Source organism: Heterocephalus glaber, unplaced genomic scaffold (genome assembly GCF_053883595.1).
Source record: "Heterocephalus glaber isolate CG9 unplaced genomic scaffold, H.glaber_assembly_v1.0 deba00001859, whole genome shotgun sequence".
NCBI classification, from domain to species: domain Eukaryota; kingdom Metazoa; phylum Chordata; class Mammalia; order Rodentia; family Bathyergidae; genus Heterocephalus; species Heterocephalus glaber.
The window spans coordinates 731,705-803,793 of record NW_028258500.1 but is presented as its reverse complement, the minus strand read 5'-3'; the positions used below and the strand labels follow the sequence as shown (position 1 = coordinate 803,793).

Sequence of the window (72,089 nt, the reverse complement as noted above, 5' to 3'; positions counted from 1 at the left end):
AATACTCTTAAATATTAGCTAGTAGCTTGTTGAATTTCTAGATTAATTTAGGGAAATGATAGGTGTACAGTACTGAGCTTTATCATTCAAGAATCTGATTTATGTTTCAATTATCCTTTTTATGTTATTTTTATTGATTTGCATATATGTCAAACATATAGCCATAAATATGTTATAAAAAAAACAATTTTCTTTTAATCTTTTTCTATTCTTCTTTGACTTGTTACAGTGAAAAGAATTTTTTTGCTTCCATACAGTCCAAACAAGTTATTTATAATATATAAAGAAAATATTCTTTTATCAAAATTAATTGGTTTCCCATATTTAAGTATGGGAAAAATTTTTCAAGTCTCTTAAGCAAATAATGGTGGCTTGCTGTCTTCTCTTCCATTGTTTGTGCCTCTTTTATCAGTGTTACCTTGCTTCAAGAATGCTTTTGTTTGCAAACAATTTGGTTTACAAGCATAAGCATTTGACTAAAGTTTGTTTTTGTTTGTGAACTCTGCATCAAGTGATAAACACAACCATGGCTACATTTTTTTGCATGAACACGAATGTGACCAACTTTCCAGAATAATAGAAAAAATAGTTCATAAACTGAGGTACCACTGTATTTCAGTTTATATTGCTGGCAAGATATTTGATATTAATGTTAATAATCTCTATTGCTTCTGTTTTCAGTAGAAAATATACTAATTCTGTTAAATACAGTGTACATATTACAGTTTTCAGTGATAAGAGTAATCAAGTTTAAATATTTTTCATTTCTGGATTGCCACAAACCAACAATACTTATCAAAGGCATTATTTTCATCTGATATACTAATTCAGAAATTCTATTATTAATGTTAAAAAATATATATATATTTATATACTGGGTAAACCAGAATTCCTAATGGTACGTTCCTTTTTATTGAAAATTTGGGAGCATATTTGAAGAAATTTTGTGTTTAGTTAAATGAGTTGATGTATAGGTTTTTGTAATCCCATCAGTTTTGAATATTTAAGTCTACATGTGTACATGAAAGTATTTCTTAAAGAAAGAATGAATGGATGGATGAGGTTGACAAGGAGAAACAGTGGGAAGGATATGAAGATGAACTGATGGAGGGAAAATGGGAAGGACTAAGAAGTGGACCTAGGAACAAGATGTTGCAGTGAAGTTATTGGGTTGAGAAATACGGAGAAACACAGATATTGATATTGATATAACTAAAATGGCAACTTCTAACCATCATATTTTGGAACATCAACAAAAAAGTTCATCAATAAATAGGAGGATAAATAAGTGATTGAATTACACAATATAATGGGATAGTGCTCAGCAAGAGAAAATAATTTACTACATATATTATAAAAAATGGATGAATTCTGAATAATACGGAGTGAGATAAGGTGGATAGTCACAGTTCAGGACAGTGGCATGGTGCAAAAGGATGAAACAAAGGATTACTCGGAGTCTGTCCAATCCATGCTCCATGAGGGCCCAGAGGGGAACACTTTAATCAAGACTCCTCAGCATGAGAAAGTCTCAAATGACAGCCCTGAACTGATGCTTCTGTGGTCTTTTATCGATAGAACCATCAAGCAAGGATAAAAGAAAAGAGAAGAGCTCCTGGGTGAGAGAACTCATGCAGAGGACATGGGAAAGACAGGGGTAGGTCAGGGTGGTCTGTCATTTAACAATCTAAATGATAAATCAGAGTAGGGGGAGGATGAGGGCCAGAGCATTCATTCCTTTAGGCAATGAATTTTGATCCTACTTGGACTGTGGTTCTCTAGGCTATCTTGCAATCTCATGCATTCTGGGAGGATTTAGGAGTGTGGCTCCAAAATTCCCTTACCTCTGCATATCCATTTCATACATACCTATAGCCAATGCCCCCACAGTGTATATTAGTTGTATTTATTGGACAATTTCATGTACTTGAATTGTTAGAATTAGCAAAATTTATTTATTGTGATAGGAATCCAATCTACACTTTGGGCTAGAGGAGTGTGTATAAGTTTCTGAAAATAATCATTATATAACTTTCTGTATGAGTGCAGTGATTCATTATTTTTATTAGTACATATTTACAGTACATGTTGATTACATTTTTTTGTGGGGAGTTGGTACATTTACACAACATATCTTGATTCTTGTTTTTGTTTTCTACCCTTCTGTTCCTCCCTTCTCCTTCAAACTCTTGGTCCCCTTACCATTTGTAAAAGTTTTATTTCCATTTTTTCCCATTTATTGATTTTTTTAACAGAGTTGATAGCAACATATGATTACATATTTGTAAAACACATCAAACTGCACATTTCAGACACATATACTTGTATGTGGATATGTAAAAACTTAGAAAGCTGTAAGTGCAGAATGAAACAAAATGGTCCTCAGCAAAAACATTTTCTCCCTACAATAGCACTTTAAGAAGAAACAATTTTTGTGGAAGTTTGAGCAATAAGACCGGTACTTTTTCCATGATGGCCACTGACTGTGAAAATTAAAGGTTGAATTAATATTACCAAATTTATCTATGAGTCTATGAAAGAAAAATAAGGGAATTAATCTTGAAAGATCTGTAAAATTATTTTAGAAATTAATTTTTGGGAATTTCCCAGCAAATCTCAAATTCTTATCAAGTGTGCTGCCCAGGTGAATTATGAGAGCTTATCCTTTAGGTTTAATGGACTTAAGTTTACTTTTGTAACTAGGGAAGCCAAAAATTTAAAAGTAGGTAGAAAAATGGTGGTGTGTGTTTCTCTTGCTTCAAAGATAAGGAAAGTAAGTTCAGGTTCACATCATTGTAACTGCAGAAGAACTAAAACTTAGTTCCCTAAATCTTAAGACTAATAGGGTTCTATCTTATCTTTCCTCTCATTCACTTTTCCTTTGGTGTTGTAAAATAATTTAAGAGTTGGATTGTAATATTTTCTTTTCAGACTATGTTGCCTAAACCAACAATTCTCTTAGTCACTTGTGAAAATTACATTTACATAACCAGTTATTTTCTATACATTGTAATACTGTTTTCTATAGGAAAACAAAGAGATAAAAATGTGTAAGAAATTTCTAGCTCTGACCATTATTGAGTAATCATTGAATATATTGATGTTTAAATTTCCTGACAACTGTATGGTAGTGTTTGATTATTGTATAAAAATATTCTTACTCTGTAAATGCACAATAATTAGCCTAAAAGTGGCTTGAGACTTTACTTACTCTCATTTGAATTCATTAGGAATTTTCAAAATGGAACAATCAAAAAAGTGCTTCTGTTTTGGGAAAATGTAGCTTATTTTTACTATTGTGATTGTTTTTGCAGTTTGATGTTTTTTACTCTAATCTTTTCTAGGATAGATCATTTAGAGGTTGAAGTCATTTCAGATACTATCTCATTTCTCATTTTGTTTTCTGTTCTTCATCTCCTAAGCACTCTCCTCTATAGTTTTTGGTTAATTTCTTATTACTACATTCCAATTTGGCAGTTTTTTCATAAGTATGTTCAGTATTGGACCCTGGGGAGTTTGTCGTGTATTTGATGTGTACATTTATCTCAGCCAGGATGTGCTTGATTTCTATTACTTTCAAATTTAATTTATCATATTTATTCTTGGTTTTCTGAAGCTTTTTATTTTCTCACTGTTTTCTCTTATTACACAGAAATCTCTCAGATTCTTTGCTTCTTTGAAGAGTTGAAATATACTTCATGTAAATTCATCTTGAAAATAATCTATTGTTTGTTCTTTTGAGTTAAGGATGTTTTCCTTCCTCTGGTAACTGTTCTTTTATCTAGCAGTTTTGTGACAACCTCTTCCAGTCTCAGTAAAACTCATCATAGAACTGCAACATCTGTAACTGATCAGTATTGTTTTTCACTGATAAACCTGTTCTAGAGTAACTTAAGACTTTGGCTCCTCAGAATTTCCACTGTTACATCTCATCACACATTCATCTATATTGTCTTCCATTAGCACACATAATGCAGAATACAGCACTACGAACACATTTCTACCTAGGAAACTGGAACAAAGAGAATGGTAGATACCGATTAGGAAGTGTGAAAATAAGACATCAGTTACACTGAAAATTTTCCTGGGTTCACATAAATTTGTGAAGGTCTCATTCACTTATTTATTAGTCCATGTTTGCAGTACATAATGATCACACTCATCATGGGGAAATTTGTACATATGCATAACACATCTTAATTCTTCTTTTGTTCTTTTCTTTCTGTTCTCTTCCCCCTCCAAACTTTCTTTCCCTCCCCATTTGTAAAAGTTTTATTTCCATTTTTTCCTTTAACTCTATTTTCCCCTTTAGATATATTTTTCTACCTTCCCTTCCCCTTCTTCATCTCTTTTTGTGCTCCCCATTTGAAAAATGTTTTCCTACTTCCTAATATCTATCCTCTACTTTTAAACCTTGGTACAGAGGAAGCATTTGGGTCTTAAACCAATTCTCTTGAGAGCACTTTACCCAGGTTAGGACACAAATCACAAATCATCTCATAATTTCAAAAATCAAAGGGGCTTCACATACTATTTTATCTGTGTTTTCAAGCACTCAAGATATCTTAATTGTATACCTAAAATGTACCAATAAAAGAACTTAAAACATGGAGTAATACTCAACCATAAAGAATGAGAAACTAGAGCTATTTATAGCTAAATGGATGTACATGGAGGCCATACTCTTAAGTGAAATAAATAGGTCAAACGTGGTAATACCAAATAGTTTCTCTGGTGTAAAAACCTAAAAGTGTAAATAAGGATCAAAATGCATAATTGATCATTGAAATAGGAAGAAAAGATCTAAAGGAGTAGGGGAAGTGGGAGGGGTGGGTGAAAGAAAAGAAGGGAAAAGAAAAAAAACATGAGAAAGGGAAGCAATGGAAACAAAGTCTTTGTAAATAGGGAAAGGTGAAGGGAGGTCAGGGGAATGGGGAAAATATGAGAGCCAAGATACATCATGTAAAGGTACATGATCCCAGTGATGAACGTAACTGTATTGTATACCTAAAATGTACCAATAAACTTAATTTTAAAAATGAATAAAAAAGACATCTTGTTAGCTACTGTTGCTTCAAAACTGCATTACAGAGAACAAAACACATCACCCCTTGTGAACTATAAGTTTTTTGGGACTTAAAACTATTACTGAGGAGGGAATGGATAATGCCTCTATTGTCTGCCTTTTGTGTTACATGAGCACTGCCATCTATACCTTGATTCCTTTCCAGCCATTTCTAAGGCTGTTTTAAGAAAATATCAAAAACTGGGTGGCTTGAAATAACAGAATTATATTTTCTCTGTGTACTGGATGCAAGGAGTTTGAAATCAAGGTTTCTCTAGGTCCTGCCTATTTTTAGGCAAGCTGACCATCAGTCCTTGAATGCAGCTACATCCGTCCAGTCCCCACAGTCATTTTTTTCCCTGTTCTAATTAACACACTGTTTAGTTTGGACTGTGGCCTCCTCTGATGGCCTTAACATGGGAATATCAGTCAATACTACTTCCAGATAAGATCACGTTCATAAGTTCCAGCGTTTCATGCCTCTAGATGTGTTTTGGAGAAACGTTAGTTTTTTCATAAAGAGTCTGTCTGCATTACAAAAGATGCATTTGATTGTGAGAAGTTATAAACTTCTGCAGTGCTCTCAAAATCTACATAGCCCCAAACAGCTATACTGTTGGGTGTGAGTGCAGCATGTACATCTTGCAACATGCGATTAAATTCATGTGTAAGCTCCTTTGGGGGTCAGTTCCTCAGATCAAATCTGGGGACTTGCACATGAGAAGTAAGTGCATTGCCATGTAGACACATCTCCAAGCTCCTTAATTTGTCTTATCTTCATATTATTCATATCTTAATGATGAATATATAATAATCAAATAGATTCAATGCATTATCTTAATATTTAATAAATGTAAAAATTATTATGGAGATTTTATATTCTCCTATTCATTCTTTTTTTTTTTTGAGGCAGGATCTCTCTATGTTGTTCAGACTGGCCTTAAGTTCATTATGTAGCCCAGGCTGGCCATGAACTCACAGTGATCCTCCTGCCTCATCCTCCTAAGTGCTGGGAAAACAGGCATGCACCACTACACCCAGTGTATACTTTCATTTTGTATACAAAACTTTGTACCTCTTTCATATTTTTCACTGAAAACAATACTTTGTTTTGATTAGCTACATTACCAATAGGACCATTGATGACATATTTGAGAAATATATTTTTCTTCAATTTAATAAGCATTATTTCAAAAACAGCTTTAGTTTTTAAGAAATAAGGGGAATATACAGAATAATTTCCCCTCACCTACCCCAAAATCACATTACATCTATTATTTTTATGTAGCAATCCATAAAGTAATATTTATTCATTTAAATTAATATCCATAGTTCATCTTAGAATTCAAATCTTCATTGTATTTTATTCATGTTTCAACAAATGTAAAATAACATTTGTCCAGAATTACAGCATAGTTTCTCTGCCCTCTGAACTATAGACCACAGGTGACTTACCTGTGGGACACTTGTTCTGAATATTTTGGTGGGCTCGAAATGCAGACGTGCTCCCCAACTCTCTCCTTTCTTGGAAAATGTTAGAAAAGAGATGAATTTCCCTCTTACCTCTGTACTCATAAAAGCATAAATAATACAGATCACACATATAGGTTGTAGTGTGCAGGTATAGAAATGGGTCTTGAGAATAGCAGAGTTAAAAGACCTTAAGAGTTTTCAGAGAAGAGGCCTTTGATTTCTTTTGTTAGGTTGATTCCTAGGTATTTCAGTTTTTTGGATGCTATTGTGAAAGGAATTGTTTCCTCTATTTCTCTCTCATGACTCTGTTGTTCATGTAGAGGAAAGCTATTGATTTTTGTGTGTTGACCTTGTATCCAACTACTTTACTGAATTTGGTTATTAAGTCTAGAAGACTTTTGGTGCAGTTCTTGGGGGTCTTCTATATAGAGTATCATGTCATCTGCAAATAATGACAATTTGACTTCTTCATTTCCTATCTTTATTCCTTTTATTACTTTCTCTTGTTTAATTGCTGTGGCTAATGTTTCCAAAACTATATTGAACAGGAGTGGTGATAGTGGACATCCTTGTCTTTTTCCTGATTTTAGTGTGAAGGATGTCAGTTTTTGACCATTTAGTATGATATTGGCTGTTGGTTTTTCATAGATGGCTTTTATCAGGTTGAGGTAGAGACTGTCTATTCTGATTTTTGTAGGCTTTTTATCATAAATGCATGCATAAACTATAGCACTTTGAAAAAAGACATCGAAGGGGATATCAGAAAATGGAAAGACATTCCTTGCTCCTGGGTAGGAAGGATCAACATAGTGAAAATGGCCATACTTCCAAAATTGCTATATAGATTCAATGAATCCCAATTGAAATCCTAGCAGCATACTTCATAGACCTTGAGAAAACAATCCAAAAATTCATTTGGAACAAGAAAAACCCAGAATAGTGAAAGCAATTCTAGGTAACAGAGACATAGCAGGGGGTATTACAACCCCCAATTTGAAACTATTCTACAAAGCTACTGTGATAAAAACAGCATGGTACTGGCAAAGAAACAGACCTGAAGACCAGTGGAATAGATTAGAAGATGCAGAAGCAACTCCAGACACAGTCAGCCACCTCACCTTTGACAAAGGAGCCAAACACTCTTGCTGGAGGAAAGATAGTCTCTTTAATAAATGGTGTTGGAGAAATTGGGTTTCAACTTGCCAAAGACTAAAATTAGACCTATATCTCTCACCATGCACTAAACTAAAATCAAAATGGATTAAACATCTAAATATTAAAACAGAAACACTGAACCGGCTGGAACGGGGGTTAGGTCAAACTCTTCAAGACATTGGGGTAGGAAAAGACTTTATGAACAAGACCTCATTTGCCTGTGAACTAGCACAAACAATCAATAAGTGGGATCTCTTCTTACTAAAAAGCTTCTGCACAGCAAGAGAAACCACCAGCAGTGTGAAGAGACAACCCACAATGTAGGAAAAAAATTTTCACCAGCAGTCCCTCAGACAAAGGTCTACTATCTCAAATCTATAAAGAATTTTAAAAAATCAGACCTCCCACATTTAAAGACCCAATCCAAAAATGGGCATCTGAAATGAACAGACATTTCTTACACAAAGAAGTAGAAATGGCAAATAAATACATGAAAAAACGTTCAACATCACTGGTCATTTGAGAGATGCAAATGAAAACAGTACTGAGATTCCACCTCACTCCAGAAAGAATGGCTGCTATCATGAAATCAACCAACAACAAATACTGGCAGGGCTGTGGGGAAAGAGGAACCCTGCTCCACTGCTGGTGGGAGTGTAGACTGGTGCAACCACTGTGGAAATCAGTATGGAGATGCCTCAAAGAACTAGAACTGGAAGTCCCATTTGACCCCGCTATTCCCCTGGTGGGGATCTTCCCCAAAGAACTAAAAGAATCATACCACAGTGATATATGTGCACCCATGTTCATAGCAGCACAGTTTGTAATAGCCAAAACTTGGAAACAGCCCAAATCCCCATCAACTGGGACTGGATCAAGAAAATGTGGGTTTTAAAAAATAAAATGGAGTACTACTCAGCCATAACAAATGAGAAATTAGAGACATTTATAGCTAAATGGATGCATATTGAGGCGATACTCTTAAGTGAAATAAACAGGACACACATGTGTAAATACCAAGTAGTTTCTCTAGTGTGAGAAACTGAAAGTGTAAATAAGGACTAAAAGGTATAATAGATAATGTGAAATAGGAAGAAAAGGGACAAAGGGGAGGGGGAAGTGGGAGGGGTAAGGGAATGGAAAGAAGGGAATGGAATTAATATGAGAAAATGAAAAGATGGAAACAAAGTCTTTGTAAATAGGGAGGGATGGAGGAGTTGAAGAGAGGGCAGGGGAAGGGGAAAAATAGGAACCAAGGGAGATTATGTAAAGGTGCAAATTTCCAATGATGAATGTCATTATATTGTACACCTAAAATGTACCAATAAAAGGATATATAAAAAAAGCAAAAACAAATGAACAACAAAAGAACTTAAGAGTAGAGAAGGGATTTCACACCTTAGAACCCTTAGAACTTAGAACCTTAGTTGTTGTTTGATTTTCTCACTGGCATTGAATTACTGATTTGGAGTTGCTCAATTCAGTGTAATTAAAGGCTCTCCCTGCAAGGTCAAACACAGGTGGCTATCGATGTTGCAGCACCTGTGTTTGAGATGCAGCCATGAATGGACTCTACAGGAAATGTTGTCTGACTCAACTTGATCCTGAGTATGTGAAGCTGCACCTACCACTGTTGAACTTTTGAGGGAGGGCATGATGCTCAAAAGTTCAGTGTAAACCTGGAGCCTTTGAGACCATTTCACAAATAACCTTACATTGAATCCTCCATTGCAATCCATTTGCATCACCTCAAATGGCATTCATGTAAACAGATTATTGATAAAAACTTGAGACCAAACCTGCCTGCGAGTAGGTGGCTTCTGGGGCCTTGTTATTGATAGATGTTTATGAAATCATGGTCCATGGAGGTTGAGAGGCCGATCATCAAACATGTTTTCTTATCTGTGTTTTTCACTTGGACATAAGACCCCGGATGCACAGTCACAAGCAGAAAGTACAGACTATTTCTCCAGTGGAGCATGGGTGGGGGAATTGAAATGTTTATCCAAGTTCACAACAGTAAGACATATACAAACACACCTAATATATGGATTTGTCAGGCTGAGACAGCCAAGTTCTAACTCCACACACATAGTATTGGGGGGCACACCCAAGATGTTCCCCTTGATTGTTATCTCTCTTCTCCTGCAGCCTTCTCTCTCAGAGATTACTTGGAGAAATGTCACTTTGAATCATGTCAGCTGCCTTTGGAAAATGAAAAAATAGTGTACATAAAGAAGGAGATATGGTCATTGGTGGGGTTTTCCCCCTTTATACATATTTCCACATGAATATCAACAATGAAAGCCATATAAGGGATTATTTATTCTCGACCAGTAAGTGTCTTTTTCATTTGTTATTCCTGCTTGATTATTGCAATAGATAAAGCCTAGGGGCTCTGTGGGTAATGACAGCAGTGCTGGCTTTATTGCTATATTGTTGCTCCCATCCACAACTCAAAAAGATCTGCTCAAATTTATTTTGTCTGTTCTTGTTTTCTTGGGGGTTTTTTGGATGTGAGAAGAAAATATTCTCTTTTTCTTCTTTTTATGTTTCAGGTTTTAAGCCTAGCTTCAGAAGGTGACACCATTATTGACCTTATTTCATTCACTCTGTCCCTTGTCCTTCTAGGGCTTCCACTCCTTGAGGTAATGTTATATTCTTTAAAACCCAAGCCATTAAATGGAGTTCATTAATAAGAAGCTGCAGCAAAGTGTCACTTTCACAATATCCAGTGTCTGCTCAATTTTTGTATTATGCATGTAATTTCTGATATCTTTATAGAATGATTGATGCTTGGGCAATTTTATTGTAGATATATGGGTATTATATACCATGCCTCCTGGAGCTGTAAACCAGACCAAGTTTGAGAAATCAGTAATCCAGGAGATTTGTAGCTCTAAGAATTGGATTCTGCTAACACTGGGCCACGACACTTCCTCTGCTTTAAATTTTGTTAATATCAGTTCTGTAGACAAACGTGTGGTTACTTAATAGTTGAGGCAAAGAACAGAAGATTACAGAAGACGACCTTTGCCCCTATCACAGAGGGAGATGTCAGCAAAAGTAATGATGGCTTGTGTCTTTTCTCTCATGTTAGAGCCACAAGTATTGCCGATGGAAAATGCCCATGTTTGGGAGCAGGGATGGCAGGTTTGGGAATTGCTTCTTTGCTGCTGTACAAGGTGTCTGTGGGTACCTCATATTCTTTCTCATGTCCAGATGTTTGCTTGTCATTTTTATTCCTACACACTTCTGTGTGTTTATATCTTTCTTTCCATTACTTTTCCAAATGGGTTGTAAAGTTGTTCTCATGTGTTTCATGTGCACACTCTGATGCTGATGGTTGATGCTGAATGTTTTGCTGTTGATGCTGAATGTTTTTCTTACTTAGTGTGAAGTCTGCAGCATTTCTGGGTGATTTAATCAGGGAAGTCTGATGTAAATATTGTAAAATGCATTAAAGAGAAAATTACTTATAATAACTTTTTGTGGTAAATAACTTTTTGTGGTAAAAATTTTTAACTTGTCAGTGTATAATTATTAGTGCAGGTATCAGTGCAATGGGGTTTTGGACTTAGGAAGAAGATTTGAACTGGCTTCTGAATATTGTACGAACTAATGGAAGTCTGAAGCCAAACTAAAGGAAGTCTGAAGCCAAAACATTGGCTTGGGGTCTATGGATAAAACATTACTAGCAGAGAGCAATGTGGATGGTTTCTGTCTAAAAAAATCAAACAAGATTCCAGATAATGTCTGTCAGATATGATCAGAAATATCTGGTGGAACTGATCAGATAGCAAACATAAACAGATTTAAAGATATCTTAGCATAATTCAGAATAATATTAGTCCAATGACAAACATAGAAGCCTAAAAATAGAAACATAGTTTAAAATATGTACGGAGAGATAAACATTTGGTAGATGGGCAATTCTTTGTTAGTGACAAAAGTAAAGTTTCCTCATATGACTCAGTTGCCTAAGTTCCCTGGTAGATGGCGGAGAGTTTGTTTCTCTTCTTGGTAGAGAGAAGAGGCAGCCTGTTCTTCCCCTTCCTCTGTTCTCCAATTTCCACATTTCCTTAGAGAATGAGTCTTTCTCCTCGAGAGGCCCTGTGCAGACCTATGCACTGGAAAGCCTGTCTACTTATGAAGCTAGTGAACATGTAATTCTGAGAGCTTTTTATATCTGGGCTGACTTATATACTAGAAATAAGATTTTAGGAGCTCTAGAGGTTGTTTTAAATTACCCTAAAATTAGAAGAAAAAAACTTGAGGCAATAACCATCATTGCCTTCTTTAATTACCTAGGTGGGTCACCAATATTAACTTTCTAATTAAATTATACTAAATTTTATTGTTTCCAAATATAAATTTTAGAGGAGATATATGCATTCATGAACTTGTTATACTTAATTTGAAGATAATAATAAATTGAGTCTTTCTTGAAGGACTTATATGCTCTCTATGCAGGTTAAAGACCAACAAATACTTGTATGTTCTGGCCTTGGTATTTGCCATTGGAGAGATCAACAGGAATCCCTATCTTCTGCCCAATGTGTCTCTGGGATATGAGTTCCATAATGTTCATCACAGTCAGTGGAGGACCCTGGAGAGCTTCCTCATTTCCCTCACAAGACAGGATGAGATGCCTGATTACTCCTGTAAGACAGAAAACAAATCTATAGCAGTACTTAGAGGAGAATCATGGGCAACTTCTCTCCAGAGAGGATCACTACCAGGACTCCACAAAATTCCACAGATGAAAGTGTTTGAGATGGTGGGAATTGAAACTGTCACCTTTGGTGATGTTCTTAGGTGCCTAAAGAGCATGAAAGGAGTTGGGTTTGTGTTTTTTTCAAAGTGGATCATCTCAAAGGTGAGAACACAAAGACTTGTGGCTCATCCACATTTTCATTGTTTCGGGAGAGTAGAAAAACAGATAGTTTTTCTGAATCTCTCATCTCTGACACACTGATTAGTTATATTCTTCACTTGATCTTAGCCAAAAGGCTGAGAAGTGGTTGATCAGTTATATTCTTTTTGGAATGAGAGGTTTAATAAATCTCTCCCTCTACCATATCCAGTTATCATTTAATACCATTTAGATTTGAAAATCTGCTTTCTGCAATTTTCTTCCTCATATTATTTCCATTTTTTTTGTTTAGATTAGCTTTGGTTCTTCTGAACCTATGCTGAGTGACAGTGGTCAGTCTCCTTATCTATCAGATGGCAACAAAGGACACATCTCTGGCTCTTGGCATGCACTCCTTGATGCTTCATTTCAGCTGGACCTGGGTGGGACTGATTACTGCAGAAGGTCAAAAAGGTCTTCAGTTTCTCTCCAACTTGAGAAGAGAGATGAACAAGAAAAAAGTCTGTGTAGCACTTATTAAAATGATATCAAAAGATATTAGGATATGTTTGTCAAGTACAGGGTCTTATCATCTATAGACCAGAGACACATCCCTAGGAAATGTTGTTATTTATTTTGTACAGATAGTACAATAGATATCAAGTCTCTTACATGGAAATATACCTTGGAGAATCTGGGTTACAAACTCAGAGTAACAGGCTACAATCAGTGGAAATAGTTTTATACTTGACTCATTCCAAGAAACTCTCATTTTTACAAACCAACATGAGGAAATTTCTGGTTTTAAGAATTTTATACATTCAGCTAATCCTTCCAAATACATAGAAGATATTTAACTCATTGTATACTGGATGAAGTATTCAGATTGTTCATTCCCCCATTTTGATTATAGGTTGAAGAACTGTCCAGCCAGTGCCTCTTTGGCACTGTTGCCTGTGAATGTTATTGACACAAGAATGACTGATGGGAGTTACAATATATACAATGCTGTGTGTATGGTGGCCCACACCCTCCATGAGATGCTTCTACAAGCTAAAATACAATCGGTGAGAAATTGAAAAACGATGTTGTTTTCCCCATGGCCAGGTAATGTCTCTTCCACTTTTATCAAGGTGCCATACATGAGGACTTCCACAGAGGTTCAAAATAAATCATTTCATATCCTTATACCAAAGATGTAATTGACATTTTCATTGTTGTGAAGACAGAATTTGACCTGTGTAGTAACGTCCCTCTAGATAAAGAAACTATTCACAAGGAAGAAATTATATATGAATGGAGGTGAATGATGCGTGTTTCGAATGATGTAAATATCTGTCCACCTAATGTTTTCTTTTTATCTTGTTAAATTATTTTATTGGTACATTTTAGGTATACAACACAATTACATTTCTCACTGGGAATTGTACCTTTACATAATGCATCTTGGTTCTTATTTTTCCCCCATTCCTAGCCCTCCCTTCACGCCCTCCACCCTTCCCTATTTACAAAGACTTTATTTCCATTTTTTTAATTTCTCAGCATTTTTCCTTTCCCTTCCTTCTTTCCCCTGACCCTCCCCCTCCCCCTCCCCGTTTGGACCTTTTCTTCCTATTTTGCATTATCAATTATTCATTCTAATCATTGGTACATTTTAGGTATCCAATATAATGACATTCATCATTGGAAATTTGCACCTTTACATAATCTCTCTTGGATCTTATTTTTCACCCTTGCCCAGCCCTCCCTTCAACCCCTCCATTCCTCCCTATTTACAAAGATTTTATTCCTATTTTTCCATTTTCTCATATTAATCCCATTCCCTTCTTTCCTTTCCCCTATGCCTCTCACTTCCCCTTCCCCTTTGCCTCTTTTCTTCCTATTTCACATTACCTATTATACATTTTAGTCCTTATTTACACTTTCACTTTCTCACACCAGAGAAACTATTTGGTATTTAACATGTGTGTCCTATTTGTTTCACTTAAGAGTATCACCTCAATGTGCAACCATTTAGCTCTAAATGTCTCTAATTTCTCATTTTTTATGGCTGAGTAGTACTCCATTTTATAAAAAAAACCCCACATTTTCTTGATCCAGTCTCCAGTTGATGGATATTTGGGCTGTTTCCAAGTTTTACTTATCACAAACTGTGCTGCTATGAACATGGGCATACATATGTCACTGTGGTATGATTCTTTTAATTCTTTGAGGAAAATCCCCAGCACTGGAATAGCAGGGTCAAATGGGATTTACAGTCCTAGTTCTTTGAGGCATCTCCATACTGATTTCCACAGTGGTTGCACCAGTCTACACTCCCACCAGCAGTGGAGCAGGGTTCCTCTTTCCCCACAGCCCCGCCAGCATTTGTTATTGGTTGATTTCATGATAGCAGCCATTCTTTCTGGAGTGAGGTGGAATCTCAGCATTGTTTTCATTTGCATCTCTCAAATGACCAGTGATGTTGAACATTTTTTCATGTATTTATTTGCTATTTCTACTTCTTTGTCTGAGAAATGTCTGTTCATTTCAGATGCCCATTTTTGGATTGGGTCTTTAAATTTGGGAGGTCTGATCTTTTTAAGTTCTTTATAGATTCTCCTGTTATCTGAGAAATTATTTCTGATTTCATTTTTTCCAGATCCCATGTTGTTGCCAGTTCAGTGGGTCCAGGTGGTTAAGTATCAGTGTTCCATCTCATTTCCCTTTGGAGTTGCTGTAGGTGATCTGGACGTCTGGTTTTGAGACTTATTTACGTGTTTTCTCATTTCAACTGGGGGGACGGAGGGGTGCTGTTGGCACCCGCGTGGATCACCTCCTCTGAGCTGGGAGAGGTGGGTCAGAGACCAGGAGCGGTGGTAGGGATGGTAGGAAGCCCTTTCCTCTGGGCCAGGAGTGGCGGGGCAGTAGACGGCCCAAAAGCCCTTTCCTCTGGGCTTGGGGCAGTGGGAGGGATGGTGGCCCAGAATCCCCTTCCTCTGCTCTGGGAACAGTGGGAGGAATGGTGGTCAAGTAGCCCTTTCCTCTGGACCTGGAGCAGTGGGACAGTGGCTCAGAAGCCCCTACCTCTGGGCTGGGAGCAGCAGGACCCAGTACCGTGGTCTGGTGGTCCAGTGTCCTCTCCGTCTTTGCAGTGTGAAAGCAGATGGCTGTACAGAGGGGCACGGTGTGTGTGTGTGTGTGTGTGTGTGTGTGTGTGTGTGTCCTACCTAATGTTTTAAATAGATAGATATCTAAGTTTTCTAATGGAGTTCTAAAAGTAAAACTTAAGATACTATGTATCTAAAACATGCTAAACAGTAAAATGTATATATTAGATAAATGATCTCATTTAATTCCACAAGCACTTTTAATACTATAACCTTTTATGGAGATCTTTATTGAAGGAACAAAAAGAGAGAAAATATGTTTGGAATGCTTTGGCTCCACAGGGGATTTCTGACTCCAATATACATTTTACTTACATGAGATTTTCTTGGAGAATTTTCTCTTGAAAAGCGACCCATCTTTAAGAAACTATGACATATTAGCTCTCTGTGGGGTCATGCGCATGCTTGTGTTAGTACTGCATGATAAAGCATAGATCAAGGGCAATCAGAGTTTTCCTTAATTTAGGTTTTTCTGTTTTAACCTGGGCTCAACTCATTATAGTGTGATTTATTTTTCTTATTTGCACCCCTTTCTTAAGAATATTCAATTTAACAATCTTGCTGAAGATCAAGTACATGTGGATGAGAATAAAAACGTGGATGTAGAGTATTACATTCTTAATTTTTGGAATTTTCCAGAAGGTCTTAGATAGAGGACAAAAGTAAGAAAAGTTTCCCTACATTATCTACATGGTCAACACTTGTATTTATCTGAAGGTATCATAGAGTGGGCTACAGGAATGACTCAGGTAAGTTGGTCCTAACAATGATGCATTTTATTACACTTTAAAAACAAAAGTCATTTTGTGAGTTTCTTACTCTTGCTTTATAAAGGCTACATATGTAAATTTAATAATTTGCTTTTACATTTTAGGAATTTATTTTGTTTACCAACTTTCTGATGAATGAAAAAGGAACATTTTTAAAATCATATTTTCTGAAAGTCATTATATTTTGCACTATTGAATAGATGATATTCAATCACAAGATTGGATTTGGGAATGTAAAAATTGAAGATGTTCACTCAATTTATAAAAGTGTATGGATAATACAAGAAGTTACTGACATAAATTTGATTTTCCTCAGACTCCCTGCTCTATATACAGTGAGAGCTATAATTCTGGATTTAGAAAAACCCCTCAGGAGGGAAAACCAGTGTGTTGTTTTAATTGCATCCCTTGCCCAGAGAATGAGATTTTCAGTCATTTAGAAAGTGCATGCCTGTGGACAAATTCCCATTCCTTTTTTATATAGTTCCATCCACCCTGGGAATGGGAAACATTTTGAAGTGTAGAGCGAATACAGCATTCTTTCTTATTCCAGGTACCAATTTAATCATAGTATTCAATATTATATTTACTGAAATAAATTCTATCTAATTTATAATACATTATTAGATTTCCTTTTCTAGAACTATTAGAATTATTATTTTCTTTAAAAAATAATATCCACACCTCCATTTTCTTATTTCAATATCAATCCTGGATTTTAACACTGAGTATTATTAAGTACCAACTCTTCATCTTTTTTGAAACTAGACTTGGTCAGATTGAGGACATGAATATTACACATCCTTACTTTCAGTTTCTAGTATTGTTCTTGACATAGTTCAGGCACCAGTGTTAGGTTTGGTTTAAGGAATAGTTCTGACTTTTATGTACTCCGTGCTTTCAGTACAGCATCATCTCAACAAGTAGGTTTGATGTTCTGCTCTTCTAGAATTCATAAGTAAACAGTACAGAAAAAATATAATATTATTTATGGAAGTCCCTGACATAAAACTACAGCAGTGATATACTTCTTTTGTAGGATATCATTCACTTGTCTACAAAACCAACAGCACTAGTCTTGCATGTTTTTAAAGGAATAAAATAATAGTGAATATGACATATTGCCACTGTGCAATTTTCAAATATTTAATTAATAAGATTCAATGTTATTAAAACTCAAAATGTAGAGATTTGGTTGGGATAGGCAAAAGAAAAGTACAGAAAATTAATATTGAAGATTTTCATATACAATAATTATTATTTTGGAAATAGTTGGATTTATGATACAAAATCCTGACACATTATGACCCCTTTTCTGTAAATATTCTAGTGTGTGTTGTGGCAGATGCATGACTCTATTTTACAGCATAATCACCAAGGTTTCTCTTCTGTCTTGAAATTATTGACAATGAATATGCAGTGTTCCATACAGTTGAATTTGGTATGCATTCTTCCTGTAGACTGGATTGATTGTACTTTACTGTATATGTTCTGTGTTTACACATAGAAAAATGTACCCAGCAAAAGCAGTTCCTTTGATGGCTTAATAAATAACTTTTCTTAATCCAGGAGATATAGAAAAGATAAAAGAAAACTCCAACTTTAAAAATATTACTTATCAGGCCAGGGATTTAGCTCAGTGGTTCTGGCACCTGCCTCGCAAACACAAGGTCCCGAGTTCAATCCCCGGTACAAAAAAAAAATTACTTATCAAATATCTTGCATTGTTAAAGATATATATATATATATATGTATAATTTTATGAAAATACACTCATATTCATCAAAAACTATAAAAATGGAAAATTAAAGAAAAAAGATATAATATGAGAGAAGACTAAAGTTGATTCTAGTGAAAAATTAAATAACCCTAAAGATTCATCAAATAGGAAGAGAAACATCACAAATCCATAAAATATCAACTACGAAAATGGAGTCAATTTCACAGATACAGAGAAAAATTCTACAAAAATATAATATAAATATTTTCACACTAATCTATTTGAAAATGTAATACAACTCACATATTTAAAGAAAAACTGTTGACATAACTTTCCAAAGAAAAAATATAAGATCTTCCCATGGGGTCATGTATATTACCAAGTTGATTCCTAATTTTTTTCTACAATTATTATTTTTTTCTTTTAAATTCTTTTATTGATTGAGGTAATAAATATTGCTATTGTTGAACATTAGAAGCATTTACTAGCACATCACATCAATTTACTTAATAAAATTGGAAAAATGAAACTTTGGAAAATTCAGTTTATTTTATAAAACAGCCTACACTTTGCTAACCATACCTCATAATGAAATTTTTAAAAACAAACTTTATAGGCCATTTTCCATTTTTTACTTAACTCATCTTTCATACTCCAAATTGAGAGATAGTTTTAGGAAGGCTTTATCATGACCATACTTAATGTACATACTTAATGTACATACATAATGTACACACTTAATGTACATACATAATGTACACATTTAGTGTGCATACTTGTCCCAAAAATATGTAGAATAGAAAACAATCTCAAAAACTAAGAAAAAATCCTAAAATTAAACATCTTTCAATGATTTTTTTAAAGAAAAAATGGTCTAGAAAGCATTAGCAAAATGAGAGTGGGATGAAAGTGTCTTAATTTCATACAGTATATTTATACAATACTAAAGGAATTATCACATAATTTGGTTTAATATTGAAATCAAGAAAAAATAAGCATGATCCACATCATCACTTCTACCTGAAATTATGCTGGAGATCTGGACCTATGCCATATTGTCATAAAATACATAAAATAAATATTTAATGGAAAGAAACAAATATGATGTATTACTTTATGATTATATTAAGGTATAAGGGTAAGAAACATGTAAATTAACATTAATAATTGAATTTAGTGTTGACCAAATATAAGGTTTATACATATATAATATATTTGAATCTTATTCATGTCATTTCAAACGAAAATTTAAAAGATGAGATTTATTACATCTTAAATTTAGAAATATTCATCTATAAATTCTGTGAAGGTTTTTGAATGATTCAACCAATAAGAATTCAGACCAATAGAATGAAATTTTGTGGATGTAAAAGTCTATTTATGGCTGGTGACTCAATAAGGAAAAGAGTTTTATATGTACCATTCAATGTGTCTATTGATTCAATCCAATTGTAATCAAAATACCAATATAATTGTAAAAATTGTGATTGTAGAAAATGGAGGAATTCATTAAGCTAGACCTGTAGCACTATTGTTCATACTTGCTTCTCCAGACTTAATGAACAGTGTGGTGGTGAATCCTCAGTACATTATTTTTCCTTCAGTGAATGCCCAGGCCATTTTTTTACAGTGATTTATTTTGGGAAGGGAAGTCGTTTTTTTCTTCTTTTTTAAAATTAATTTTGTTGTTACATTTTTAGGTATACAATACATTTGCATTCATCATTGGAAATTTGCAACTTTACATAATCTCTCTTGTCCTTATTTTTCCCCATTGCCCTGCCCTCCCTTCAACCCCTCCAACCCTATTTACAAAGACTTTGTTTCTATTTTTTCATTTTCTCATACTGATTGCACTCCCCTCTTTCCTTTCCCCTACTCCTCCCACTTTCCCTTCCCCTTTGCCCCTTTTCTTCCAATTTCACATTTTCATCCTTATTTACACTTTCAGTTTCTCACACTAGAGAAACTTCAGTATTTACACATGTGTGTCCTATTTATTTCACTGAAGAGTATCGCCTCAATGCACATCCATTTAGCAATAAATGTCTCTAATTTCTAATTTTTTATGGCTGAGTAGTACTCCATTTTATTTTTTAAAAACCCCACATTTTCTTTATCCAGTCTTCAAATGATGGGCAATTAGGCTGCTTCCAAGTTTTGGCTATTACAAATTGTGCTGCTATGAACATGGGTGCACATATATCGTTGTGGTATGATTCTTTTAATTCTTTGGGGAAGATACCCAGCAGGGGAATAGCTGGGTCAAATGGGACCTCAAGTCCTAGTTCTTTGAGGCATCTCCATACAGATTTCCACAGCAGTTGAAGCAGCCTGGACTCCCACCAACAAAGGTGAAGGGTTCCTTTCTGCCAACACCCCCAACAGCATTTGTTATTGGTTGATTTCATGATAGTAGCCATTCTTTCTGGGGTGAGGTGGGATCCCAGTGTTGTTTACATTTGCATCTCTAGAATGACCAATGATGTTGAACATTTTTTCATGTGTTTATTGGCTATTTCTACTTGTTTGTCTGAGAAATGTCTGTTCATTTCAGATGGCCATTTTCAGATTGGGTCCATAAATTTGGGAAGTCTGATCTTTTTAAGTTCTTTAGAGATTAACAGAGATAGTTGATTAACAGAGTCAAGAACAAAAACTGTATGATCATCTCGATAGACGCAGAAAAAGCATTTGACAAAATCCAACACCCATTCATGATAAAAATGCTACAGAAAATTGGAAGAGAAGATCTCTATCTCAACCTGATTTAGGCTATCTATGAAAAACCAACAGCCAACATTATGCTAAATGGTAAAAAACTGAAAACTTTCACGCTAAAATCAGGAACAAGACAAGGATGCCCACTATCACCACTCCTGTTCAATATAGTTCTGGAAACATTAGCCACAGCAATTACAAAAGAGAAAGAAAGAAAAAAAGTAAAGATAGGAAAGGAAGAAGTGAAACTGTCATTATTTGCTGATGATATCTTTACATAGAAGACTCAAAAATTTCTACCAAAAGACTTCTAGACTTAATTGACAGATTCAGTAGAGTAGCTGGATATAAGGTCAACACTCAAAAAACAATAGCCTTCTTAACCACAAATAGTAGACTCACTGGGAGAGAAATTAGGGAAACAATTCATTTAATAATCACATTCAAAAAAATGAAATATCTAGGAATAAATCTAACAAAGGAAGCAAAAGACCTCTACACTGAAAACTACAGCACCCTGAACAAGGAGATCGAAGAGAATATAAGAAAATGGAAAGATATCCCTTGTTCCTGGGTAGGAAGAACCAATATAGTGAAAATGGCCATACTTTCAAAACTACTATATAGATTTAATGCAATGCTGATTGAAATTCCAACAATATACTTCACAGAACTAGAGAAAACAATTCAAAAATTCATTTGGAACCAGAAGAGACCTAGAGTAGCAAAAACAATTCTGGGCAACAGAGACATGGCTGGGGGTATCACAATCCCCAACTTGAAGCTATACTACAAAGCTACTGTGATAAAAATAGCATGGCACTGGCAAAGAAACGGACCTGAGGATCAGTGGGATAGATTAGAAGACACAGAAACAACTTCAGACATACTCAGCCACCTCAGAAATATTGACAGGCAAATGGGATAAAGGAAATACAAATCCACTTACCAAAATAGTTTAATCAGCATATTTAAGACACATTAATTCTCAAAGAGGAAACAACATATTGAAATATATTAGGCAATTCTGAAATATAGCAATCTGCAGACGAAAGTTACCCTACATATCATTTACTAAAAGTTATTGAGAAGGACATGTGGAACAGAAGATAAAAGCACATAATATATTCAAGCTTATGCAAAAATGTAAGGATTAATTTCAGAATTTACAAAACATGTAATTTTCCGAATAAAATTCAAAGTAAAAGGTAGTTGTTACAGGTTTTGGTAATATTAAGACTATGATAGAAAAAAGTAAGAGGCAGTTGCTTATTGAACTAAACCACATATTTTAATCTAATAACTAACTCAAAAAATGTTAAAGAATTTCCCAAGAGACACTATATATTTTTAGGAAGAACATTTTTTTTTAACTAATAAGCTTTCTTCTTCCCAGAGTGTGTTTTATCTCTGAACTCATACAAAGAATTTCTATCTGGTCTTAACAAAATAATGTAGCATTTTGGACCAAAGATGCAGCCCAGCAGCCCTGCACTGGAGGCCAAGATGGAGAAGACTTCCATGGCCACCATGACCTTCCCCTTGGTGCTGTGGTACACAGGGAGGAAGGTGACCCACACACTGCAGAACACCAGCATGCTGAAGGTCAGAAACTTGGCTTCATTGAAGGTGTCAGGCAGGTTCCTGGCCAGAAAAGCCACAGTGAAGCTCACCAGAGCCAGGGAGCCCAGGTATCCCAGGACACAGTAGAAGGCAGTGAGTGAGCCCTTGTTGCACACGATGATGATGTGGCCATGTTCAGCATGTGCATCTGTTTCAATGTAGGGTGGATTTGTTCCCATCCAGACTCCACAGAGAGTGAGTTGGATGAGGGAGCAGATGGGGATGATGTAGTTAGGTGCCCTTGATACCAGCAACTGCCTCATCCTTCTGCCTGGAGCAGTAACCTTAAAGGCCAGCACCACAGTGACAGTTTTGGCCAAGATGGTGGAAATAGCCACAGTGAACACAACTCCAAATGTGGTCTGCTGGAGGATGCAGGTGGCTGTGTTGGGCCGGCCAATGAAGAGTAAGGAGCAGAGAAAACAGAAGATGAGGGAGATGAGGAGGGTGTAACTGAGAGCCCGGTTATTGGCCTTGACAATGGGAGTGTCTTGATGCTTCACAAAGAGCCCAAGAGCAGCAGCTGTGAGGATGGTGAGACTCAGGGCAGTGCCAGCCAGTATCTTCCCCATGGGGTCTCCATGACCCAGAAAAGTCTCAGACTTTTGGAGGCAGTGGTTTTGCTGAGGGTTGGCATACTGATCATCAGAACACTTAACACACTGCTCCATACCTATGGAGAATGTGAAATTGTAATTGGTTGAAGGGAACAATGGAGGGGGTGGAGGAAAGGATGGAAGGGACAGGAACAAAATGAAAACACAGCTTTTGCAAATGAGAAAAAAGAGGTAGAAGGGAGGGTAGGATAATGGTAAAAATAAGGATGAAGATGTATCATGTAGCAGTACAAGTTGCTTATGATGAATGTGATAATTATGTATAACTAAAATGTACCAGTAAATTTAATTTATACAACAAATTCATATGACTCCTTGAGCCAAATTATCCTTTTTTGTTTCTGTCTCTTCTTTGTTTTTCATTTAATGGTTTTCTTCCATAATGTAGGCCTGATTATTGAATTCAGATTTGTACTGACCTTCATCCCCAACCCTTTTAAAAATTTTATAAATTTTGAAACACGGCCTTATTAAGTTGCCACATTATTAAGTTGCAACTCAAATTTGTGATCCTTTTGCCTCAGCCTCCCAGACTGCAGGGCTTTCAGGTCTGCATGAGCATGCCCAGCTTTCCATTTGAATTTTCCTAACACCAAGCAAAATGATTTTTATATCTACAGTATGTCCCAATTCACACTGCCCTGTTCTGTATAGTTGTATATTTTCACAAGGCAATAAAAATATCTGTCTACCTATGGCAAAACTCTGCAAGTCATGCTTTATAGATTCATTCAATGAACAACCACTTGATAAACTGAAATAATTTACTAAATTCTAGGGATCCACTTGATAAACCCAAATAATTTACTAAGTTCTAGGGATATGATGAATATTACATACTGTCCATTAGGATATGCTCTCCCACCCCACCCCATAAAAGGTTGTAGCTTTCATGAAAATATGTATTGGAACTTGTATGGCAATTCGATTGAATCTGTAGAACCAATTGTAAAATACTAACATCTTCCCATTGGTGACCATTTCCATCCATGAACATGCTCATTTCAATTACTTCAATTTTATTGTTAGAAATTTTTTGTATACTTAAATGTGGTATTTTTTGGAATGCTTATTAGTTTGATCTCTATATGTTTAATACTTTATACTTGATTAAGGGTTAATTAGTACACTATCATAATGAATAGATAATGACTGAGCTGTAGAAATAGATTATTTTCAGCTTAATTTATATTCCATCACCAATAAATTCAATTGTTAATTTATGTAGGATTTATCCTTCCACACTAACATCATAGGGAAATTATCTCAGATATATTCTTTCCCAGTGCATAATTTCTTTTATGTGTGTTTCTGAGTGTATTGTATCAGCAGGGACATGTATAATATCTGGTAGAAGGGATCACAAAGAAAATTCTACTTTGATTTTTGCTTTCAAAATTTAACCACAAAGTGCATAGTATAATTTAGGATTATATAGATGCCATTCGTGGAATGTAAAGTTTCTTTCTAGTCTTAATTTATTAAATGTTGTTTTCCTTTATTTGTAAATCATGGAAAGGATTTCAAATTTAGTATATTTTTCTTCATCAATTGATGTTATTTCTCTTTTCACAGAAGTAATGAACTAAATTATATTTCATAAACTGAATTTGATCATGGATTTCCTCCTTAGAACATAAATCTCAACTTGGAATAGAATATGTCAATTCAGTTCCTCAAGGAGAAACTAAAGTTCGCTTGTAAACTTAGCTTCTTGTAATGACATTAGAGCTGTGGATAATATAATGTAGCTTTTCTCTCTCTTTTTTAAAATATCAATTTGTACATGTTTGTAATACATAATGAATACATTTGCTGTACAGAACTGCTATGTGTACAGAACAATCTTAATTTTCCCCTCCCCCTCCCTTTTTATCATCCCAGCATCTAATTCATTTATCTTATATATCCTAATACAGTTAATTATTATATATACAGATTGACAACCAGACTAATAGGCAAAAAAACACAAAACCATAAGATAATTATACTAAATCAAGGAACACTTTCTATACAGTGTCCATTCTGAAGTGCAATACCTTTATTTCTCTCTTCTTTCCTCATCATTGTCTTTTCTTTAATTTTTTTATATATTGAATTTTTCATATAAGAGAAACTATGCAATCTTTAGGCTCCTGTGTAGATTTACTTCACTTAACAGTATGGCCTCAAGGTGCATCCATTTTCTTACAAATGACACCAGCTTATCCATCTTTAAGGCAGCATAGTACTCCATTATGTATCAATACCACACTTTATTAAGTTTTTTTTTTTCTTTTGTACCGGGAATCTAACTCAGGACCTTGTGCTTGCAAGGCAGGCTGCAGAGCCATTGAACTAAATCCCCGGCCCAAGCTTTCCTCTTAACATAAATTCTTTTCTCACCTTTCACTTTCTCCGAAGGAGTTTACATTAGCATTAGAATGCTGTTACATGCTTTGATAGGTTACACCATCATATATATATATATATATATATATATATATATATATAAATTAGTCAGCATTCTGTTGAGATACCTGCCTGACTATGTCCATTGTGCACTGGCACATTGTTTCACTTTTGAATCTTCATAGAATTTATTTTATGATATTTGGCTGGTCCCTATTAATTTTATGTGACATTGGGCTTCAATGTGGTATTTTTCTACATGCACATAATATATTTTGCTCCTGCCTTATCCTCCCTTACACCCCCTCCCACTTATTCCCTTCCCCTTCTCCAATAATAGTCTCCCTTCCACTTTTATGTCCCCTGTTTTGATTCCACATATTGCAGAGAACATGCAGTAATTCTCTTCATGAGTCTGGCTTATTTCACTCTATATGAGGATCTCTAGTTTCTTTCTTTTTCTGAAAATGTCATAATTGCATTTTTCCTTATGACTGAACACTTCACTGTGCTTATATACTGCATTTCTTTATCAACCTGCTAATGGCAACCTTGGCTGAATATTGGCTACTATACATTGTGTACAATGAACATAGTCAGTCATGTATCTCAATAGAATGCTGAATAATTCCTTCATATATATATATATATATATATATATATATGCTGTGGATGGTATGACTGGGTATATATAGATATGGAATTTTTAATTTTAACATTTAATTCACAATGACATTAGAGCTGTGGATAATATAATGTAGCTTTTTTCTCTTTTTTAAAATATCAATTTGTACATGTTTGTAATACATAATGAATACATTTGCTGTACAGAACTGCTATGTGTACAGAACACATCTTAATTTTCCCCTCCCCCTCCCTTTTTATCATCCCAGCATCTAATTCATTTATTTATCTATGATTCATGATGATTGTTATTTCCCCTACTGATGAGCAACTTCTAGGACAACAGGGATGACATCCTAGGAACTGATGTCATACTGTACTCAATGCATATTGTACACCAAAGACATATCTCTGTCTCAAGGCAGACACAATCTCTCTGAGCACCTGCTCTCTATAAAATCTGTGCTAAGTCCTGATAAATAGGGATATTCTGGAGCTTCATCTCCAGTGTAATTAAAATGAGGTTTCAAATCATGTGAATAACTTGTTTAATAATGCTCTGTGCTAAGCTTTATGGTAAAGATAGAATTCAGAGACCGTGGGGTGGGAGAAGGGAGTCCTCATGAGTGCTTTCAGTAGGTCTAGAAAAATATATTGTAATAGTTGGGGTGAGTTTTGTGTACTTGTGATCAAGGCTGGTGAAAATTAGCAAGATTTTTCTCAAAATAATAAAATGAAAAGACATGGAGATACAGCTCAGGGTGAGGGCACCTCTGGGTTCTATCCTCATCAATGTCAAAAAGAAAAGAAAACATAAAAAGGGGAAAAATGAATCTATGAGTACATACAGTGCGAGGGACAGAGAATGCGTCTTTAAAGGGATAAAAGTACTGAGATGAATGAATAAATATCCACCTGACAGAAGAAAGAATTTTGTAATCTTTGTGCTCTGCAATATTTTTTTTTCCATTTCTATCATGGGTGGAGTAAATGCAAAAGGAACATGGAGAATTTGTCCCTAAGACAAGCTCTTACCAGTATCGTTCGCAATCTCATTCTCTGGGCAAGGGGTGCAATCAAAACAACAGGCAGGTTTTCCCTCCTGAGGGGATTTCCTGAATCCAGAACTGCAGCTCTCACTGCATACAGAGCGCGGAGTCTGGGAAAAAACATGTTGCTGAGTTTTTAGAATTTTACCACTCATTCAGAGCTTGAGAGAAAATCAATTTGTATGTATAAATAGATAATATTACATATATATGTGTAAATGTCATATTAAACAATATAAATTTATAAATATCTACAAAATATAGATAAACAAATATATTCCATACCAATTCATGTTATGGATAAAATACCATGATAAAATTGAAAATTGAGATTTTTAATTGGTATAGTTTCCCATTTAATAAGCAAAATTTGGGTAGAAAGTCTACAAACACTTTTTGGTTATTTGTTGGTAATGAAGTGCATTATGATTATGTCCAACATACCTCTATAATTCCCATGGCCCACTCGATCATTTCATCGGATAAAGACAATTGTTGGGCATGAGGAACATGTGGGGTAAATGTTCCCAATTTGGTCTTAAGTCTAAGACCTTCTGGAAAATTCCAAAAGTTGAGAATGTCATACTCTACATCCAGTTTCCTTTTGTCATCCAGAGTGACTTGGTCTCCAGCAGGATTGTTAAAGTGGATGTTTTTCAAAAAGGATTGGAACTAAAAAAAGACACATCATACTCTGGTGAACAGGGTTTCATGTGCGAAACAAAAATGAATTAGGGAATGCTCCTAATTATCTTTAATTTTAATTTCATAATGCAAAATTTACAGTGACGTTTAATAAAGTAATAAAGCAGAATGAATAAAATCTTAGAGTAACACAATATACTTTTTCTAAAAAGTCAATCTCAAGAGTAAAATTTATATTCACACTTATTTAAATAAATTTTTCATGAGTGAAGAAAAAATTAGTATTGGATATTTTAATTATTTTGTCTCTTGATGTTTCTAGAGCGTGTACTTGCAAAATGAAGTTGTCATTAACAAGAGACTGTATCATGAAATGAGAAATTTAAGATAATTTATCTAATATAGGGTTTAGCATAATTTAAATAAAAGAATTATGAATTTTTTGTTGTGCTTTAAGAAGTTCATGGAAAATACTGAGATTTTGTAATATATTATCTAGGTGGGCACTGAGATCCTTTAGACAAAAGCAATGATCTTGTCCCCTGTGGATATTTTCCATGTCAGGGCCTTCTTACTAAGTGACCATTTGTATACAGCTCAGGATTTGCCTCCTTAAAAATTAGCAGGTGTGGGGCCGTAGATATAGCTCAGCAGCACAGCATCTGCCTGGCAAGTGTGAGGACCTGAGTTTGATTCTCGGTAACAAAAATAATAACAAAAATAATGAGCTGGTGTACTTCTGGATAAACTGTTCTAAACTTCTTTGATGAACCACATGTGTAATAACAGATCACATTGCATGCCATTACAAGAAAGATGATTTACCTGCCAGGGGGCAAACACCATCACTTTGTTTCCCATTGGTGGCCACTGTGCTTGTTGAAGAAGCATCTCATGGAGGGCATGGGCCACAGCATACACAGCATTGTAGATATTGTGACTCTGGTCGGTCATGGCTGTGTCAAAACGATTCACAGGCAGCCATGCCAGAGAGGCATTAGGTGTACAGTCCTTCAGTGAACAGTCAGAGTTAGAGAATGAGCAGTAGAAATTATTGAACCAAAACATAGTGAGGTAAAAGTCTTCTGGGTATTTGGAAGGGTTGGCTTCTTGGACAAAAGTTTTGAAACCAGAAATGTTTTCACGGTGGTTTGAAAAAATGAGACTCCCATGGAATGAATTGAGAATGAAATTTTTCCCAGTCATGTCAGCATGCCACTGTGAGTTTGTGACCCAGACTTTGCCTGTTAATAAATATTGCACTATAATATAGTTTACATCATTTAGAATATCAGTGTCATAGTAAATGATGACCACATTGACTTGTGATGTTTCCTTGGTCATGATAACGTGTTCATTTGCACTTGCTATGTATGACACAAGAGGAGTTGGGACCATTTTCACAAAGGCTACACAGACTTTGTTCCTGTCCATCTCTCCTGTCACATCTGAGAGAAATTGAAGACCTTTCTGACCTTCCGTAATGACCAGTCCCACCCAGGTCCAGCTGAAATGAACCATCAAGGACACCATACCAAGGGCCAGAGATATGTCCTTGGGGGCTATCTGATAGACAGAAGGAAATTGTCCACTGTCTTTTAGCATAGGATCAAAAGAGCCAAATGTAACCTAAAAGGAAAGAAAATTGGAAGGAATATAAGGACGAGTGTTGACACTAAATAGAAGCTCATACCTGGAGAATACTAAGTAACAGCTGGAAGGGGTAGAAAGAGATACCTATTTATCAAGTCTTTCTAATTTTCTAACTTTGCAAAAGCTTTGCAGAAACTAACAGATCAGACATGAATTTTTAAGAAAAATTTTTGTTTTCTTCTCTCCCTGTTTTTTGTTCTAGAGGAGGAAATTGTAAGTAAGCCAAAATGACACACTTGTAAAGATGCATTTTCACCAGGATCCTTCTTTCACCCTGATTAAGCACTCAATAATGTCACCAATAAAAACATAGTTTCATTTTTCCCCCTCTCACTCACCTGTGGAAACTTGTAGAGCTCCAGCAGGGTTCCAATTTGAGCAGAAGTTGCCCATAATGTTCCTGTTAGCACTGCTATGGACTTGCTCTCTTTTCTACAGGAGTAATTAGGGATCTCACTCTGTCCTGTGAGCAAAGTGAGAGAACTCTCCAGCATCCTCCAGTGACTGTAAAGGAAATTATGGTACTCGTATCCCAGAGATATATTGGGTAAAACATGAGGATCCTTATTGATCTCTTCTATGGCAAATAGGAAAGCTAGAACATTCTGGTAGCTGTTGGGGATATTCCTGCATAGAAAGCATACAGCTCAGCATGGTAAAGACTTAATCTATGGTTATATTGCAATCCAGGTCAATAGTATTTATTTATAATAAATGAAATTGAGTTACTGAAACATTTTCCTCATCAAAGTTATGCATTTATTTATTTATGAATGTTCTTGTTCTCCCCCATATTCATGCTATATAAACCAAGGCATAACCAAAACGTATTAGTGGTTTTGTTTTGGAAATACAATTAGGATTAGATAAGAATTTGAGGTGAATTTCTAAAGACTAAAATCAGTGCCTCACAATTCCATCATTGCCCTGCTATTTGAGTGCACAGTGCCCAGGGTATCACTGATAAACTGGAAGACAGATGCTTTTTCATTTTCTGAGCCACAACTGATAAATATTGAGAATAATTGTTTTAAACATTCAGTTGGGGGTATGTTTTTATACAGCAGGCAGAATTCATGCAATATCCTAGCTAAGATTAAACAACAAGGAAATTAATTGTATCTTTGGAATAACTAGTCCCCATGAAGCCTTAAATTTTATAATTAAACAACACACAAGTAAACTCTTCATATGATAACAATTATACCGAAGAAAGTGGAAACATTAACAAAGAGAGAAAATAATGTTAAATTAAACATCTGTGACACATCAAGAAAAACATCTGTGGATGATTATGACCCAGAAAAAGGCTGAAATTGAGTTGCCTAAACGTCTGCCACATCAAAATTGTACATTGCAATTCTGAGCAACAAGATCAAGGCAGGGGGCATCACAATCCCAGACATAAGTTATACTACAGCGATACGGTGATAAAAATAGCATGGTATTGGAAAAAACAGACTTATAGATCAAGGAATGAGATAGAAAATGCAGAAACAACTCCAGGCACACTCAACTATATTATCTTTGACCAGGAGTAAATCCCTTCTCTGCCTGAAAGACAGCTCCTTTTATAAATGGTTCTGGGAAACCTGACTATATACAAATATCTCTCACCATGTACTACAGTGTAATGAAATGGATCAAAGATCTCAACATTAGAAGAGAAACAGTCTCCTGGAAGACAAAAATAGGTAAAACACCTGAAGACATAGGTGGGGTCAAAGTTTTTCTGAGCAAAGCCCCAGTTGCACGAGAAATATTACCTATAAGCAACCAATGGATCCAATAAAATTTAAAAGGTCTGCACAGCAAAATAAACCAGCAACAGAGTGACCAGACAACCTACAGAATAGGAAAATTTTTTGCCAGCTACTCCTCAATGCACTAATATAGAGACTACATAAAGAACTTCAAAAATAAACACCCCAATTTAAAAGACCTAATCACAAATGGTAATTGAAATGATTAGACACTTCTCAGATGAAAAATATAAGCAGCCAATAAATACATGAAAAAATGTTGAATATCACTGGTTGCTGGAGAAATGCAAATTGAAACTACACTGAAATTCCATCATGACCTAGAAAAAAATGGCTACCATCAAGAAAGCAAATAATAACACACTCTGGCAAGCCTGTCTGGAAAAAGGAACCATACTTCATTGTTGGTGGGAGTGTAAACTGGTATAACCACTATGGAAATAAGTATGGAGATTCCTCAAAAAACTAAAAGTAGAAATTCCATTTGACTGAGCTACTCCCCTTCTTGGTTTCTTCCCAAAAGAGGTGAAGACATCTTATACCCATGTTTTAGTTACATAATTCATAATTACTAAATCTTGGAAACATTATATGTGTCCATCAGCAGATGAATGGATAAAGGAAATGTATTCAAACACAATGGAGTAATACTCTGCTATAAAGAAAGATAAATGAGTCATTTGTAGGTGGAACTTGAGACCATGATATTAAGTGAAGTCATTTGGACACATGAGCTTAAATATCACATGGTTTCTCTTATGTAAAATATGTATTATATAAATAAAGTGTGAAATAAAAGGCAGATGAGAGAGAGAGAGAGAGAGAGAGAGAGAGAGAGATTTGGGGGGTAAAGCTTTGCAATCCAGCATGGACAATATATCTAAAAATATATGTTGTCCTTCCCTTTTTTCCTTTCCCTTACTCTTCCCACTTCCCTTTTGCCTTCAGAACTTTTCTTCCTATTTCACATTGTCTATTTTGCATTTTTATCCTTACTTACACTTTTAGTTTTTCATACCACTTGATTTAGTATAATTGTCTTATGTATTTCACTTTTTTGTCATATTAGTCTGGTTGTGAATTGGTATATATGTGAATTGGTTATATATATATATTAATTAACTATTTTTTATTGGTACATTTTAGGTATACAATGTTGTTACAGTCATCATTAGGAACCTTTACATAATGTATTTGTTCTTATTTTTCCCCATTCTTCTGCCCTTCTTGCAACCCCTCCATCCCTCCCTATTTGCAAGGACTATGTTTCCATTTTTTCCTTTTCTCATATTTTTCCTTTCCCTTCTTTCCTTTCCCCTTCTCCTCCCACTTTCTCTACCCCTTTAGACCTTTTCTTCCTATTTCATATTATCAATTATACATTTTGATCCTTATTTACACTTTTAGTTTCTCACACCAGAGAAATTATTCAGTATTTACACGTGTGTCCTATTTATTTCACTTAAGAGTATGGCCTTAATTGTACATATGATAATTAGCTTTATATGGACTTAAAAGATAAATGAGCAAATCTGATGTTGGTGAAATAAAAAAAGGTTGGGGGAATGGGGAAGAAGAAGGAACTGAGATGTGTCATGTGCGTGTATCAATTCCCCACAGTGAATGCAATCACTATAGACAGCAAACATGTATTAATAACATTAAAAATAAAAGAAATAAAACCTTTTTAATTTTGACTTAAAATATAAAATTTTAAAAATTACCCATGACTGAAGTTCAAAAATGAAAGTGAAATTAAACAATATTTAAACAGAATGTCCAGTATATACTGAGTGTGAATGGATTTACAGATGAGTTACTTCTAAAATGTTGGAATAGAAATTGGATGTGGTGGTGCATGCCTGTAATCCTAGCTTGGGATTGGGACTGAAGCAGGATGATTGCAAGTTCATGACCAGTGGGAAGAGTTTAATACTCAGCAAATGTGAGTCTCAAAATGAAAAAAATAATTAAAACAAGCTAGCGAACTACCTCAGCATGAAGGCCTAGGTTTCAATTCCCACCACTGAAAAACGTGTACTCTTATAGTAATTCTTTCAATAGAAAATGAATGTATGAAACACAATTAAAGCATGTTTATAGTGAAATTCAAATAAGCTTCTATAAATACTCAAAAATTTTTGAGCAAAGAATTATCCTAAGTAAGTCATTACAAAAATGAGTAGATTTTAAAAAATATCCTCACATTTCTTTTCTTTTCTTTTTTTTTTTGGTATCGGGGATCGAACTCAGGACCTTGCACTTGAAAGGCAGGCAGCAGAACCACTGAGCTAAATCCCTGGCGCAATCCTCACATTTCTGCAAGGAGTAAAACAATATACTTATTCAAATACAGAGAACAATCGATACCATCAGGCAACTGAGAGATATTTAATATTAATATTAGTATTTGAATGTAAAACAAAATCGCTGTCCACATTCATCCAAGTGGATCAGGACAAGAAGTGTTGAATATTTTAACCTCCTGATTTGATAACTGGACAATGTAAATATATATCCACACAAACCATTGCATCCCAGAAAAACATACAATTAGTATTTGATAACTAAAGAAGAAATTAAAGATAAAACAAAACAGAAAATCTTTTAATTCAAAACTTAGGCCTCACTTAAAGAAAATATCAGTGAGTCACATTGAGAGTAATTGGGAGGCAGGTGTAAAAGTTCCACCTCCTTTCAGGGAAGCACTACACAGAAAACTACTGTAACCTCTTCCTGTAGATCTTGTGTTAAGAAATTAGTATAAGCCTTCTGGTTGATGAGGTGTGATCTTCTTTGTGTATTGTGTGGGTGAAGCTTCTTTTGCATTGTATTCATGTGTATATTATTATATTGATTTTTTCTGGCTACTGAAAAATGAGACAGGGGCCGGGGATTTAGCTCAGTGGCTCCGGTGCCTGCAAGCACAACGTTCCGAGTTTGATTCCCCAGTACCGAAAAAAAAAAAAAGAAAAAGAGAGAGGGACAGATTAAGAGCTACACAGGTGGGCCCAAGGGAACTCAAAGCACAAGCTTCCAGTTATGTTCTCCAGTGGAGTCATGGATAAGGCTAACTTCTCCCATCAGCAGTGTGTGCTGTTATGCCTGGAGCACTGTCCTCCTGGAAAGCTTCCTCAAGCTCCATGTCCAGAAGGTTTTGTTGTGATGGTGGTGGTTGTGGTGGTAGTTGTGGCCTTTTGTGAGAGATTCGGTCATGTAGACCTTTGGACTAAACATCTGGCTGCCTTGAGTCTCTCCTGAGCTGACACTGAAATATTAAACCCTTAGCTTTTTGATGTTTTTTTCTTTTTTCTTGTTAGTATATTTTTTTGGATAAATATTCTGAAGAAGTTGGGTATCAAGAGCATTTTGAATAAAATAGGACCAGGGTAGTAATTCTGTGTTATTATCAGAATTAGTATCATTCTGGAGTTTCTAAGCCATAAAATAAATATTCAGTAAAATACCCGGAAGAAAAAGAATTGAATGGAGAAGCACACATATTTAAGATACGTATTTAATACATATTTAATAAGGAGTAAAATTGTTCACTTACAAATCCATGAAAATATCCAATAAACCAAGACCCCCACCAAAAAGTGTGTGAGCCTACCAAAATATAAATCTATAAGACTTGTCAAAATTTCAAATATAATTGGAAATTTAAATGATTTTGGTGAAAATATATATAGCAAAACAACAGTTAACGATTTTTTATCATACTCTTGTGAAATAGGAAGAAAATGTTCAAATGAGAAAAGGAACTTGTGAGGGGGGAGGGGGAAAGGAAAGAAGGGAAAAGAAAATACAAGGAAAAAATAGAAACACATTTTTGTAAATAAGGAGGGGAAGATGAATTGAAGGGAGTGGAGGGAAATGTTAAGAAAAGAAAAATAAAGATATATCATTTACAGGTACAAATTCCCCGTGATAAATGTGATCATTATGTATATCTAAAATGTACCAATAAAATTAATAAAAAATTTTATGATGCGAAGTTTAACAAAAACATAATGTTCTAATAAAGATCAAAGCATCAAAGAGAGTAATTCACACCAGTTAGCACCCAAAATTTCTGTGGAAGATGGCACTATAATTAAAAATAGAAAGAAGAGAGATTTTTATGGCAAAAACAAATTTTTAAAAGTAGTATCCCTGGCAGTAATTCAGAACAATAATGAAATGATAATTTAGAAAAAATCAACAACATTTAATATAATGATTTAAACAAATAGGATACAGAAAAATGAAGATGCAATAATCAACAAAATAGGCAAAAAGAGAAATGAGCTATGTATAATTTGTGTTAATTTGTATATGTATATACATATATACAGCTTACATAAAAGTTCATATTATAAATCACGGATAAATATCAATTATAATTTTTATCTATATGGAAAGAGAATTGTGAAAAATATAACTTTATTACAAAATAAATTGAAAGGTCACTAAATAATTTTTGAATTAATATAGACTTATTTATACAATTATACATTGGAATGTATGGTAAATAGGAATAAAACAGGCATAAGATAAGTAAAATTTGCTACCTTAAATTTCGTGTTTATTTCAGCTTAAAAGTGATATATGCAAAATATTCACAGTGAGTCCTATTAATTATTTTTAAAATATAGTACATGGTTCACCAACTCATCCTTTACTAAACATGCAAAATAGTTTTGAATCAGTAGAAAGGCTTATAGCAAGATATATAAGTGAGCAAGAACAAGTTATCAAATAAAATATTCTTAAGGTAGTACATGAAATATAATTGACCCAACTATTAAAAATGATGCAAATATAGCAATGTCACATTATTTACTAACTTCAGTTTAGGGCACTTTATTGAGGTAAAGATTAAGGAAATAATGTTCCCCTGCATGACGAGCTAAAGTGTCCATTATTATGTTTCAAGACGGTTGCTTGATATTAAAATAGAGAGAGCTTTGAGCTCAGCCATTTTCATTCTCAGAATTCACTCGCTTTAATTAGAGACAGTACATCTGTGTACTTGTGTGCTACAATCTAATATATATCTATTAACTTTCTTATTATAGAGACATGAGATAAAACACCAATTAGAAATTTAGGAAGTTCCAATTTGTGGTATGTGGTGAATTTTGCTGGTCTTACAGGGAATATCGTGGAACCAGGAGAGTTTTGTGAACCTAGTGATGTATAGTTCAACATCCATGCTGTATTTTTGTGTAAGAAAACTGGTTTGCAGCAGCATAGACATGGTACATCCTACTTAGAATGCAATACCTATAGGTGGGTGCAGGAAAGTCTAAGATATAATTGTGACCTTTTAAAATATTACAGCCATGGCATTTCCGAATGTATGGGCAATTTCCTCCTGTAAAACTTTAAACTTCTTTTTATAAAACACTATTGATATACAGAGATAATATATATGTATTTTTTTTTCAAAATTTATTTTCCTTTTCCTTTGCTTTTAGTAGGAATAAAAGTTTGCTCATGTTTCTCTTAATACTTGTTCCCAGTACGTAAGTCAATCTAAACATAAAAAGCTATTGGAATTGTAAGGAAGTGCTTTCAGTCATAGAATAGATTTCGAGTGTGTGAGAGGGAAACTGGGACAACTGAATAGCAGAGCGATTCCCTGAGCTGGTGTGAGTGGAGAACAGAGGACAATAGAGAGAGAAGGTAGCTTCTTCTCTCCTCCCTGAGATAGGAACACTCTCTCTGACTAGCATCCTTGAACTACTCTTGAAATCTCCTGACGCTTGGTATCCGATCAGTCCCTCATCCTCCACTAACTTCAGATAATGGGTGATCACACTGGGCTGAACCAAAGCTGGAATCCTCGAGCCGTTTTCCAAGATCCTTCACTGTACTTGTGTTGTCTCTTAGTCATGTACACCCAGGGACCTCCATCCCCTCTTTGGTTATAAAATCCCTTTGGCCCATGAAAACCTACTGCAGATCCTCCTCCTCAGGGCAAAACACCCTGGTCCTTACAGCGGTCCTTACACCCTGAATTGTGTCCTGATTAAATGAAATCTTCCTCACCATTCTCAAATGCAAAGATTATTTTTAAAAAAGATTACAAGGATTTGACAATAGACTCCATTGATCGACCCACTACATTTTCCTGACACTCTGTCATTGTCTGAGAAAAAAACACTCTAGAGTATTTACTAGAATGAAAGCTCATGACATAAACACATCAATAAGGACAACAGCTAACACAGTTTGGAAATTATATAAAGCAAAACACACCTGCCATGTATAATATCCCATGCCTGTACTGTAGGCTTTCTGGAGACCTGGGTAGAGGGAAAGCTTAAGCTCAGGATATTACTAGTACCCTAGGTAATATAAGAAAACCTTGTCTCAAAATCCATGACATCCTGGGGGAAAGTGTCCAGGAATAAAAGTATAAGCAGGTATCTGGACATGACAATACATATGAGAATGATACAGACACCATCTACGAAAGCAAGAGGCCATTATTTCTTACCCTGCCGTCCCTGCTCCCAATGACAAGAGCATTAATGGCTTCAGCATCTGATCAAACCCAATCAGTCACTGTAACAGACATACCCCTGTTTGACACAGGGGCACGATTAATGTGCTAGAGTCCTCTGACACTGTGCAAAATCCATTGATTAATTATACATTTGGCTACATTTGGCTACAGAACTGATGTAATAGTATCTGAGAACAGAGAGTATCCCTGTGTCCTTGTGATGAAGAATCAGTCTGGAGCTGAAAATCTCACAGATGAATTCTTCCCTATTCCTGCCCTGGCTTGCAGGTCCAGGAGTCATGGAGGACACAGTGCATAAAGTCATGACATGCACATTATTGGAAAGTAACTGAATTTCTACAGCACAAGTTTTCCCTAGCAGGAGGATTATGAATAGCAGTGGACACTGTATAGGGATAAAAGAAATGTTATGCATCATTAAAAAAAATTAGATGGCCCAGCATTGTATCCAGGGCATATTTAGTAGTGACTGCTTAGCCCTGAATTCAACACAATGTCTCAGACTGTGATTCTAAGGAACTTCAGTCAATGTGCCATGCGGGGGCAGCTCAGTTGGGAGGAGGGGCATGGATAGAATAAGGCAGAGGCTGATGTATCCCTTAGGTTCTCACCCTGAAAATAAGAGGCTAAGAAAAGAAGAATTTATCTCCCCAGGTCCAAAAGGTGGGAAAAATTAGACAGAAATACAAATGAATTCATGAACAGTATTTTACATCTACATTTGGGAAAGACAGGGCAGCCACAGAATTAATGTGGATGTGATCACCCACAGATGTTTAGACCTTATTCTTTCTGATAAGCAAAGAGAAAGCAAATTCATGAAAAAGACACTTACAGTTGCATAAAGGCATCCTTCATAGGCTCTAGATAAAAGATACCATTGTAATATAAATAAATGAAAAGGGAGAAGAGTCCCCCAATCACCACGTCTCCATCCTTGTACACACTGGTGTTCCTTCTACGCAGGCAGGGTTCATTTTCAAAATTACACACTAGTAGAGAATGCTGCAAGAGAAAGAATGCAATGATCAACAGGAACATCTTAGAGAATGTCTGCAAAGCCTTCTGAGTGAAGAGGAACCTTGCTGTGTCAGCCACATAACACATATATTATGCATGTATCTGTGTGTGTGTGTTGGGTGTGCATGTGTGTGTTATTGTTTTTGATTTGGGTGGACACTCTTATGCCCCTGACACTTTTCAACAAAGTCTCCCAGAGGACCCGGGAGGAATTTGCCACCATTTGCCTCCTGGGTTCTGCATCTGAGGTCTGGTGTGCAGGTGAAAAACAGAAGTTGGAAAGTATATTTGAGTATCATTCTCTCCACCTAGAAGCACTATGACTCATCCAAGTCCACTGACAGCAACATCCCAGTTGCCACTTTCTCCTGGGCAGATTTGCTTCTCAGCCTGTGTCAATAAACCATTTGGGATGTGGCCTATGGATTGCACTAGAGGTTGAATGCTAGTTGTTCATTGAAATGGTCTGAGACGGCCTAGGCCCAGCCAAAAGCATCTGTGTACTATGAGATCCTGACTACAAGACAAGGAGTTCCAGCCTCATACACCTGGGTTTATTGCATCCACCCATCACTTTCTGTATGGCCAATGCTTGTTGGCATAACAGTCACTTGTGCTGAACTCATGTCCACTTATTTCTCCATTTCATGGGATGGAATAATTACACTGAATGCAGAATACTGAATCCCTAACTCTCAAGATCTATGCAGAAATAACTTTTACTTTTTATGTTTTATTAATACAGGTTTCCAGTACATGCACTTTATAGTCATATTTGGGGAGTCAACATGTACATAATGCAGCTTAGCTTGATTCTTTTTTTAATCCCCTCCCTCCCTCCTCTTCTGAATCCTCTTCCCCTTTTCATCATTGCTGATATTATTAATATTATCTTATGTTTATGACACATAACATTTACATTCACTGAGGTCATTAGGTTCCTGTATGATATGATATATGTCTTTGTTCTGCTTCTTTCCCCTTTCCTTCCCACTATCCTCTCTCCCTCTACCTTTAGGACTTCCTACTTGAAAGAGATCTATTCCATGGTCTCCTTCTATCCATCCTTTGTTGTGCACTTTGTACTTTTCCTTCCTTAAGTGAGAGATACTTTATGGCAGTGGTGGGGAACCTATCTCATGTTTGCCAGAGTGGGCAGTTTGTTATCATTGAAAGCTCTAAGAGGTTTGCCATCACTGCTTTATGGTATTTAAGATTGTGTGTCTGATTTACTTCATTCACCATTATATTTTTCAGTTGCATCCATTTTCCTATAAATGTCTCAAATTTTTCCTTCTTTATAGCTGAGTAGTTTTCCATTATTCACAGATATAATATTTTCTTTATCCAGTCCTCTTAGACAGTATACTAAAGGCTGCTTTTAGGCTTTAGCTATTATTAATTGTGATGCTCAAACATTTGCATATATTTATCACTGTAGTATGATGTTGATAGATCTTTTGGTAAGATACCTTGCAGAGGCCATATGGAATTTTTAATGTTTTTTTTGAAAAGTCTCTATACTGATTTCCAAAAAGATTTCACTTGTTTACAGTTCCACCAACACTGTAGGAGGGCCCCTTTTTTAGCACAGCTGCACTAGCATTTGTAACATTTGACTTTTTGATGATTCTCATTGTTTCTAGAATAAGATGGATCTTAGCATTATTTTAATTGGAATTTTCTAATCGGCCAAGATGTTGAATACTTTTTTTCACATACTTGTTGGCGACTTGGACTTATTCTGCTCAGAAGAGTCTGCTCATTTCTCTTGACCCTTTCTTGACTGTGTCTTTCATTTTAGGTAGTCTAGTTTTGTTGAGTTCTTATATATTCTAGATGTGATCTTATGCCTGAAGAATAGCTGGAAAAAATGTTTTCCCATTCTGTAAGTGGTCTCTTCACTCTACTAATTGATTTGTCTGCTGTGCAGAAACTTTTCAATTGAATGTAATTCCATTTATTGATTCTCACTGTTACTTCTTCTGCAATTGCAATTCTGTTTAAGAAATCCTTTCCTACAACTATGACTTCAAGAGTTTTGCTTATTTATCTTCCAGTAGGTTCAATGTTTCTGTTTTAATGTTGAGATTTTTGATTCATTCTAATTTTAATTTACTACATGGTGAGAGATATTTCAGTCTTCTGTAAATAGACATCCAGTTTTCCCTGCAGCATATATTCAATAGGCTCTCTTACTCCAACTATATGCTTTTAACCCCTTTGTAAATGATCAAATAGGTAAATGAGTCTGGGGTATTTCTGTATCCTCTGTTCTACTCCATTGATTCACCTGTTTCTGTTCTAGAACCATGCCATTCTCATCACTATTTCTTTGTAGTATACCTTGAAGTCAAGTAATGTTATGCCTCTTGGTTTGCTCTTGTTTCCCCAAATTTTTTTGATAATCCACATCTCTTCCAGTTCCAGATAAGTTTTAGACTTGATTTATGTAGTTATGTAATGTATGCTGTTAATATTTTGATTGGGTTTGCGTTGAATCTGTATAAAACTTTTGGGAGTAAGACCATTTTGTCTCTATTTGTTCTGCCTATCCAGGAGCAGGGGGCATCTTTCTATATTCTGATGTTCTCTTCAATCTCCTTTTCAGAGCTTTGCAGTTTTCTTTGTAGAACACTTTCACTTCCTTGGTTAGGTTAGGTGAAGTTCCATTTTTCTTGGCTACTGAATGGTGTTGCTTTCCTAATTTCCTTCTCACTGAGTTCATTATTGGCATACACAAGTGTTACTGAATTTTGTGTTGATTTAGTATCCTGCTGCATTGCTGAAGTTGCCTATTAATTCTGTGTTTTTTGGTGGAATTCATTGGATCTTCTAAATAGCATTTTATGTCACCTGAATATAATCATAATTTGAGTTTTTCCTTTTTTAATGTATGTGTTTTACTTCTTTCTCTTGCTTGATTACTATGGCTAATATTTTGAGTACTGTGTTGAACAGAAGTGCCAATGGTAAATATCCTTGACTTATTACTGAATTTAGGTTACAGTTAAAATGCTTTCAGTTTTTGTCCATTTAGTATATTGTAGATTTTTGGTTTTGATAAGTAGCTGTTAGCAAATCCATTCTTGTATGCCTATGTTCTTCAAGGTTCTTATTTTGAAAGGGTGTTAGATTTTGTCAAAGTCTTTTTTTCATATATTGATAGGATTCTGTGGTTTTTGACTTTGTTTCTGTCTATGTGATATATGAGATTTATTTATTTGTGTATGTTGAACCATTCTTGCATTTCTAGGATAAAACCTACTGCTTTTCTTGCTTTTTTTTTTTTTTGGTCCTGGGGATTGGACTCAGGACCTTGAGTTTGTGAGGCAGACAGCAGAACCGCTGAGCTAAATCCTCGGCCCACCTACTGGTTGTATATATGATCTTCTGAGGATGTGCTGTGTTCTATTCACTACTGTCTTGCTTATGATTTTAAATCTGTGTTCATTAAGGAGATTAGTCTGTAATTTTCTTTTCTAGTTGACTTTTTATGTTGTTTTGGAATCAGTGTGATGTAGGCTTCCATAAATGAATGTCAAAGCTCTCCACCCATTATAAATTCTTGGAATAGCTTTTGAGTATAAGAGATACAACATCCTTTCAGCAGTGACTCCATCAGTTCCTGGGCTATTTTTAATTTATAGATTCTTTATTACTATCTCAATTTCATTGCTTGTTATTAGGTTGTTCAGGATTTTTGTGTCCTCTTGTTTTATCTTAGATAATTTGTAAGAGTCTAAGTATTTGTCCATTTCTTATGATATCATAATGCAGGGGGTATCATTTTAATGTAATCTGTACAAATGTTCCAAATATTAAAAATCTCCAAAATATGAAAATATTTCAGGTCCTAACCATCATGGGTAAGGACTGCACAATCTATAAAATGTTACATGTTTTTAACTAAAATACCATTTTTTACATTACTCCGTGACTTTACACAACATAAGCCTCTTCTCTGAGGCTTGGTCAGAATTACAGACCGTTTGTATCATGCCTACTAACATGCCCATGGTAATCCCATGAAGAAAAAAAAGCAACCACTCTTATGTCCACTCTAAACTGTGTGGGCCCTGTTTGACTTTGTTGTGGAAATGTCTTTTTGGGTTTTTTTTTTCTGCAGAAACATCAGATCCCACTATCTTAGTGTCATTTAAAAATAGCTTATAGGGTCATTACTTCTGCATAGACCTCAGGCCTCATGATGGGTCACAAATGAAGTAGTTGACTCAATTCAACAATTTCATTAAACACATTTACCAAGACCTAATATGTATGGGGCTCTATTCTGGGTATGGGGTCTGCTTCTCTGACATATAATGAGGTTAACCTGCAAAGTATCCATCCATGGGTGATGCTTACTGGGGGACAGTGCAGGTGACAGAGAGTCAATTTCATCATCGTGCATTACTTTTCAGTCTCTGATTATTGAGATCATGACAAGGCCTTGACAGAAGTCCTGCATTTCCTCTGGGAAAGCCATCATCATCCTTCTCTAACCTTGCCTGAGACCATAAAAGATTCTTAACTTAAGCAAATAAGTGTAAATGCATCCCCAGTCTCCTCTCCCTTAGCAGGCAAACAAGTTGCTAAGGTACAGGAAGAACAATTCTAATAATAATTGTTCTATTAGAAAACAGAGCTCAACCAGACTTGTGAAGCCATTGTTAATTTCTTTCCTATTTTTGATCACCCTGCCATGTTAGCCATCTACCTTTTAAAAAAGTATTGCCTAAATAATGATGTCAGTGAGAAAGCAAACTTTTCAAGCTATGTCTTGCATAATCATTTGATATTGAGACACATCACACACACATTATTTTGAATGCTCTCATGATATAGTGAGGCCAATTTTACAGCCGAGGAAACAGACTCAGACAGGTTAAGGTAATGACAATATCAGAGGGGAAAGAAAACTTTAATTTTAGTGTCCTTTCTGCCTTCCCCCGTCACTCAGTTCAGAATGGTGTCAGTCCCTGTGCATTAGCCACACTCAGAGCTGTGGGAGGTGGCAGAAGGCAGTGAGCAGGAGGAAAGAGTTGCCCAGGTTGGCTCCAAACTCTTGGCCTATCTCAGTTCTACCTCAGTCCCAAGTAGCTGGGACTCCAGCCATGTGCCACCATGCCAAGATTTAATTAATTTTTCAATGAACCTAAGAAACTATTAAAGCCCACTTTTCACCAGTGCTATTGTAGTTCTGAAATTTACATCTCACAAGGGATCTACAGTCCTGTGAAGATATTATTGATTATGTTACAGAGCTTCAACATCCATCTTCATCAGAGTCTGGAATTTCTTATTTAAAACTGTCAAGTGGCAGAAGCTCACAAAGAATTTTCTGATGCATCTTTATGGGGTTAAAATCGATTAACAATAGCTCCAAAGACCCAATACAGTACATTGAGATCATGTTTCTATGTACAAGGAGCATCTTCTGAAAAAAAATTAGTGCCCCAGACTGGCAAGGCTCATTTAAAGCAAACAAGCAAAGCCAAACACAGGAACACTCCCCAAAATATCTGCACATCCACTTCCAAAAGATTCAGGTTATTGAGGTTCTGAGTGCAAAGACTCATGAGAAAGAAATCTTACCACTGTTACAAGAATCCTTATCTTGTAGCACTGGGTACTAGTGAGTATGCATGGAATACTTTGTGCAGTTCTGAGAAGGATCAGCATTTTTTTTGAGATGTATTTGGTCTCCCACTTTAAAAATTCCAGGTTTGCTATATTTTATGCCCCAGTGTTGCTGAGAAAATCAGCTCCTCATTGAACAGTCAAGTGAGCCTTAGGACTAAGTACCAACATGGAGTTCTGCACCTTTTGGAAAGTGACTCAGTGCGGCAGAAGGTCTATGAGAGTGCTGTGAGGTGGGTGACAAGAATTCAAAACAGTGTTTCCCTATCCAGGCCTCAGCATCAATTAAACTGCTGGTGTGACAATATTGTATATATCTCTCATAATTTCTACTGTGACAAAGTGAATTTTTACTGTCTGGTAAATGTATTATGAATGTACTACTCCACACTTACAAATCCTTCTGTGTATTTCAGGATTGTGCTGACTACGTAAGAATAGAGCTCTGCTGCAAATCTGACTTAGAAATTACATGCACACTGCAGTGAAGATTATCCATTGCTTACATTGTAGAGGGGGGAGCACAGCAGTGACTTAGATGATGGCCTTTGCCTTCAAGTTTCCTGTAGCAAGCAGACATTTAGTATCATGTTGCCCACTTCACGGCTTTACTTAAAGTTGGGGAAAGTTTCCTTTAAAAATAATCATCTATTCAAACATGGAAATTCATTTGCCACATCATACCTCCTTTGTCATGGTATTTCCAAGAGAGAGCCTTTGTTGGAAAACAAGTGGGGATCTAACTGTGTTTGCTCATAAGAAAGCAAACAGTATTTTTGGCACTTTTTGAGTGATTCACAGTTTATTTCACTTGCTGTAAAATAGTCACATCTGAAGTTTCAATAACAGTGATTGAGAAATTTAAGAAAATATTTACTTTACCCTTATCATAAGTGAGAGATACACATTTAAATTTTAACAGTTGATTTGAATGTGAAAAAAATATTTTTGTAAAGAATGTGGTGTTTCATGGCAAAAATAGCCTGTGGTCTCATGCTAAGACCATCATGTTCCAACACAGGGAGTTCATGGACAGTCTCCCCAGATGTGGCCACCAGGATGGTGGGGTTCTGTGGGTTGAAAACTTGGAACCCAGGCTGGGCTGTAAACACTTCTGTTTTTTCATTATCAGTATGTTAATGCTTGTGTATATAATGGAACAGGTGAATATTCTGGGCAAGAAGTTAAAATAAAAGGTAAACATGGTGAAAAGAATTAGAACGTCTTTACTTTTATTGAATTTAAGGTGAAAACTGATTATTTCTGAACTGCAATCTGTTTAACACAATGTTGGGAACTACCGACCAAGTTTGTGATGTTTAAGGCACAGATGCCCAGGTGTAGGCCGTTTTACAAATGTCAGCAGTTAGGAAAAGCATCGATAAGCTGGTGATCATGACTTAGCACAAGGGTCAGCAAACTCTATCTGTAAAGTGCCAACGAGTAGATATTTCAGATCTGAGGGCCCCATGGCCTCTTCCACTGTGTTACAAATGCAGCCAGAGGCACTGGGGACAGGAAGGAAGCCTGCTGTGCTCCGCACAGCTTTAGTTATGGACACTGAAACTGGATTTTCGTGTTATTTTCACATATCACAAATGTCATTCTGAGGTTTTTTTGTTTTTTGTTTTTTTTGGTACTGGGGATTGAACTCACAGCCTTGCACTTGAGAGACAGGCGCGGTGCCACTGAGCTAAATCCTGGGCCCATACCGAGGTTTTTTAATAACTAAAAATTGAAAAAGCTGTACTTTGTTAAGAGTACAGAAACGTGGGCAACTAGATTTGGCCCAAGGCCAGCATTTGCCAACCAAACTTAGAAAAATGGGCTAAAAACGAGAGAAGATGTTTAGCTGAATATTTTATAGCTGAAAATGGAAACAAATATAAATAAGTCCACTAAGAAAAGATTTATTACAATTAACTCACCTGAGCTCCTATACTGAGATCATAATATGCACTTCTGTAGGATTTTTAAATATTAAAACAATATTAATGGTTATCATCCATATGTCCACAGATTATTCCAGGTTGGAGTTTTATAAAATAAATTTAGAATGATATATAATTTACTACTACTGAAATGTTATTTAGTAACAAGAAATCCAAACATTTTTGAAGGCAAAAGTGGATTGGGTTGGTGTATGAAGTAGATTATTATTTTGCAGGGTTTATTCTTACACTGTACTTACATTCATTGAACATAGCTTCCTTGATATTGCTGTGGATTACAAGCACTAGGGATTCTCTTTCCCTATTTGAAGATAAACCTCCAAATAAGAGTATACGTATTCTAAATCTCTGAAAAGTGCTAGACTTTCATATAAATTTATTTCATTTTCACTTCAGATTAACGGAAGAGCTATTAATCCAAATCATACTTGGCATTTAATGTAAATTGGCTTTTAAAAAATAGTAAGCATTTTTTTCTTTTGAAATAGGATCTTGCTATGTAGCCCAGGCTGGCCTTGAACTTACAGCAATCCTCCTGCCTCAGCTCCCCAAATGCAGGATGTATTCCACCTTGCCTAGCTGTAAATTGTGTTTTAAATCTTGCTGCAAAAACATTTAACTAAGTGGAATGAATTCTTATTGCTAGGATGAAGAAATTATGACTTTAAAAAGTAAAATAAGCATTCCTCTAAAGAAAACTGAAATTTCTTCATTTCATTGGTCTTAAATTTCAAGATGTCTTCAAATTATAAAACACTAAACATTCTAATTTTTTAAAATTTTTACAAAGTTTAAGCAGTAATTTAAAAGTCCTGTTTTGTATATTGAAAAATTGCAAGTGTCAAAAATACACTACACAGCTTTCATATCACTAAATGTGCTCAGTGCACAAGCCCCTTCTTGACAGTAGAACTCCAGCTATCCCAGTGTGAACAAGGCTACAGATTTCCTTTTAAATCAATCAGCCCATAGCAAATGTGGAGCACTAACTTATTTTTAAAATATTCTGGGAATACTTTGTCAAGCCTCTATAAACCAATAGGCCAAATTGGTTTAGTATGGGTTGAAATTTGAGTTACTCATCCAACTGACTATAGCTCAAATAAAAATTATACAGGGTAATGTGATGAAAAGACAGTCTGATCTTTTGAGTTTTTTAACTCGAGCTTCAATACTTGCTAAACTCTAATACATTCCAGCCCCATGGCAGGAACAGCACAGTTGTTGATTTTGTTAAGCACAGAACTGAAGCTTATCCTGAAAATGAATGTTAGACTTGTTTAATGTGTGTGTGTGTGTGTGTGTGTGGTCCTGGGTATGGAACCTAGCACCTTCGCATTAGTCTGCATCTCCAGCATTTAAAAGATATTTCATTTTGAGACTAGGTCTCATTTATTTGTAGAGGTGGTACTTGAACTTACTCCTCTCCTGCTTAAGAATCCCAGAATGCTGGGATTATATGCATGTTCCACCAACTCTGGCTTAGACTGAGTTATTTGGCAAGAGAGCAACCCCTACCTATTGCCTATGTTACATCCCAGCTTGATTGTTTTTCATATTTTGTAGTTAAATTTCATACTGTATTCTACTTTTATAATGGAGATAAACTGTAAAAAGTCCCTTTTTAGCTAATTTTATTATTTGGGGAACATTAGAGTTAACTAACACAAGAGAAGATATCTAGGACACCAGTAAGAAACTGAATGTATTCCATCTCCATCATAACCTACTGGGACCACTTCCATATTTCATTGATGTCCCCCTCACAGTGGTCACTGGCCGAAATGTTATGAGGAATGGTTGCACTGTGTTACAACAGAATAGCACAAACTTGTGTTTACCAAAAATTGAAATTTTTATTTAAAGTTAAGCTAATCTGTATAGCTATATCAGCATACCAAATGAAAGAAAGTACCATACTATCAAGAATGCATCTGAAAGCCCTGTAGGCCTACTCTATCATTTTATAATTTTTAAACTACAAGAAATCTAGGTAAAAACATTTTATCAGTAAGTTGACGTGAGAAAGAATCTAAATATGCAGATTTGGTTTATCACAGTATTTCAGAGCACTTCACAAAAAGAAAAAAGAAAGAGGCATAAATTCTGTTATTCTATGAAGTGACAAAAATATTTTTAAAAATCTATCTGAGATTAGAGTAAGAATCCACTGTGATGTGTGGTGCTGGAAGTTATTAGAGATTTTCCTTCTCTCAGTCCCCTGTCCATCTGGAATTAGCTCTTTGGCAAGATAATATAAGTTCCTGGATGGTGCTAACAAAGGAGGCATAGGTGGGAATAAATCTGTATGATGCAATGATGCTATGTGGGAGAACGTGCCCTTCTGACGTAAAGCCTCTTTCCAGCCCAACAAGACTCAACTTGTTTTTCGTGAGCTCACACAGCTAGATCCTTGCCGCTTTCCAATCAACACTCTCTTGGAAATACCATGGAAAAGGAGGCAGTGATGTGGAACTATGTTTGGACTAATGATTATTTTTCAAAGGAAAATTTCCCCAAGTTTAAAGAAAGCTGTGAAGTAGACTACACGATGCTACATGTCTCCTTGTTATGCGAAAGTTGGACATTATTGTCCATGGGAAAATATGAGGCAATAAACAATTAAAATATTTGAAAAAATACATCATCCTGCGAAAGAGATTGCTAAGAAAAATGGAATTGCCTGGAGAAAGTTTATTAGGTTTCTACCAGTACTGTAAGTCATAAAAGAACCCCCAGCAGAATTGGTGTCTGGAAAAACAAGTAATGGAAAGCAAGAAAGAAATCCCACTGCTTATAGGAACATGAGCCTTGGACTGGAGTTGCACCTCAGTGGTAGGCTATATGATTAGTAGAGGATTTAGACTTCACCTGTTGAAGGGAGGTTTGTTGCAGAATAGTGAACATCATATTGAGGGACTACAGAGCTAATCTAGCATGGGCCACACCCTGGGTTCATCAGGGTCTGGTTTTCTCCTTACAGAAGGGAAAGTTTGTTTTGTTCCCTATGTGACTGTCATTTCTAAAACTTGGTGGTGGAAACTAAACTAATAGCAAAATATAGAAAGAGTCGATTATTAGAAACTAGATCAAATATCTAGATCAGTATTTTGTCTAGGAACCATCAGTAAATACTAACAGGTTGGAGGAATGAAACTGAACTGATGGATCTATTTGAACACAGCTACAATCCCCACCAATTCACAATACTGGCAAATACTACTGATAAAGGGATACTTTCTGCATGAACTTGTGTATAGGATTGATGATCCCAGATAAGTGTATAAATCGGACAACCACTTTCATGTGTGAATTTTCAAGTCCTGAATTCTGCTGGGACTCAGTCCAAGATGAGGTCACCAGAGCTCAAGCTTATGGACCATGCTTCTGTCTTAGGTAGGTCTGGGTGAGAAATGTGGCGCCAAGTGAACAAGGCCCAGCCTGGCTGAGCTCATGTTTGGGTTATTTCTCATGTCCCCAACCCAGGCTTCTGTGCCCCTCTCAGCCATCAGAAACTTTCAGGTCTGACACATTCATGCTTGTCCTGGGCTTACACCTAGCACCCACTGTTTATTTTTAAATTTTTTTATTTTATCAAAAAAGCAAAATTTCATAATTGAATAATAAGAGAATAACAATAATTACACTGTGTGTCACAATATTAAAGTAATTATTACTCAGAGCACTAGACATAAATTGAAATATTCTTACCAAAAAGAAACAAACAGATGATATACTTCTTTTCAAGGAACTGAGATAAACAAGTATCATAAATTAAACCAATTAGCATATATATTGAAATATTTTGAAAACAATGGAATTGGTAATTTGAGAAATTATTTGAACTTCTATTTCTTATCTCTCTTCTATGTTTGTTTTTTATTTGTGTTTTTCGTATAAGAGAAACCACCCAAATGGATCAATGGAACAGTAAGGAAGAAACAGAAACAACCCCAGGCACATACAGCTATTTGATCTTTGACAAAGGAGCCAAAAACATACACTGGAGGAAAGGTAGCCTCTTTAATGAAAAGTTCTGGGAAAACTGGCTATTCAGATGCAGGAGATTGAGATTTGACCCTTATACTTAAACTAGAATCAAGATGGATGAAATAGCTAAATGTTAAAACAGAGATAGGAATAGGCAAGGACTTTCTCAACAGAACATCAATGGGTCAATAAATAATACTGAGAATAAAAAAACGTGATCTTAACCAATTTAAAAGCTTCTGCACACAAAGGAAACAACCAAGAGAGTGAAGAGACAACCTACAGAATGGGAAAATATTTTGTTTCCAACACAGAAGCAGTGAAAGCTGAGCGAACCTTCTGGGACATGGCAGTTGCCTGATGTGAGGGATCTGGGGTCACAATCAGACTTCTCCCCAAGCAGGCAGCTATACAGGAAGCCTCTGCAAGCCCTGTGACTGTGATCCCAGACTCAGGTAGCATGGCTGTTCTCCTTGGCCCTCTGGTACGCTGTAACCATTCCAAAAACAGAGAGCTGCATTTCTTTGGTGTGTTTTTTTTTCCTTTTGTGACAAGATCTCTCTACATTGTCTAGGACAGTCTCACACTGCTAGGCTAAAGTGAAAATTCTGACTCAGCTCTCATACTACTAGCAGAGAGCAATGGGGTACGGATGAGTTTTATCTAAAACAAACCTCACAGAATTCTATCTGATGGCAGCCAGATGCTATCTGAAACAACCTGTGATCAGATAGCAAGCATGAACAGATATAAAGATAGCAAAATTCAGAGTACTATTATACAGTCTGGTCACAACCACAGAAGCCTAAAAATAGAAGCATAGTTTAAAATATGTTCGGGGAGTTATGCATTTGGTAGAAGAGCAAATTTTGTTAGTGGCAAATGCAGTTTCCTCATATGACCAGCTTGCCTAAGTTCCCTGATAGATGAGGGAGTCTATTTTTCATCTTGGTAGAGAGGAGGCAGTCTGTTCTTCCTTTTCCTCTGGTCTCCAAACCCCACACTGCCTCAGAGAGCCAGTCTGTCTTCTCAGGAAGACCAGGCAGATCCATGCACTGGAAAGCCTGTCTACTTATGAAAAGAGCAAACGTAATTCTGGGAGCTTTTTATATCTGGGCTGACTTACATACTGGAAATAAGATTTGGGGGATTCTAGATATTGTTTTAAATTCTCCTAAAATTAGAAAGAAAAAACTTTAGGAAACAACCATCATTGCTTCCTTTCATTACCTAGGAAGCTTCCTAATACTAACATTCTAATTAAATTATGCTAAATTTTATTGTTTCCAAATATAAATTTTGTGGGTGACACAAGCATTCAGAAAGTTGTTATGCTTGATTTGATGATAATCATGAATTGAGTCTTTCTCCAAGGATCTCTATGCTCTGTATGCTCTATGCTCTCCAGGTTAAAGACCAAAAACTACCTGTATGCTCTGGCCTTGATTTTTGCCATTGAAGAGGTCAACAAGAATCCCTATCTTCTGCCCAATGTGTCTCTGGGATATGAGTTCCATAATGTTGATCACAGTCAGTGGAGGACCCTGAAGAGCTCCCTCATTTTGTTCACAGGACAGGATGAGATGCCCAATTACTCCTGTAAGACAGAAAAAAAATGTACAGCATTACTTCCAGGAGAATCATGGGCAACTTTTCTCCCGATAGGATCACTACTAGGACTCCACAAAATTCCACAGATAAAGGTCTTTGAGATGGTGGGAGATGAATCTGTGTTACCTTCGGTGATGCTTTTAGGTCCCTAAAGGAGTTGTGTTTGTTTTTCTCACAGCATATCATCTCAAAGGTGAGAACACAGAGACATGTAGTTCATCCACATTTTCATTGTTTCAGTAGAGCAGGAAAACACAGTTTTTCTGGATCTCTCATCTCTGACACTGACCAGTTATATTCTTATTATTCTCTACCATGTCCAGCTGTCATTTAACACTATTTAAGTTTCAGAATCTTCTTTCTGCCAAATCTCTTTCTCATACTTCTTCCATTTTTTTGTTTACATTAGCTTTGGTTCTTTTGAACCTGTGCTGAGTTACAGTGACCAGTTTCCTTATATCTATCAGATGTCACCAAAGGACACATCTCTGGCTCTTGGCATGGACTCCCTGATGCTTCATTTCAGCTGGACCTGGCTGGGACTGGTTATTGGAGAAGGTCAAAAAGGTCTTCAGTTTCTCTTAGACTTCAGAAGAGAGATGGACAGACAGAGAGTCTATGTTGCATTTATTAAAATGGTCACAAATGATTTTAGGTCATGTTTGTCAAGTTCAGGGACTTATCATCTGTGGAGCAGAGACACATCCCTAGGAAATGTTGTGATCATTTATCTTGATACAGATAGTACAATCAATATCAAGTTTCTTGTATTGAAAAATTTAGTAACATGGACGATCTGGGTTACAAACTCACAGTGACAGGCTACAATCACCGGAAACAATTTCATACTTGACTCATTCCAAGGGACTCTCATTTCTACAAACCACCATGAGGGGATTTCTTGTTTTAAAATTTTTGTACAGTCAACTAACCCCTCCAAATACCCAGAAGATACTCACCTCACTATATACTTGATGAAGTATTTAGATTGTTCATTCCCCCATTTCGACTGAGCACTGAAGAACTGTCCCCCCAGTGCCTCTCTGGCACAGTTGCCTGTGAATCTTATTGACACAAGGATGACAGATTGGAGTTACAATATATATAATGCTGTGTATGTGGTGGCCCACAGCCTCCATGAAATACTTATACAGCAAGTTGAAATACAATTGTTGAGACATGGAGAAACAATGGTGTTTTCCCCTGGCAGGTAATGTCATTTCCATTTTTATCAAGGTGTTATATTTAAGGGCTTCCACAAGGGCTCCAAAGGAGTCATTTCATATCCTTTCTCCAAAAATGTAAATGACATTTTCATTGTTGAGGCAAAAGTCAACCTGGGTAATAGTCCTCTAGATAAAAAACACTCATACAGAGGGAATGATATATGAGTGGAAGTGAGTGCTGTGTGTCTCAAATGATGTAAATCCCCCCCCCCCCCAGTGCTCTCAATAGACAGATACCTGAAGTTTTCTTATGGAGCTTTCAAAGGAAGGCATAAAAAGTTATAACTGTTTATGTATCTAAATGATGCTAAGCAGTAAAATCTATATATTAGATAAATGATCTCATTTGGTTCCACAAATGTTTTTGATACTACTAACCTCTTATGTAGATCATCATTAAGGGAACAAGAAGAGAGAAAATATGTTTGGAAAACTTTGGCTCCACAGGGTATTTCTGACTCCAATATAGACTTAGATGAGTTTGGCTGGAGAATTTTCTCTTGAAAATGACTAATCTTTGAGAAACCGAAATATTAGCTCTCCGTGGGCTTATACATATGCTTGTGTTAATGTTTCATGATAAAGTACAGATTTAAAGCAATCAGGGCTTTCCTTAATTTAAGTTTTTCTGTCTTAACCCTGAGCTCCATTCATCATACGGTGCTTTACCTTTCTTAGCTGAACCCCTTTCTGAAGAACATTCAATTTAACAATCTTGGCAGAGAACAAGTAAATGTGGATGAGAATAGAAAATTGAATGCAGAGTATGCCATTTTCAATTTATGGAATTTTCCAGGTTTTAAACTAAGGACCAAAGTAGAAAAATTTTCCAGACATGATCCACATGATCAACAATGGTATTTATCAGAGGATATCAGAGTGGGCCACAGGAATGACTGAGGTAAGTTGGTCCTACTAATAATGCATTTATTATAATTTTAAAACTATCATCATTTTGTGAGTGTCATATTCTTACCTTGCTTTAGAAAGCCTATGTTTGGAAATTTAACACTTTACTTTCCAATTTTAGGAATTAATTTTGTTTATCAACTTTCTAATGAATGAGAAAAACATATTTTTAAAATCATTTTTTCTGAAAGTTGTATTTTGTACCATTCAATACATGACATCTAATCAAAAATTGGATTTGGGCATAAAGAAATGAAATTTTCACTTAATTATAAAAGATTATGAAAAATACAAGAAGTTATTGACATATGTCTGATTTTCCCAGGCTCCCTGTTCTGTATGCAGTGAGAAATTCTGATTTACAAAAACTCCTCAGAAGGGAAAGCCAGCCTATTGTTTTGATTGCAGCCCTTGCCCAGAGAATGAGATTTCCAATGATACAGGTAAGTGCACGCCTGTGGGAAAATTCCCATCCCTTGTTTATATTGTTCCATCCATCCTGGAAATGGAAAACACTTGGCAGTGAAGAGGAATGATAGCATTATTTCTTATTTCAAGTACCAATTTAATAATAGTATTCAATATATTTACTGAAGTAATAATATCTCATTTAAAACATGTTCTTGGATTTTTTAATAGAACTAATAAAATTATTATTTTCTCAAATATTTACTGGACCTCTGTTTTCTTATTTCAATATCATCATGGATTTTAACAAAAATGTTATTTTTTTCATTAGGTTTATTGGTTCATTTTAGGTATACAATACAGTTACATTCATCATTGGGATTTTGTACCTTTACATGATGCATCTTGGTTCTTATTTTTTTCCCATTCCCCTGCCCTTCCTTCACCCCCTCCACCCTTCCCTATTTACAAAGACTTTGTTTCCATGTTTTTCCTTTTCTCATATTTTTTCTTTTCCCTTCTTTCCTTTGCCCTAACCGTCCCAATTCTCCTACTCCTTTAGACCTTTTCTTCCTATTTCACAATATCAATTGTACATTTTGATCCTTATTTACACTTTTAGTTTTTCACACCAGAGAAACGATTCGGTATTTACACATGAACACAAAGTGTTACTAAGTACTAACTCTTCATCTTTTTTGAAACTACAGTTGGTCATATTAAAGACATGAATATCACACACCCTTACTTTCACAGTTCCAGTAGTGTTCTTACCATAGTTCAGGCACCAGTGTTAGGTGTGGTTGAAGGAATAGCTGTGAGTTTTATGTACTCTATGCTTTCAGTACAGCATCATCTCCATAAGTAGATTTGACGTCTTGCTCTTCTAGAATTCACAAGTGAACAGGGCAGACAAAATATAATAATATGAATGGAAATAGTGACATAGGGCTACAGTACTGATATACATTTTTGGTAGGATATCATTCACTTGTCTACAAAAGCAGTAGTATTATTTGTATGTTATTTGCCTGGGGATGGAATTATGAGACCCAATTTAGCAAAACCAGCACCATGTTGAGAACATTCTCCTCCATTTTGCAAATGTGTGACTTCCAACTGCACTCTGTCTCCGGGGAGAAAACCCCATCCCTAACCGATAAACAGAAACTATGTTTCAGGTGATCTGCAACAAACCGCTACCCAGGGGAATGGGAGGAACTAACTGTGCTTATCCTGGTTTCTGTAACCAGCTTCTGCAACAATCGGTAACCCAGGGGAATGGGAAGAGGGACTTTTCTGTGGTTTTTCCCTTTAAACATGCAGTCCTCATTTCAGTTGGGGCCTTTTTCCTCCGACTTGGTTGGAGTGTACATGGGTCCCGGCTGGAAAATAAAGCTCTCTAGCAAGATCCCAGGACTGTGTCGTGCTTTGAGAGTTCATCGTTAATCTAATTCGGGGATGAGGTCCAAAAGGAGTAAGAGCCAACATGACACACTGCTGCTGTGTAATATTCAAATTTTCCAATTAATAAAATTCAGTGTTATTAAAGCACAAAATGTGGAGATGAAGTTGGAATAAGGCAGAGAGTAAGTACAGAAAACTAATACTGAAGATTTTCATATGTAATAATTACAATTTTGGAAATACTTGGATTTATGATACAAAATCATGGCTCATTATGATCTCTTTCCTGTAAATATTCTAATGTGTTTAGTGGAAGATGGATGATTCAATTTCATAACATAATTAGCATAGTTTTTATTGTGTCTTGAAATATTTTGAAAATGACTATACAGCGTACCATGTAGTTAAATTTGGTATGTATTCTTCCTGCAGACTGGATGTATTACATTTTAATGTATGTGTTTGTGTTTACATATAAAAAAAAATCTACCCAGAAATAGCAGTTCCTAACCATGAATGCTTAAGAAATAACTTCTTTCCAGGCATGGTGGCTCACAACTATAATTCCATTACTCAAGAAACTGAGGCAGAAGGGTGGCTGTGAGTTTGAGGCCAATCAGGGCTACATAGTGAGTCCAGGGCCAGCCTGAAATACAAAGCGAGATCTTGTCTCAAAAAACATAAATAAATAAATTAATAAATAATTTTTCTTAACCCATAAGGTATAGAAAAGATTAAAAGAAAAAGTACTAGTTTAAATACATTACTTACCAAATATTTTGTATTGTTGAAGATTTATATATATAATATATATAATTTGAAGAAAATATGCTTATGTTCTGACTTGAAAATATTCATAACAAACTATAAAAAAGAAAACTAAAGAAAACATAGATTATGAGAACATTAAAGTTGATTCTAGTGAAAGATTTTAGATAATCCTAAAGAAGATTCACGTAGAATGAGAATCACAAATTCATCAAATAACAAATATAAAAATTTCTAAAAATATATAATATAAATAATTTGACATTAATCTATTTGAAAATGTAATAGAATTCACAAATTTAAAGAAAACAGTTGACATAACTCCAAAGAAAATAACATCCTCCCATAGTATCATGTCTATTACTAAATCTGAGTCCTCAATTATTTTTTCCACAATTATTGAAGAGACAAATATTTTTATTTTTGAACTTTAGAAGCATTCAACAGCACAACACATCAATTTACTCAATTAAATTTGAAAAAATAAACTTTGGAAAATTCAATTTATTTTATTTTATTCAATTTATTTTAAGTTACATTTTCCTAACCATACCTTCCAATGCAATTTTTAGAAACAAAATTTATAGGCCATTTTTCATCTTTTACTAAACTCCCATTTCCTTTTCGTAACTGAGAAACAGTTTTAGGGAGGCTATATCATGACCATATTTAAGGTACATAATATAACATGCCAATAGTATGTGGAATAGGCATCAATCTCAAAATATAGAAAGCATCCTAAAATTAAACATCTTTCCATGATTTATAAAAAAATTGGCAAAGCACCAATTGCTAAAATGGGAGTAGGATGAGAGTGTCTTAATTACATAAAGTATGTTTACACAATACTAAAGGAATTGTCACATATTCTGGTTTAATATTGAAATCAAGTAAGAGACAAGTATAATGAATATCAATCTGTTATCTGAAATTGAGCTGAAGCTCTTGACCTATACAATATTGTCATAAATATACAAAAACAAATATTTAATGCAAAGAAATAAATACAATCCATTATTTTATGATTATAGTAATATATAAGGATAACAAACATGTAAATTAACATTAATAATTGAATTGTGTTGATCAAATACAAGGTTAATACAAAAAGATCATGTCTAAATATCACTCATAAGCCATTCAAATGAAAATTTAAAAGATGACATTTGTTCTATCTTAGGTTTAGAAAAATTCATTAACAGATTTTGAAGTTTTTAAATGATTATTGAAAAGAATTAAGACCAATGGAACTAATACTTGTGGTTGTAAAATATGCTCATGTCGGAAGACTCAATAAGGAAAATATTTTTATATCTAAAATCCAAATTGTCTATCGATTCAATCCAATTTTAATCAAAATTCCAATGGTAAAAATGATAATTACAGAAGGTGGTGGAATTCATTATGCTGAGCCTTGAATACTATTGTTCATATTTGTTCCCTAGATCTTATATTATAAATATGGTGATGAATCCTCAATGCATACTTTTCCTTGACTGAATACCCAGGCCATTGTTTATAGAGTTATAGCTAAGAAAGGCAGGTCTTTAATTATTCAGGGAGAAGAGAAAAATGCTGTCATCAATAAAGGAAATACACAAGATGAAGAAAACAGTGTTGTTCTCTTCACCATGGAGAAGATGGGTCATACTAATTGAAAATTATGGTCTATGTAATGTTTTACCTAATGTCCAGAACAACAAAGTAGGACAGTTTTCATCAACTAGTCCAGTGAACTTCCACAAGGGGGCAGAGATGTAAATAATAACAAAGCATAAACTTGGAATGATAACGGTTTGCATTTTACACTAGGTTTAGATCAGTGTATAAAGTGTCCTGATGATCAGTATGCCAACCCTCAGCAAAGCCAATGCCTTTAAACGTCTATGACTTTTCTGGCTCATGAAGACTCCTTGGGGAAGCTCCTGGTTGGCACTGCCCTGAGTCTCACTGTCCTCACAGCTGTTGTTCTTGGGCTCTTTGTGAGGCACGGAGACACTCCCATTGTCAAGGCCAACAACCTGGTTCTCAGTTATACCCTGCTTATCTCCCTCATCTTGTTTCCTCTGCTCCTTACTCTTCATTGGTCTGCCCAACACAGCCACCTGCATCCTCCAACAAACCACATTTGGAGTTGTGTTCACTGTGGCTGTTTCCACTGTCTTGTCCAAAACTGTCACTGTGATTTTGGCCTTTAAGGTCACTGTTCCAGGCAGAAGGATGAGGCAGTTGCTGGTATCAGGGGCACCTAACTACATCATCCCCATCTGCTCCTTCATCCAACTCACTTTCTGTGGAGTCTGGATGGGAACAAATCCACCCTACATTGACACAGATGCTCACTCTGAACATGGCCACATCATCATCATGTGCGACAAGGTCTCTCTCATTGCCTTCTACTGTGTCCTGGGATACCTAGGCTCACTTGCCCTGGTGAGCTTCACTGTGGCTTTCCCGGCCAGGAACCTGTCTGACACCTTCAATGAAGCCAAGTTCCTGACCTTCAGCATGCTGATGTTCTGCAGTGTGTGGGTCACCTTCCTCCCTGTGTACCAAAGCACCAAGGGGAAGGTCATGGTGGCCATGGAGGTCTTCTCCATCTTGGCCTCCAGTGCAGGGCTGCTGGGCTGCATCTTTGCCCCTAAGTGTTATAATATTTTATTAAGAGCAGACAGACGTTCTCTGCCTAAATTCAAAGATAAAATATATTATAGGAAATAATAAGCCTTCTTAAATTGAATCATATGTCTTTTTCTGAAAAACATAGAGGACCTGAGGTTAATCAGCACCATTTGTCTAGATAGGTGTTAAATAGTAATATGGACTTGACTTTAATGAACCAGTGGTTTTTACTTCTTTGTGTAGTAGTGTAACATTCAGTACAACTTATACCCTTCACCATTATAAGACAAATTTCTTCTGTATATTTCCTGTTCTTTCAACAAAATCTAATTTCATTTCTATTATGTTTGCTTAGCCTAGTTTTGTTTAGTCTTCCTCTGACTTTCTAAACTATTTTTGTAAGACTAGAAATTGATCCCAAGAACTTTACATAAGATACATGCTTAGCCCTTTGTAATTTTCCTTTTTTATTTTGAGAAAGATTTTTGTGAGGTTTCTAAGTTACCTAGGGTGGCCTTGAACTAAAAATCCTCCCACTTTAAAGTCATTTAGAGAACAGTAATTGTAATTATATTAGGATCATTATCCTAGTCAAGTGCTCTGATAGATGTAGCCATGGGAAAGGCAGACAGGCAGGATTTCTAATTAGCAGATGTAGTGAAAAACCTAAAGGACAGGAGAAGATGCGGTCTTGGTAAAGTATGGTAAAATGAAATGGGCATGGTTGGGGACTTCTGTAGTTTCAGGTATTTTCAAGTCTAAGATGTTAGAATCACTTGAGCATATAAATTTGAGACCAGTCTGAGAACCATAGTGAGAACTCATTTATATTAGAGAAAACCAAACACACACACACACAATGTTAGATATGTATATATGTGTGTGTGTCATGTTTATTATATGGCTATATATGTGTCATGTATAATATGTATATATATGGTGTGATAAAAAATGTAGTGAATGTTTAAAATAAACCTCAGTAGAAGACACTTTGCCATTAATTTTACCCCATAGACTCTACCACATTTGAGACACACTTACCATATTCTTCTCCGCCCTTTTTGAAGCAGTCCTGGAAAGCCTTTTTTTTAAAGTTCTTTTATTGGTACGTTTTAGGTATACAACACAATTACATTTCTCACTGGGAACTTGTACCTTTACATGATGCATCTTGGTTCTTATTTTTTTCCTCATTCCTAGCCCTCCCTTCACCCCCTCCATGCTTCCCTATTTACAAAGACTTTATTTCCATTTTTTCCATTTCTCAGCATTTTTCCTTTCCCTTCTGGAAAGTCTTTTTTAACGAATGTCTTTATTTGCACTGTCCTGGCTGCCTCAATATCCTGAATTAAATAAAAATATTTAACTTTCATGGTTATTTTTACTTCGGGCAAGAGCCAAGATTGAAATTGTGCCCTATTCATTTAGTAAGGTTGCTGAGGATATAGAGTAATTTTTTGAGCCTGCATTTCCAGAGCTGTTCAAGTGGCAAAAATGATGGCATTAGACTTCGGAAAAAGAGCAAGTATGGATCAATGGCAATGTGTCTTTATGCTAATAAATTGTTTTAATTTAAATATTCAATGTGTGTTTCAATCACACATCACATACATAATGAGTAAATGGAGTGAGAAGGAGGGTAAAAATGATGGGAGGGTGGGACTGAGAGATGGCAGTTTCCTGCGGTGACCAAAATGAGTCCTGTGCAGTAATTGTGGGGATCATCTAGAATATAACATTTCAGGATGAATAGGTCTCGGATGTACCATGGAACATGTGCCAATGGAACATGTTTAGAAATTTTAGATTCAGGAGGAGACATATCTAAGTTTATAATTTAGCCATGTAATATTTTACTCTTGAATTTTACTCTATTACTAAAAATTTGAGAAATGTAGGTGTCTTCATTTGCAATTAGGCAACTAATGCCTGAGAAAGACTATACTGAGGTTTATATATTCCTTATGTTAAAACATGATACTCCCAAACTCATTTCTGGAAGCAAGCATTACTCTGATACCCAAAAAAGAAAAGGACCTAACTAAAAAAGAGAACTACAGGTCTACACTTTTAATCACCATAGATGCAAAAAATTCTCAGTAAGATACTGGCTAATAGACTGCAGAAAATCGTCAAGATTATACACCATGACTAAGTAGGATTCATCCCAGGGATGCAGGAATGGTTCAGCATATGTAAATCAATAAATGCAACACACCACATCAACAGAACCAGGAAGAAAAATCATGTGATAATCTCAATAGATTCAGAAAAAGCATTTGACAGAGTCCAACATCCATTCCTGATAAATCCCTATAGAAAATTGGAATATAAGGTTTTTAACCTCAATCTTATAAAAGCCATATATGATAAATCAACTTCCTAAATCACATTAAATGATTAAAAAGTGAAAGCTTTTACTCTAAAATCAGGAATAAGACAAAGATACCCACTATCGACACTCTTGTTCAAGATAGCTCTGGAAAGATTAGCCAGAGCAATTAGACAAGAGAAAGAAATAAAAGGAATATGAATAGAAAAGGAAAAAAAGTTAAATTATCACTATTTGCTGATAATGTGATAATCTATATAGAAGACCCCAAAATTCCACCAAAAGACTCCTAGAATTAATAAACAAATTCAGCAGAATAGCAAGATACAAAATCAACATTCAAAAATCAATAGCATTCCTGTATACAAAACTCAGAGAGAAATTAGGCAAACTACACCTTTTACAAAAGCATCAAGTAAAATGCAAAACTTAGGAATCAACCTAACAACAAATGTGAAAGACCTATACAGTGAAAACTACAGTGCTCTCAAATAGGAGATGAAAGTGGATAATCAGAAAATGGAAACATATCTCTTGTTTTTGGACAAGCAGAACCAGTATAGTGAAAATGGCCATACTTCAAAAATTGGCATACAAATTTAATTCAATCCCAATCAAAATAGCAACAGCATACCTCCCAGAAGTTGAAAAAACAAGCATGAGATTCATATGGAATCAGAAGAGACTGAGAATAGCTAAAGCAATTCTGGGCAGAAAAGATAAGGCTAGAAGCATTACTATCCTCAGGTTAAAGTCATATTACAAAGCTGCTGTGGTGAAAACAGCATAGCAATAGAAAAAAAAAAATGGACCTGAGAATCAACAGACAGAGTAGAAGATGCAGGAACAACTCCAAGCACACTCAGCTTATCTAACTTTTCTTTGTCCGAAGTACCAAACACCTTCGGTAGAAGAAAGATAGCTTCTTGAATAAATAGTGCTATAAAAACTGGCTTTTCACATACCAAAGATTAAAACTAGACCGATAACTCTCACAATGCACTAAACTAAAATAAAAATGGATCAAAGCTCTAAATAGTAAAGCAGAAACACTTAATCTGCTGGAAAATAGGTGAATCTGTTGTAGACACAGGAGTAGGCAAAGACTTTCTCAACAAAATCCCAGTTGCACCGGAAATATTACAAAGGATCAACAACCTGGATCTCATATTAAAAATCATCTTTTTCACAGAGAAAAACCCCACAAACAGAGTGAGCAGACAGCCCACAGAAATGAAATAAAATTTTACCAGATATTCTTCAGAAAAAGGGCTACCATCTAGCATATGTAAAGAAATAAAAAAATCACACCCCACGAATTTAAGGAACCAATCTCAAAATGGGCATGTTAAATGAATAGACACTTACCAGATGAAGAAATTCAAAGAGGAAATAAATGCACAAAAAATGTTCAACATAACTGGTCATTTGAGTGATGCAAAGTAGAACAACACTGATATTGCATTTCATTCCAGAAAAAATGGCTATCATCAAGACATCAACCAATAACAAATTCTGGCTAGGCTATGGGGAGAAAGAAACCCTTCTCCACTGTTGGTAGATTATACATCTTGAGAGATGCACAGGCCACTAGCCTCTTTTAAGTACTGGAGAATATCACCAAAGGGGAAAGGTTTTATATTTTCCCATCTATCCATCCTCACCTGTGGAAATTTGTAGAGTTCCAGGAGTGTTCCAATCTGGGCAGATGTTTCCCATGTTATTCCTGTAAGAACAGTTACAGACTTGCTCTCCCTCCTGCAGGTGTAATTAGGGACCTTGTCCTGCCCTGTGAGCAAAGTGAGGGAGCTCTCCAATGTTCTTCATTCACTGTGCTGGACATTGTGGAACTCATATCCCAGAGATATGTTGGGTAAAAAATGGGGGTTATTGTTGATCGCTTCTATGGCAAAAACCAAGGCCAGGACATATTGGTAATTTCTGAGCTTAAACCTACAGAAAGAGCAAAGTGTTTCTTAAGTAAAAGATGCAAGGCATTATTAACTTTAAATCCAGTACAGCAACTTTTATACACATCTGTGTCCCTTCAAATTTCATATGTTAAAGTTTTCTTAGAATTTAAGGTGATGTTATTACAAGGTTGATTTTTCAGGTGTAATTAGGACTAGATAACATTATGAAGGTGAACTTCTTCTGAGTGTTTTTCCAAGTGATAAGAGAGATCTTTCACTTATCCCATATGAGAACACGGAGAACAGAAAGCACTGCACTCTTAAAATTTTAGGTGTTACCACTATGGAAAGTAAATAATTGTAAAAACCACCCTGTTTGTTATATATTTTTATACAAAAGTCTCAGGCAATATTCTGATGAAAGGTGAAGATTCAGAAGATGAATTCTTTCTTTGGAAGTGCAGGCTTCTATAAGGTCTAAGAATTTACACCTGCAGCAATAACATAACCCTGGCTCAGAAAATCCTTCCTCTATATATATGAAAGAAAATGTTTCCATTTATGGAAAAAAAACATGTAAATTAAAAAGCTTATTATATTTAGGGTGGGTATCTATATTAATAATTAAAATAATTGCACAATTAACATATAAATCAATGTTTCATATTGCAGCAATACTATTCCATTAAATTTGAGATAAAAAGAGAGGAAATAATTTGATATTGGGGGATTTTTGATAAGCAGAAAGACCTGATATCTGTGGGAGCAGTACCATGATTAATATATCACATGATAATTTCAAATTACATGCTTTAAAAACATAGTGTGCAATTTTCTCATTATTTCTAATCATGGATTTTTATTCAATTTTTTCCAAATTTATTTTAATTTATACATGTATTTTGCAGTTAAACATATTTTGCCAGTTTAGGTGAGACAATGACATTCCATTAATTTTATATTACAAGGGTACAATATGTAATTACATTTATCTTGGGAGGCTGTTACATATGCATATCAGCGATATTTCATAATTGCCCTAACCCTCCCCTCTTTATGAACCTGGTCCATCTCCGTATCTACTTCCCTTCTCCACAAAGTCTACATTCATGATTCCTATCTATCTTTGGTTTTGCTCTTTAAATAATTTATATTTTAGTTTTATCATAAAAGAAAAACTACATGTGATTTATTAACAATTAGGACCTCAAGTGGCATCTGTTTTCTTATAAATGACTCACTATTCTTCTATGCCAATGAACACTACTCCATTATATATATATATATGACGAATATAGTACATAACATATTTTACATATATTTTTATGTAAATAGATATATAATAATGATAATTATATTTATATGTAAGATATAATTTTAAGGTATTTAAATATATATGATAATCATAATTGTATATATATAAAACATACAAATATAAGGTATAATTTTAAGGTATGTCAAAGGATCTTTGAAGTTAGGCACAAAAGTTCACCAAGATTTAGGTAGCTACGAACAGTCATTTTAGTTCTCAGAATTCATTTTCTGTTTTTTAATTTTCATCAGTACGTGTTTGCAGTACATGCAGTTTACAGTCACCTTGAAGAGTGGATACACGTGCATAACACAGCTTGGTTCTTTTACAAATTCCCTTCTGCACCCCTCCCACCTCTCCCTGCTCATGTAAATTCCCTTCCCCCATTCTTGTTGACATTAGTAATCTTATCTCATTTTTATGACATGTAATGTTTATATTCACTGAGGTTATTAGGTTCCTTTACATAACATATAGATCTCTGCAAAGAAAACTATGATACCCTGAAAAGGAGTTCATTTTTAAAATCAGAGACCCAAGACCAATGTACCAATTTGGCATCTATCAAAGACCTATGCACTATCTTTCCAAGTTAAATAATGTGAAAGTAAATATCAACTAAAAAGTGAAACATGAAATCCCTAAAAATTGGACAAGAAGAGAGTAAAAGAATGCTTGTACTACAAGTTACAACACTATGTGGGCACATGTCAAAAGAACTATCATGCAGATGTTGTTATATATAAAGGTATATATGGAGCATAAGTTAAAGTGGAATAGAGACAAGCTGATCTTACATTTAGGATGTATTTATATTAATGTGCAAATGCACAGAATATTATTGTGTCAACATCATAACATCTGTGACTACTTTGTGCATATAGGGCCATATTCTAAATTGAAATTAACAAACACATTTTCCAATACAATGTTGGTGTAAAGACAAAGATATTAACTGTACCTATGGTAACATTTTATCCTAGAAGTTGTTTTTTTCCTTTTTGGATGAAATTGCAAGATTCACCTAAGATGTTGTTCATAGTAGAAATTGCATATCTATATATCTATATCTATATCTCTATTCAGTTACCATCAATGTGCCCCTGAATGTGTCTGGAGAGAGTCACCTGCTGAAGCAGGCAGGTTCACTGACGTGGTGAATGTGGGAAACAGAGGGAAGCATAGAGACAGGGAGCTTCTCCTCTCCCCCAGGAAGAGAAACACACTCTCCTTCAGCATTCAGGGTGCCCCAGACAGCTGGGACAGATGGGAAAGCCTTGCCTTCTGCCTTAACACATCTCTGCTCCTCCATAAGATGCTGTTCATTTGTTCATCTTTCCACCTTTACTGTTCACCTGTTCACCTTTACTTCAAGGCCTTATTGGTTTCTGCATATTGCTTAATTTTATTTTGAGTATTTCTAATATACATTGAAACATAATCACCCTTGCTATCTGATTTGTTCCACATCCTACACTGGTCAGGTTTGTTTATGATCACACTGGCTTATTATCTTCTAGAGTCCTATTAAACTGGTTTAGAAAGAACACATTTGCCCAAATATTCAGTTAGTAATATTTCATCTGATAAGCCCCAAATAGGCCTTTGGCTCTAAACACATGCTATTCCATACAACTTTCAGAATCAAGCCCAATTTCTCTTCTGTAATGCAAAATGTCATTATGACAGTTGCTACACCACTAGTTATACCCTGATTAAAAAAAAATCCACCAGGCCATTTAAAAAAGTGGCATGAATAGTTTTTTTCTTTAAAAGTTTTCAGGACATTTATGTTTGTCCTTCCTGCTTCAATAGTCCAAACTCCCACAGACCTGAACTAGCTAAGAAAGATCACTTTGTAGCAACCATCTCAATGAAAGTGTGTACATGAAACACATGGAAAACAGCATACAAACCTAGTTTTATAAATATGGAAATAAAATAAATACATAAACCTAAGAACATGTCTAGGAATAAAAAAAGGTGAAAACATGGTATGGAACTATAAGATGGAACATAAATGGAAATCTGAGATGGGTAGTGTCACCTTGTACAGCAGGGAAGAGGTCCCGATTCCTAACCCTGCTATCCCTGCTCTCAAGTGTGGGCAGTGTCCATAGCACCCCTGTGGCTGTCATAACTTAAAAAGAACAGGACCATCACTCCATTTGATTACAGCTGCCTTTCATCTTCTAGAATCTAATGGCATCTTTTCCCATCCATTTACTAACCACAGCTTTATCTAAGAATTTTTATTGATAATATTTGAAAACAGAGTACGCTCATGTGTGCAACTGAAGAAGAATCAAGTTAGGGAGGATAAAAATCTCACAGATTATTCATTTCTTATCCAGGGCTGATTTGGTGCTCCAGGAGGCATGGAGCTCCCTGGCATTAAATAATCACTTAAAGATTGCTTGAAAGAATAACTAAGTGTCTACACTGTGAAGTCTGTCCAGCAAGTGGGACTAAACAGCTGTGAGCTCTCAGTGGAAACAGTCTGAATTGTATACCTAAAGAAATGTGAGCACACCCTGGGCTCTGTAATAGAGATGATGCAACTCAGTCTCTTAGAAATTAACTCTATCTAGTAGCTTGGATTGTGTTTCTAGGCATTTTCCACCCTGATATTCAAGCAGAAAATGAATGAATGAAAAAGACACTCTGTGAAAAGGAAGTAGTCCTTGTTAGGCCTCCGATGAGAGATACTGGAGAGGTAGTTATCGTATAAAGGAGGAAAAAGCCACCAACTACTATATCTCCATCCCTGTGCACACTTCTTTTTATTCCTTTAAAGCATTCTAAGTGATTGAAAGTACTTACCAAGAGAGGAAGCTGCAGGAAGAAGTAGATATAAATCAAAGGGAACTTTGATATTGTAGGGGCAGCCAGAAATTTCTTTCCATTGGTAAAAAGAAGGCTGGAGAACACTCATGTATTTCCCAGCAGAGTAAATATTGTAGACAATAGTCGCAGAGAGAGACCCACAGCTCCAAATCTCATGGTTTTGTCAGACAGTGAAACTATTGCATGGTACTGTAATGCTGGATATGGATCTGTTTACTTTTGCCAAAATCCAAATGACATACAATACAAAAATTGAACTCTAAGGCAAACCATTGATTTTTATTAGTATAAATTATAAATGCATGATGCTGATTTATGAATTGTGACATAAAATTAAATATAATGGTGAAGGAGGAAGAGTGGATTTTTGGATAATATCTTTAATTTTGGTAAACTTAAATTGTTCTTAATATAGATTCTATTCATTTTAAGAGAACATATTTCCCAAGTGGTAGTCACTGGCTCTGGGTTACTGATTGTAAGGTGTGATATTGAAAAAATACACACTGAGCTTCAAAATTTTGTATTAATATATAAAAATCTCAATAATAACTTTATATTTAGTAAATATGAAGGTAAGGTAGGAGTCGGGATGTCCCTGTAGCAATGCACTTTAATGCATTTTACTGTCATATGCAAGGTCAAGGTTTGATCCTTAGAACCACAAAAGGGATGACCCTACAAGTCTCTGAACTGTGCATTTGAAGATGCACCTGCTACACACAGACACACGAAAGTAGAGCAGGGCAGGCATTTCTTCATGCTGAGATAACCACACAAGTTTCTGACCTCCTATATACAAACTCTCGGGACCAGACTCTCATCGTGGATTGAATTACAATTCGAGGTCCTGCTGCTGTTTGGGCAGTGATGTCAGTTCCTGGATTATTCTGGTCAGCACTATTTCTTTTTTCTCCTTAAATTCTTTTATTGGTCCATTTTAGGTGTACAATACATTTACAGTTATCATTGGGAACTTGCGCCTTTACATTATGTAACTTAGTTCTTATTTTTCCCTCTTCCCCTCCTCTCCCTTCAACCCCTCCACCCCTCCCTATTTACAAAGACTTTGTTTCCATTTTTTCCTTTTCTCGTATTTGTTCCTTTCCCTTCTTTCCTTTCCCCTACCCCTCCCACTTCCCCTATCCCTTTGGACCTTTTCTTCCTATTTCACATTATCAACTATTCATTTTAATCCTTATTTACACTTTCAGTTTCTCACACCAGAGAAACTATTCGGTATTTACACATATTTTCCTATTTATTTCACTTAAGAGTATCACCTCAATGTGCATCCATTTCTCTATAAATGTCTCTAGTTTGTTGTTCTTAATGGCTGAGTAGTACTCCATTTTTTAAAAAAAAACACATCTTTATCCATCTCCAGTTGATGGGCACTTGGGCTGTTTCCAAGCTTTAGCTATTACAAATTGAGTTAGCACCATTTCTGTGGCCAGATGTGGGGAAATGAGGAGAGATGAATCCTGGACAGAGGACTATTTTCCTTCTACAACCTAACACCTGATGTGGGGTGAGCTAAGGCTTGCCTACTATATCTTCACTCCTTTTTATGCCCCCTTCTTGCTAAAGAAAAATTTGAGATATTCTTATTTGAGAACAAGGGCTGACAAAGGAAAAGACATTTGAAAATTGCTTCACATCTAAATTCACAGAGATTAAATATTTGGTTTCACATCAAATCACACACAGTAATATATTTGTCTACTCGTGACTATATTAAAGGAGAAATTAAATGAACAAAAATGAGTTTTTGTTCTGTTTCTTTTTAAAAAATGAACTGGTAGAAATGGCAAATAAACATATGAAAAAGTGTTCAACATCACTGGTCATTCGAGAGATGCAAATGAAAATAATGCTGAGATTCCACCTTACTCCAGAAAGAATGGCTGCTCTCATGAAATCAACCCATAAAAAATGCTGGCGGGGCTGTGGGGAAAGAGGAACACTGCTCCACTGCTGGTGGGAGTGTAGACCGGTGCAACCACTGTGGAAATCAGTATGGAGATATCTCCAAGAACTAGGACTGGAAGTCCCATTTGACCCAGCTATTCCTTTGGGATCTTCCCCAAAGAATTAAAAGAATCATGCCACAGTGATATATGTGTGCCTATGTTCATAGCAGCACAGTTTGTAATAGTTGAAACTTGGAAACAGCCCAAATGCCCATCAACTGGAGACTGGAACAAGAAAATGTGGGTTTTTTTTTTTTATAAAATGGAACACTATTCAGCCATAAAAAAATGAGAAATTAGAGACATTTATTACTAAATGGATGCATATTGAGGCGATTCTGTTAAGTGAAATAAATAGGACACACATGTAAATACTGAATAGTTTCTCTGGTGTGAGAAACTGAAAGTGTAAATAAGGACTAAAAGGTATAATAGATAATGTGAAATAGAAAAGGAGCAAAGGGGAAGGGGAAGTGGGGGGGGGAAGGAAAGAAGAGAATGGATTTAATATGAGAAAATGAAAAAATGGAAACAAAGTCTTTGTAAATAAGGATAGATGGAGGGGTTGTAGGGAGGGCAGGGGAAGAGAGAAAAAATAAGAAGCAAGAGAGTATGTAAAGGTGCATATCTCCAATGATGAATGTAATTATATTGTACACCTAAAGTGTACCAAGGATATACAAAACAAAGAAGGAGGACCTAAAATATATCATAGAGAGAAAGTTGTGATGCTACCAAATACGTTGTCAACCAAATTCATATTGGAACCACAGTTGAATTTTTTTCTGTTTTAACCAAAATAAAATTTTTTCAACAAAAAAATGAAATGGTAAAAAGAATAACAGTGAGAACAGTAAAAAGGTAGATTATTGTTTACGTATTTTGGGCTTGAAATATTTTACAAAAATACATACATCTTTAGAGACACATTGCTATGTAGAAATAAAAGAATGTGTATTCTGATTTTGTGTGGTGGAACACTCTGTAAACATCTGTTAAGTTCACTTGTTCAAGAGTTTGATTGAGTTCTTGTACTTTGTTGTTTATTTTTTGTCTCGTTGGTCTGTCTATTTATGACAGGGTGGTATTAAGGTTGCCCACTACTATTGTATTAGTGCTTATTTGATTTTTCATTTCGTTTAGTATTTGTTTTATATAGTTGAGGGCACTAATATTTGGTGTATATATCTTTATGATTGTCATTTGTTCCTCTTGGAATTTTCAGTTAGTATCCTTATTTGTCTCTCTTAATTGGTGTTGGTTTGAAATCCATTTCATCTCCAAAGAGGAGAGCTACTCCTGCTTTTTTGGGGGGATTCCTGTCTCATGGAGTGTTGTTTTCCACACTTTAACTTCCAGTCTATAAGTTTCTTGTATGCAGCATATTGTTGGACCTTGCTTCTTGACCAATTCTGCCAGTCTGTTTTTTTTTTTGATTGATGAATTGAGACCATTATAACCATTGATGGTTATAACTGAGATGTATTGACTTATCCTTGTCATGACCTTTTCATTTTGTTGGATTCTATCCCTTTCCATTTAATTTCTTGTCATACCTGATGGATTCATTTTACTGGGCTTCCTGGGGTTGTTATCCTCATTGTCTTTTCTTAGGATATTGTTTAAAATTTTTGGAGTGCTGCTTTGGTATTCATGAAGTTACTCAGAAGTTCTTTTTCATGAATTATTTTTCCATCAATTTTGAAAGATTCTTTTGCAAGATACATCAGTCTGGGTTCGAGGTTGTTTTCCTTCAGGGTGTGAAATACATCACTACAGTCTCTTCTTGCCTTGAAGGTTGTGTTGAGAAATCTGCTGTGACTCTGATGGGCTTTCCTTTGTGTGTGATTGGTTTCTTTTCTCTAAGTGCTTGTAGAATTTTATTCTTCTACTGGGTTTCTGAAATCCTATTATATGCCTAGGAGTAGAATTTTTTAAATCATGGCTAGCTGGAGTTCTATATGCCTCACTTATCTCTATGTCAAGTTCTTTTCCCCTGTTTGGGAAGTTTTCTGCCATTTCTTCTTCTATTTTTTAATTTTTTTTTATTTTATTGGTACATTTTAGGTATACAATATAATTACATTCATCATTGGAAATTTTCACCTTTATGTAATTTTTCTTGGCTCTTCTTTTTTCCCTTTTCCCTGCCCTCCTTTCAACTCCTCCATCCCTCCCTATTTACAAACACTTTGTTTCCATTGTTCCATTTTCTCATAATAATTCCATTCCCTTCTCTCCTTTCCCCTACCCCTCCCACTTCCCCTTCCCCTTTGTCCCTTTTCTTCCTATTTCACATTATCTATTATACTTTTTAGTCCTTATTTACACTTTCAGTTTCTCACACTAGAGAAACTATTTGGTAT

At 35.5% G+C, this 72,089-nt stretch overlaps 1 protein-coding gene and 1 pseudogene across 1 annotated transcript; one reads left to right on the top strand and one right to left on the bottom strand.

The window, feature by feature from the left end:
- Positions 1-22,281: 22,281 nt before the first annotated feature.
- LOC101701536 (vomeronasal type-2 receptor 116-like) lies at positions 22,282-50,857 on the bottom strand. The gene is made up of 7 exons (XM_087204045.1): positions 50,732-50,857; positions 38,626-38,795; positions 29,849-30,137; positions 28,683-29,486; positions 27,657-27,884; positions 27,199-27,322; positions 22,282-23,204 (listed from the first exon to the last, which is right to left on the bottom strand). Exons 1-7 carry the CDS (start codon positions 50,855-50,857, stop codon positions 22,282-22,284), a joined length of 2,664 nt encoding a protein of 887 aa, XP_087060171.1.
- Positions 50,858-51,036: 179 nt separating this feature from the next.
- On the top strand, positions 51,037-59,445 carry LOC110345682 (vomeronasal type-2 receptor 116-like; annotated as a pseudogene).
- The last annotated feature ends 12,644 nt before the right edge of the window (positions 59,446-72,089 follow it).

What these genes read in the sequence shown, in the direction of transcription:
- LOC101701536 (XM_087204045.1), bottom strand. Translation starts at nt 50,857, where the DNA reads ATGCTACCTGAGTCTGGGATCACAGTCACAGGGCTTGCAGAGGCTTCC. An exon ending in AGCTCTACAAGTTTCCACAG is followed by an intron (nt 29,487 to 29,848) that starts GTGAGTGAGAGG and finishes CTTTCCTTTTAG; the next exon opens with GTTACATTTGGCTCTTTTGA. An exon ending in TGAGATTGCGAACGATACTG is followed by an intron (nt 23,205 to 27,198) that starts GTAAGAGCTTGT and finishes CATTCTCCATAG; the next exon opens with GTATGGAGCAGTGTGTTAAG.